Raw genomic sequence first — 72089 nt, forward strand, 5'->3', positions numbered from 1 at the left:
AGTGTTAGTAAGGAGCGATTTTGAGGACAAAATTTAATTTAAGTAGGGGAGAGTTGTCACGCTCGGTTTCGGATTTGTGCCATTATTCGGGGCTGCGACCCAATCATTATTTTTCATGAGGCTTAGGGCCTTGGGGAAGAAAGGATTTGGGCCTTTTCGAACATAGGTGTTATGGTTTAAGTGATCCAAGTGTTTGATGGTATTTTAGGAGCCCAAGAGTATAATAATAATTTGATAAGTCGGTCCTTTATGAATTTTGGGTTTTTGTTCGAGAAGTTTTAAGGCTACGGTGAGTTTCTAGAAGCGTAGGGCTTCTTGCCACCTTTCCATGGATATAAGGTTCGTTGGAAACGGACCTAAGGCAAGGAAGTTAGGGCAATTTAAATATTGGCAGAAAAGGCCTTAATGGAAAACAATTGCAAATCAGTCCCATGCGTGCATGGTAAGTGACACGTGCTTGGGTGAGTACGCCCAACGTAAGCTGGGGTACGCCTAGCATAATGAGTAGAGTGCTAAACCCTAATTTTTAGGGTTTGGGCAATAATTAAACATCCTTATAAGCTCAAGGCTCATTCATTCCTCAACCTCCACTGACTTCTAGCCTCATTTCGGAAACCCTAACCTCTCATTGACTGTTTGATAGATCTAAGTATGCATTTTGGTGTTCTTTTGCTCATTTTAAGGGAAGGGTGCTTGGTGCTTGGTGCTAACTTATCGTTCAAGGAAGACTTATAGATCCAGATTCTTGGCTTCATTTCCAACTTATTTAAGGTATCAAGTTCATATATTGGATTCTTATTATGATTTATGGGTTTAGGCTAAATCTATGCTTATTTTTGGGTTTTTAGTTCTCTTTGTGAGTTTGAGCCACTCCAGGAGCTAACATTGCTAGATCTTGCCCTTTCTGAGTTTATCAGTTCATAAAAATGGTATCTTGATCCTTGCTTTTGGTCCATGCATGTTCTAGTTGGTTCAGAGAGGGTCCTAATGGATTAAGATGGTTGCTAGGTCCCATTAAGTCATGCAATTGCATAAAGGTGCCGACTATATGCATTAAGAGCTTTATTTTAAGGTTCTCTGAAGTTTGGGTGCAAAGTGCTTAAGTGGTTAAGCCAGAAAATAAGTTTTGGATTAAGCTAGGTTATGCCCAGTGTAACTGAACGTACGCCCAATGTACCTACTTCTTGGTTGCGATATGGATTCATCGAGTACGCCCAACATACTGAGCATACGCCCCGCATACATCGTTCAGCTGGGCTTTGGCCTTGTTGTGTTTTTTGGCTTTGCATCTTTGGACTTGTTTCTTTGGGCCTTTTGGGCCATATGAGATCAACTTTTTGGACAAAAGAAATTATTGGGCTTCAGGATAAGACCCATATAGGGGTTGGACCCAATTTGGAAAATTGGGCCATAAGTGGGCTTTTGTGGATCTTTTGGTTTTGGGCCTTTTGGTTTGTAGATTTGGGCCACAGTTTTGGTTCAAGTTAGGCCATGGGTAAAATGGTCATTTTACCCCAAGTATGGATTACGTACCATGGATTGGAACCCAAACGCTAATTGGGTGTTATTTTGTTCTAATAGCTTGGGGAGTCTTCAGGGCAGCAACTAGGGATTTCTTTCAGTGAGCTTTAACATTCGAGGATAGTTTTCCTCACTGGTTTTAGCGGTTCGAAGGCACCAATGTCGGCCTATGTTTATGTTATGTCAGTATGCTAGATGTCTTCGTGAATCTAGCATGTTTTTTGTGTTTATATGCTTACCGGGTGAAGCTCGATGTCGGGCGGGGCCCTATGCCAAACTGGGTCCGATGTTGGGCAGGGCCCATTATATGTTTATTGTATGTGTGGTATGTGGTATTTTGGGGAACTCACTAAGCTTTATGCTTACAGTTTGTGGTTTATGATTTCAGGTACTTCCAGTTCGAAAGGGAAGGGTCCGACTTGGTCTCAGCGCATACACTCGTGTTTTCCGCAATACGTGATTTTGGGAATGAACTCTGATAATTGTTTTATTTTTAAATGCTTTTAAATGTTTGAATAAAAGATACATGAGTGTTTTGATTATATTAAAAATGAAAATTTTACCCTATGATTTTTGGGATGTTACAATTGTAAATCTTATAAATAGCCAAATTTAGAATATTTAAAATGGTTTAAAAGGTGTTTAAACATTATATAAACTCCATGTATTTATAATAAGTAAGGAGTTTTTATTAAAAAGACTAAAATTGATTTATGTTAAAACAACAAATAATAAAACTAGTAATTATTTTTCCGTCGAAACTTAAAATATGATATTAGTGTTTTAAACATAACACAACATGTTGATATTATGTTTTATGCATGCCAAATGAGATTTAAAACATAAGTATCATCACCAAGTTTTGGCTTATCAAGATATGACTTTTATCATAAGATGAATAAAATTGAGTTTATACAATAAAATGAGTTTATTCTATAAATTCATGAAATAATAAATTTTTGACTATTAAAAGGAGATTTAAAATTGTGAATTTAGAACTCATCCAAAACTTCAAGTCTAAAGTCTAAATGAAGTTTTATTAATGTCATAAATCAGACGACACTTGTCACGACTCAGAACAAATCTGATGCTACTTGCCATGTTCTGATGAACCTTGTTAGGAAGTAATGCGAATAACAAGCAAAACTAAAAGCAGATAAAGATATAGTATTTACATGTTTCGGTCAAGGTGAGCTACGTCCACAGGTAGGAGGGGGGTATTCTTTATTCACAGAGTTCTCAAACAGAGATTACAAGTACAACTAGCCGAGATTCATCCTACTCACTAAGGATTTAAGATACAAGACACAAAATGAATTAGAAAGAATCCCTATTTATACTTAAGGGACAGACCTAAAACCCCAATGGGTCAAGCCCATTAGCACGTAGGCCAATGAATGGTGCCAACCAATCATAATCCATTATGCATCATCTTCTGGAACATTCTTCCATGTCATATAACACATGTGTATCAACAACGCACATGATGGACCACCTTGACCATAGTGGAGCATCATGATGCACAGGTGGTGCATCATAAACACTAATGGTCCAACATCCATCATGGTGGCACAACATGGTGTATTTCTTGAGCATCAACATCTTTTAAGCATATGTTGATCATCATGGAACATCAAAGGAATCAAGATCGCGCATCATGTACCAAGATGGTTCATGATGGTGCAATATCTCCTCCATGGGGCAACTTCCCTTCTTGATGAAGCAACATCATCTTTATGGCTCAACATCTTCATGGCTCAACATCACCTTGGCGCAACTTCAAACATGATGGCAAATCAAGCTATCATTTGGTGCAACTTCCTTCTACATGGGGCAACATGATGTTCCATGTTGCTCTGTGTTGCTCCAAGTTCTCCAAGTTGCTCCTTGTTGCTCCAATTGCTCTAAGTGCTCCATGTTGCTCCAAGTGATTCATGTTTCTCCAAGTGCTCGAAGTTTCTCCAAGTTGCCCCAAGCCACTTCAAGTTGCTCTAAACCCCTTTTGGAAGATCTGTTCCTTTTCCACTAGATTCGTTCCTTTGTCAGATGATCCAAAGCCATCTCATATGATGTGTTCCTTTCACTTGCTCCATGAACCTCAAGTTCTCCATTGAGATCTAAGTTCTCTAAATGCTCCACGAGCATGCTCCATGAGAATGCTCCAAATGCTTGAGTCACATTTAATAGTCTCCACCTTGACTTGAGCATCCTCTAAACTCCATCTCAAATAAGAACTTCCTCTCCCTCCCGGAAATCAAGCCCCGAAGGGGCTTACCTCGTGTGAACATCAACCAAATCCAAGCAAAGATTGAGCTTCTCTATGGGCAACGTCCTTGTCACCATGTCTTTCAGATTCTCCTTGGCACCAGACTTTTGAATGCATAACCTGTCATAGAACATAAAACATATAACCCTTGGAATTATCCAATAAATATACAATCAATACCTCTTTCACCCAAAGTCTTCATTTTTGTTTCAGTCAGCCTCACAAAATCCCAACAACCGCAAACTTTAAGATGTTCTAAATTTGGTAACTTTTTGTACCAAAGTTCATAGGGAGTTACCTTATTCCTTTTGTTTGGAACTTTATTTAAAAGATAATGTGATGTTAGCATAGCTTCTCTCCAAAAACCATCATTCAAACCTAAGTAAGACAATATAGAGTCCAACATTTACTTTAGAACTCTATTTTTCCTTTCAGAAATCTCATTTTGTTTAGGAGTATATGGAGCAGTTATTTCATGTATAATTCCAATAGATTGAAAATAACTAGGATCATAATACTCTCCACCGTGATCAGTGTGAAGTCTTTTGATTAAATCATTTTGTTGCAATCCAACTTCATTTTTATAAATTTTCAATTTATCAATGGCTTCATCCTTGGACTGTACGTAACAAGTATACATAGCAAAAATGAGAATAATAATCTATAAAAGTAACTATGTATTTCTTATTTCCTAAGGATGTAGTTGAATGAAAATCACATAAATCACTATGAATTAATACGAGCATAACAGAGTTCCTTTTAACAATAGGAAAAGGTTGTCTATTTATCTTAGTTAACATGAAAATGATGGTATTAATCCATTTTTAGACATTTCAAGATTTCTTTTATAATGTACATTTCCTAAATGAGCATGCCATAAAGAAGAATCATCAATACTAGAACAAGCCATGTATATAGAATCGACAACTTTATTGTTTAGATTCAACCTAAACATTCCATTACAATAATTTCCAAACCCAATGAAGGTACCACACTTAGATAATACATACTTATCATATTCATAGACTTATTTATATCCACGACTATTAATTACACCACCAGAAACCAAGTTCCTTGTAATCTTAGGAACATGAATAACAGTATTAAGAAGAAGACTTTTTCTAGAACTAAAACATAAAGACACACAACCACGACCCACAACAGGTGCTTTATTATGGTCTCCCATGTACAACACTGATTCATCTTTAACTACATCATAATCCTTGAACCAAGACCGATCTTTACACACATGACTCGTCGCCCCCGAGTCTATCCACTATGCATGATCATCATCTTAAACATAACATGATTCATGAATAAGTGTAACATGATATATAATAGTAGTAGTAGTAATTTTAGAAATAAAATTATGAATTTGTGGTTTTAGAACTTGATCACTAGATCCTTATCCAGAAGTGCTTGCACCATTTTTGTTCTTCCTTAAACGACAATCTCGCTTCATGTGATCGGGTTTGTTGCAATTCCAACACACAAGTTTTTCTTTCTTGTTTGAACCCTTATGATGGTCATCTTTCTTCTTCCTTTTTCCTTTATTATTTTTCTGATGTTTTTCATCTTCCACCATGTTCACCAAAGATCCAAGAACTTCCTTTTATTTTCCTTCGCCACTTTCTTGAGCCTGAAGACCCTCTTCCATTCTTAAGTGACTGCTAAGTTGTACTAGAGACAACTTTTCTTTTTGTGTTTTAGTGTGTGCTTAAAGTCTTTCTGTAACGACCCAAAAATCAAGTGTAAAAATTGCATTTTTAATATAATCAAGCATTGATACAATTTATTTCAAACATTTCAAATCATCATTAAGCATAACATTTATCAGAGTTCATCCCAAAATCATTCATTGCGGAATTCATAGGTGGTGCGGTGCAATCCTTCCGAGCCCTTCTTTTCCAACCGATGAAACCTGATACCAAAATTGTAAACCGTAAGCACAAAGCTTAGTGAGTCCCCTATAGCATACCCCACACAAAATCCACATATCATATTAGCTATAAAAGCTACCTCTACTACATAACACATATCAATTAGCTATAAAAGCAACCTCTACCACATAATACAGATCAATTAGCTATAAAAGCTACATCTACCACATATCACATATCAATTAGCTATAAAGCTATCTCTACCATTAGCCACAAAGGCTATCTCTACCTTTAGACATAAAGGCTATCTCTACCATTAGCCGCAAAGGCTATCTCTACTATTAGCCGCAAAGGCTATCTCTACCATTAGCCCCAAATGCTATCTCTACCATTAGCCACAAAAGCTATCTCTACCATTAGTTGTAAAAGTTATCTCTACCACATATCACTACATAAATATGCCACACACACCTCAACACAACAAGTATACCAACTATCATAAAATGGTACGACCTTGGTGCCTTAGACCCATTGGTGTGGTGAGAAAACTCACCTCGCACTGTAGAAGCTTCCCACATGAATTCCTTAGCTGCTGCCCCGCCAGCTTACTGAGCTGTCATTACCAAACAATATACCCAATTAGCAATTGGGTCCCATACCATAATCCCTAATCCATGCATAGGATAAAATGACCATTCTACCCCTGGCCCAGTATGATCCAAAACTAAGGCCCAAACCCAAAACAAAAGCCTGACACTATAATGTCCATAAGTCCTTTAATGGCCCAATTTCAAAATTGGGCTCAAAACCATAATGGCATCCACAAATAAATATCAATCCCAAAACCTGATGGCTCAACAGGGCCCTAAAACATAAACTCCATTGCTTGGCCCAACCCAAGGCCCAAAACACACCAAACCCATAACTGATGAGTATGTGGGGCGTACTCTTCTGTACGCTAGGCATACTGGCTGAATGGAGTGTAAGTTGCGCGTACCTGCATGTACGCCCAACGTACTCCTCCGTTAAGCCACTTTTCCATTAAGTGCTTAATACTCTACTCCAGAAGCTACAATTACAGATCCAAGCCCTCTTCAACGTCTTAAACCATAAAGTTGCTTACTGAATGGCTTTGCATGACCCACATAAGCTCAAACTCCAAAAATGATAATATACTTCCATGGAAATGGTCTTAACTCATGCATGAACCCATTAAAATCTCCAAGATGGCAACTTTCTGCCTTAGGGACTCATTTAACACGGAGAGTGGCAACTCAAGCCTAAGAATCGGATTTCAACCATAAAGCTCCATCCTTGGGACCAAAAAGGTCCAAAAACTCAACATAATAGATCTAAGCATTTAAGGGGCAAGTTTAAGACTTTATACCTCAAGATGATCTGAAATGAAGCAACAATCTCGGATATACAGCTTCTCCTTTGAACCACCACCTTGCTCTGCTCTTCACTTGCTTGGAAAATGGATTCACATCACCATAATGTTCTCTAATGGCCTCCACAGCTCCAAGAACACTCATGGGAGGATTATGGTTTTATGGTGGCTGTCTAAAGATGAAATTGAGGCTGACAAATAAGGCATATTATTCCTTTTATAGTGGCATAGCCCTAAAATTAGGGTTTAGAAACTTCGAGCGTGCGTTGGGCGTACTTCTCATACGCTGGGCGTACGCCTACAACACTCGCGTCCACTTTACACCCCTACGTTAGGCGTACCCTAGCTTATGTTGGGCGTACTCACTTGGTTGCCACCTTGCATGCATGGGCTGAAATGTAAACTTTTCCATTCAGGGACCAATTCTGCCAACAACTTCAAAGTACTATAACTTCATCGTTCTAAGTCCGTTTCCGACGAACTTTATATCCACGAAAAGTGGCATGAATCCCTACGCTCCTAGCTACTCCCCAACCATTAAAAGCTTTCGAATAAAACCTGAGACCCATAAAAGACCGAATCGTTAGATAACGCTTATGCCCTTGTCCTCCGAAGACACAATCAAACACTTTCAAAACCGGGTGTTACATTTTCCATGATGGGGGCAATTTTTCAATAACACTGTAGACAAAAATAGATTCATCCATTTGCAGTTTGTGTTGTTCAAATTGTGCCAAATCCTCATGAGTTCATTATATTGCTCCATAATAGGCCTTGAATCCACCATCTTGTAATTGTTAAAATTATTGTCAAGAAATTTCTTACTTGAGGCATCCTCTGCCATGTATTTAGATTCAAGGGCATCTCACATATCTTTTACAGATTCTTGATTTTGATAGATGTCAAAGAGAGAATTAGACATACCATTCAGAATGTGCCCACGACAGATGTAGTCATCATTTTTCCATTTGCATCTTCTCCTGGTTTGTTCAAGGGTTTCATCATCTATTAGTTCTGGTGCAGGATTGCTTAAAATGTGGACAACTTTTAGTATACAGTAAGAAGGAAATGCATCTTCTTTTGCCAACGACGAAAATCAGTGCCTTCAAACTTATCCAACTTCTCGAATTTGGAAGTCATGTCTTTAACAGATTCTGCCATTGTTATTCTTTTAAAAAAATTATAGATTTCGAACGTTAGAATTTAAGAGATCAGAAAGAACAATAAATAGTAACTTGGATAGATTCAAGAATCTTGTTTTCAAACACTTTCCAAAATCAGTAACTCGTCCTTTTTGCCTAGGGTACACGTATTCAGAAGTGAGATAATCCAAGAATGAACCAATCTGAATTACAGGCCTAATTCAGATTGTGAAACACATAATACCTTTTTTGAAGTGCTCTTGAGAGATAGAGAAAAAGTTAATGAACAGAATTTTGAGTGTATATGTTGTAACCCTTTTTTGGAACATAAAACATGCTCTAATACAAGATGAAAAATGGTTATTGATAGTTTCCAACAAATTTGGTGCCAAAACAGGTATGTATTAGACATAACCAACACCTACACCACCGCCAGGGGATCTGCCCCTTGGACCACGGTAGGGGCGCTACCCTACACCCTGCCAGGGGCACTTCCCCTTGGAACCCCATACCTAGGGGCACTTCCCCCGTGCTCTGACCGATTGAACTACAATCCCAGAAAATGAGGTGTACAGCCTCCAACACGTATCCCAAGCTCGTATTAATCACTCCGAGTGTGCACCTCGTAACTCCGATATCGGTAAGTGAAATAGAACTCAGCCTATCTTAATGGTTATAACAACTACACTAAAACATGTTGATAACACTAATATCACCAACAGATTCCAGCAACGAAGGTGGAAGAAAATGCTTTATCTGGAGCTTTGGCATTGGAGCTGGAGCCAACATGGGTCGTGGTAACCTTCTAGGAGGAGCAATTCCTGGGATGAATACGGGTGTCGTCGGTGGAATCAATGGTAGTTTCGGACCTGGTGTTAGGATTCCGATAAGCAGACCTGGTAGCCCCGACAGCGGATCTGGAGGTCTTGGTCAAGGATTTGGTAGTGGTTGAGTTTCTAGAGGAGGTGGGTTAAATGTTGGTAAGGGTTTCGGAAGTGGAGGTGTAGCTGGTGGCAGTGGTGGTATAGCCGAAGATCAAGGGTTTGGTGGTGGTGACCTTGGCCAGAGAATTCGACTTGGTGGTGATATTGGAACAGGTAACACCGGATTGGGTAATGTAGTAATTGGTGTGGGGATTGGCGTTGTTATTGGTGGCGGTGGTCTAGGTGGTATTGGCAACGGTGGTGTTGGTGAAGGAGGTATGGATGGGCAGCCGTAAGCTTATGTCCGACGTGTTTTACAAGCACAGGGATTTTGTGTTTTAATGGAAATTTATGATAAATAAGAATTTTTCCATGCATGCAGATGCAATTTTCATATTATAATTTATTTTGGTAAAATTTGATGGATCCAGGATACAACGACAAACAAATCAAGCCGTGTAATTCTAGCTCGATTAATAGTAAGATTTTATTAAGTTTGAAAGAAATAACGAATTGCCTTACATTAATCCAAAATACCATATTTTTTATTTATGAAAATTGGTATTAAAAATTTCAAATTTATATAGCTAACTAATAATTAGTGATAAAACTAAGATGAGCTCGGTTCTGGAACCAAATCAAACTGAATCAGTACCAAAAAAGCAGAGAACCGAATTTATAGATATAGAGGAACCGAAAACCAAGCTGAAATACATATTTGGTTCCAATTGATTCAACTTCAACGAATATTTGCTCACATATATACCAAACACTCAGACCAACGGAGGTTGATAATTTTTTTAGTGGTTTCAAAAACACTTGAATATTTTTCTCATTATCATTGAGGTTTCATATGTTATATACACTAAGTAAAACTTTTAATTCTAAGTCAGTTGACATTTGTTTGGTTTAACGTGCGAAGTAAATTTTTTAATATTTAACCATGAGAACTTTGAATTAACAAAAATAAATTTAACAACAAAGATGCTTTTTGAATGTTTTTTTTTGCAATAAATTAGGATGGATGATATGTTTTCTTCCATTCACACATATTATACACACTAACACACATATATTCTAATAAATAAATATCATTTTGCCAATTGTCATTCTCTCATCCATTATGTCACATATGGTAATTTTAGATTAATTTATATTCATATGTTGTTTTGTGGTTTTTTCTTATTTTATTAAATTTTATATGATATTTAAATGTAATAAATACATATCAAATTCATTAATGCAAATTTCCTTATAATTCTAAAATTCTAAATCAAACCCAATTATTTTAATTGTTTATTTATTAAAATTATAATTTTAAATTTAAAAAAGAAATGAGCACTTTAATTTTAGGGAGAATTTCATATATGCCCTTTTTAAACATCAAAATATCATATTTACCCAGCTTAATTTCTAAATATCATATTTACCCTTCATAAAATTTCTAAATATCATATTTACCATTCATAAAATTTCAAAATATCATATATGTCCTTTTTAAACAATAAAATATCATATATGCCCTTCTTAAATATCAAAATATCATATATGCACTTTTTAAACATCAAAATATTAATGGTAATATATTAATATCTAAAATATCATTCATCTACAACATAATCAACAAAAAAAACTAAACAATCAAAATATACATTCCATAGAGAGGGTTAAAGATGAATATTTTTGTTTGTCAAGAGGACGACATTCCAACAATTTAGAAGTTCACATTCCATTATCATAGACGTAAGGATAATATCGTTAAATTTTTTAATTATTATAGTAATTTTAAGTTATGAAAAATGATTATAAATATTAAAAATATTATAAAAAAGGATTTGGGCAAATATGATATTTTGAAGATTTATGAAGGGTAAATATGATATTAAGAAATTAAGCTGGACAAATACGATATTTTGAAGTTTAAGAGGGGCATATATGAAATTCTCCCTTAATTTTAACAGTTAAATATTTTTCTCTCTTTCCTTATAAATTCAAACTTTCTAAATTTTTAAATATTTATTTTATTAATAAACTCATGTAATAAATGGTTCTTACAACTAGTATTATATTACCTCTATGTTAACTTTTTCTTCTTTCTTCATCCCCTTTCCAAACTTTGACTAAATTAAATGGAAATGGTTATATTTGATTATTTTCTTTGGTTCATTTCACACTTAGTTTTAATTAAAAAAAAACATAAGGCTTTAAATTTAAATAGTATCAAATTCATACAAAATGGATTTATTTATATCGATTTCTTGAAAATAAATCCATTTTATTTACTTTAAAATGGATTCCCTGATTCACCAAAAATGTGTCGTCTGAAAATGATTCACCTTGAATGAACCCACTTTAAAATAGGTTTGGTATCACCTTCTTTACATGTGCACATAATGGTCACCGCATGGGAGGGTTATCGTAGAATGTAGGACGGTATTCGCATCTTTTTTGTGCAAGTCGTAACGTCTATTACGTTTTTATTTCACCCATACCCTCATATCCTACCGAGAGTCACTTAAATTGGTTTTTGTATGCTAAAAACTATAATTGTCAAATAAAATATTATGATTGTTTAATAAAACTTTTAACGATTAAGTACGAAGAAATATAGGATATTAACCTAAACGACATCAAAAATAAACATCTCATATAAAAACCACTCTTTTCGAAAGTATAAGACAATGACCATGATGTTCGAAAATCTGGATCTACAAAATTATACTTTACCGTTTTCATAATATTTTCGAAGTGATGAATGTTGAAGATGACTTTTTCGAAGTCCTCTATTTAAGGTAATATCCTTTTAACAAAATTGTTCATGGATTAAAAAATTTCCCTTTGAAAATCTATGAAAAAAAATCCTTTAGAATATGTTCAAAAATTATAATACAAATCTTTGAGAAGTCTTTTTGCAAACAGATGTATATTATTCTTTCTTCAAAAATCATGAACTATTTTCAAAATTCTCTTATGACTTTAACTAATATTTTATTTTTATTTTTTGGGGAAAAACTCATGTGTATTTGCTCTAAGAGATTACAAAAACAAAAGAAATAAAACCAATAAATTAGACATTCATGTCTATATGACATGGCATCTTTAGGCTCACAAAATGCCACCTATAATTAGAGTTAAAAGTTCTCATAGATTTTGTTCCAAGATTCATCTCTAATCTTGGCATGGAAACTATTTTTTTGTGACAAATCATCTCATCTGAACGCTCTAGTGATAGTAGGATCTAGAAGGCTCTAGATATGATCCCTAGGGCGATATAAAAATATTAATGGTTTTCTATCTATTGTTTCGATAATCTTCCAAGTGAAAGTTCTGATAAACTTTCATGTGGATACTCGGGAAAGTGATATAAATTCATTATTAGTTCTTTGTTTCACAATAACCCATTATTATGTGTCATGTCATGTCGGTTTTGTGTCGAGTTGAAACATTAAACTTCTTGAGAGAGCTTGACTCTAACCCACTGTTTAATTAACATATTGTGGTGTATCAACATGTTTATTTTTATGTCAAGTTAGATGGTAATGTTTTAGACCTTGTAAATGTGACGTGTCATTTCGGGTTGAAACACTAAATAAGTGGAAAATGTAGGAGTTGGAAGGTGTAAGGCGAGATCATGAGGAGGAGGTGGCAGACTGAGAATCTAAAGTATGGAAGAGGAAGAAAAAACTGAAAAATAAAATTTTGACCTATGATACCAACTACTAAGTCGTTTCCACTTGACAAAGTAACTCAACCAAAGTATTTATTTTATATCTCATTTTGGATTTGGGTCTTTCTAATTTATCACCAAAAAAAACTTGTGTATAAATGAAATCTTATCCATTTAATTAAATGGGTTGAAATCTCTTATCAAAATCCGTTAATTTTGTGTTGGGTTCGTATTGATTAACATATTGTGTCAGTTTTTGTCACCTATAATGTTAGGAAGTAATTTGACTTAAGAGGTTGTCGAACAAAAGATATAATTACATTACTAGTTTTCTTAAAATATAATAATCCATTATGTAAAAAAATCAAATATCCTCGTGTCCGAGGCCGATGGTGAAGGGGGGCAAGAAGGGCCAGTGCACAGGCCCAGCTTTTTAAGGGGCCCAAATTTTTTTTTTAGTATATTTAGTTGCAGCTTAAATTTTCATGCAGCCCAAATCTTGATAGTCCATTAGTCCTAATCGAGAATGCTTCAGTGAGAAGGGAGCGCATCAGTACATTGCAGAATACCCAATTGCAACAATCCAGTAGAAGCATTGATCGTTCACAGTTCGTCAATCATCGTCGATTCAGCAGGCAGCAGCCATTCAGCCTTCAACGACAACCCTTTAGGCACTCATTTGATTATTTGTAATTTTGAATCAAGAATCATCATCAGTTTATCAGGTAATCGATTATCAATTTATCATCGGTTATTCAGTTTAATAGTTTATAATTGAATGATGAAATTGAATCATTACAGAAATCAGTAATACAAATCAGAATGTCGAACTTAAATCATTACTAGTTTATCAGTTTATCATAATTCAATTGAAATTGAATGTTGTTTACTTGTTTATTTGATTGACTAATTTAATGTTGAAATTAGATTATCTGATTGAATGTTAAAATGTTGAAATTTGGCTCTAGCTTTGATTGCGGTTTGACCTCTTTGACTAATTTGTTTGTTTTTTTTTCCTGATATATGTATATAGTCGAGTATTGTTAAAAACAATAAAGGTAGTATTGCATTGTGGAATACTATGCATATGATATATGGTATACTACTTCTAATTTAAGAAGGATAATCGGGAATTGTTTATGGTTATGAAAACTTCAAAGGGTGTTGCTTTTCTAAAAATTGAATCAGTCATCAAGAAACCCAATCAAATGGCAAATTAAAGTTGTCAATTGCATATCAATATATCATGTTTATTATCAGTTAGATCTGATCGCTAATGAGTTTTGAAAATTTATTCATTCTGTTAAGTACTTACTTTGATGGAGGTTACATATACAAATTTTAGGTACAGACATTCTGATTTAATATGTTATTATAATTATTTATAACTATATCTATGTTGGTGGAGGTTACATACAAATTTTAGATACAAGACATTCTGATTTTGTATGTTATTATAATTATTTATAATTATATATATGTTGGTTCAACCCATAGAACATAAAAAAGCTTTTATGTATTCATTATCTCTTGCGTTATGATTTTTCCTTGTTTTTTTATTTTTAGTTTTTTCTCGTGCCATTTAAATGCCCGAGACGAGTCGGAAAAAAGGATAATTAATTTTGTTCAAATAAATGTCCTGCTCGTGCCATTTGTTCAAATATGTTCAAATAAATACCCTGCTCGTCCTAGGCTTTAGGTTTCCATGTAAATATGTTCAAATAAATGCCCTACCCGTGCCATTTGTTCATACTAATCTTCTTATTACCAGATGAAGACATGTGCCAAAATAAAAAACGAGAATTAAAAGAGAGAATTAATAGATTTCACATGTCAGCATTTTATATGAGTATATGATGATGGGTAGGAATAAAATATAAGAGGATAATTAATTTTTCATATTATAAAAAAAATCTTGTTATAAATAAAAATGTTTTGTGATGTAAAATAGGATTATATGATAGTTGTATTTCCATTAAAATAAAAATGTTTTATTATGTAAATAAAAATGTGATGGTTGTAAATAAAAATGTTTTAGTATGTAAAATAGAATTATATGACAGTTATATTTCCAGTAATGGACTTTGTTAGAAACAATAACTCATAACTCGACTATTATAAATAAGAACTTCTAGAAAGCATCTTAAATTATCAATGTAATGTAATTAATGTGTGCATATCACTCGAAAGGAATATAACTATTTTTTACTATGATTTTCTTAACAACGTTTTTTCTATAAATCTATGAATATATATAATTACTTCTTGGACAATCTGTGTAAAAAATTAGTCTCCAACATATTTTCATCGAAGTTGTCATCGAATCAAGAAGTGGATATAAATTTCATAAATCATTGTTGGTGTTGTTATCTCCTTAACCATTCACCTAAACTCAACCATATTTTACCACTAACAACTAGATCATAAAGATTGATGCCTTGCAACCCAATCATTTAAAGTGTGTTTAACTGTTTATGTACTTCAAGAATCTGACATTATAGATCGTTATTCAAGCATTGTAGACCATATGTTGTGCGTCATTTGTCTGCAACAGTTTCGTAGATCTCTTCTTAGGAGGATGGATTCTCTTATTTTGATAATCTATTAGGTGTATGACCCATATATTATATGAGTTTATTTTAAAAAAAAATAATAAATATGAAATTTTAACAATTTGAAAAGTTTGAATTTGTAAGAAAAATGAGAAATTTTTTGAATTATTAAAAATAACGTGACTTTAATGTATTTAAATACATTACATACATACACCATTTTTAATAAATACCTTACATATTAAATGTGGAATTTTAATTTAATAAAATGAAAAATACAATAAAATGACAAGTAGAAAATGAAAAATTTAAAAATTCTGCAAAATATCATGTGTTTAAATGAATAAGAAGATGACATATGACAAAAAAAACATTTATTTATTAGAATAGATTTATTGATGAATTTGAATGGTGTTAATGTGTACGTCCCAACACATCTCATTAAGAAGGTTTTGATGACTACTTACACTAATAGTGTGTTGAATCACAAAAATATAAATATACCCTTAAATAGTCTAAATATGTAAAATTAAATGGACTAAATGCAAAAAAGAATTTTCTTAATAGCACCCTTTTCCGATGCAAAATTATTTTGAAAACAATTTTATTATAATGTTTGAACCCGTGTCACTTAGATTTTCAAAATTCTATTTATGACATAAAGTAATTTTTTTAGTAATTTTGAGCTTAATTATTATTTAGGAAGTACTTTTTTTTTGTGAAAAAAGTGGTTCGAAAACTTTATAAAGGGTGTTGCTATTAATATTAAGTGATATATTACCATGTGTGCTTTATATGTATATTTCACAAGCCATATTCTGTATTTAACCTAGTCAATAGAATTAGCTGTATATTCCTAGATAATCTCTAAGTCAGTTTGTAATCTTGGCTATATATGTCAATCGTATCTTGTACTCATTCAATTAATTCTCAATACAACAAAGCATTACTTTATGTGGTATCAGAGCAATCTTGCTCATACGAGTCAAATCGATCCTACCCTATTCTCTAAAATCAGTCGATCACAATCACAACGATGGCTTCCAAAAATACCGCTCAAATCACCGCCTCCACTCACCTCACAATCAAACTTACGCCAAACAACTATCCAGTTTGGAGAAAACAGGTTGAATCAACCTTAATCAGTCTTGACCTAGACGGTCACCTCACCTTCGCACCACCGGCGACCACCCTCACAGACAAAGAGGGAAAAACTAATGTAAATCCAGAGTATCGGCCATGGTACTGCAAGGATCAGATGATTTTTAGTGCAATTTTAGGGAGTTGCTCAGATTCAATCCAACCCCTGGTGTCATCTGCTACAACAGCCCGTAAGGCTTGGAATCGACTCAGCTCCAGTTACGCCTCTACTTCCAGGTCTCGCATAATCTCCCTCAAATCTAAACTTGTGAAGAACCCTAAAGGATCACGATCGGTCACAGAATTTCTCCAGGACATGCGTGCTATCGCCGATTCCCTGGCCCTTGCCCAGAGCCCCGTCACCGAAGAGGACCTCATGGTCCATATTCTCTCACAGCTTGGTGACGAATATCACACAATTGATGTTGCTCTCAAGGTACAAGAAAATCCCATCGAATACTCAGAGTTGTTTGACAAACTTACTGACTTTGAACGTAGCCTCAAAGAAGCCTCTCCTCCTTCCGATATCCTGCCTACCACGATGAATTACACTACCCGAAATCAAGGATTCAACAATCAGTCATCCAGTAACAACTCTTACAATCGCCATACTCGATCACCACCGTCCTATCAGTCTCGTGGCTCTCAGCAGTCACAATGGAATAACAATAACAACCCTGGTGGTAACCGAAACACAAAAAGCAACCAGTTTTGTCAATTCTGTAACATCCCAGGTCACCTCACCAAGGATTGCCGGAAACTAGCACGCTTCCTCCGCGACAATAACATCACCACCGACAGCAACAAAACTTTACCGCCTACTGCCAATGTCACCACGTCCTCCCCAGCCTCTCCAAAGTGGCTTTTCGATACCGGGGCATCCAATCATGTTGCATCAGATCCTACCTCCCTTCATCACGTGTCGGAATACGGAGGACCCGATGAGATAGTGCTTGGTGACGGTACCTGCTTACCTATCACACATACTGGTCACTCATATATTCACACATCTCACAAACCATTAATTTTATCTAATGTGCTTCATGTTCCTAAATTAAACAAGAATTTAGTTTCTGTTGGTGAATTATGTGATACTAATCTTGTTTCGGTGGAATTCTTTCCATCTCATTTTTATGTGAAGGATCTGGACACGGGGGCGCGACTCATGTGAGGAGAAAGAACTGATGGCGTTTACCTCACTCGGTTACCTACAACACGTTCCATTCATGTCACCTCCAAGACCTCACCCTTCATCACAAACTTGGTCATCCTTCGCGTCAAGTTTTCAAGCAACTAGTTTCTAAGTTAGGTTTTAAGTTTCAGTCTGAGTCTGATGTTCATTGTTCATCTTGTTCAATTAATAAAAGCCATAAATTTCCATTTGGTCAAAATTCCTTTGTTGCTACAAAACCACTTTAACTCATTTATTCTGATGTATGGGGACCGGTACAAAAATCTGTTGATAAATTCTCTTATTATGTCATCTTTGTCGATTATTTCACCAAGTATACATGGCTATATCCTTTGGCTCACAAAAGTGACGTTGCTCTCATCTTTCCACAATTCAAAGTGTTAGTCGAAAAATTCTTCCAGCTACCCATTGTCTCATTATTTAGTGACAATGGAGGTGAATACATCGGTCTTACATCCTACCTTCAACAACATGGTATATCTCACAACACAACTCCACCCCACACTCCCGAACAAAATGGTATTGCGGAAAGACGTCACTGTCACATAGTTGAAACCGGTTTAGCTCTCCTCCATCATGCTCACATGCCATTAACCTTCTGGTCCCATGCGTTCCAAACAGTCATGTACCTTATCAACCACCTTCCAACACCTATACTCCAAAATAAATCCCCCTTTGAATGCCTCTTTAACCAATCACCAAACTATCATAAACTACAGCCCTTTGGTTGCCTATGTTATCCGTGGCTCCGCCCTTATACCACCTCCAAATTACAACCACGATCCGCCCCATGTTTATTTCTCGGATATTCATCATCTAAGTCCGCATACAAGTGCTATGATACTCAAAACAAAAAATTATACCATTCCAGACATGTGGAGTTCATTCCAACAACATTCCCTTATACCACCGAAAACCTTCCTGAAATACTCCCTACCCCTGACACTCTACTCGACTCACTCACACCTGAACAAAACCCTCTACATACTAACGACCTGCCCACCTCTCCAAATACAGCATCGCCACCTACACCTTCCCCTCCTCTCTTCACTGCTCCCACTACAGCCGATACTATCCAACCAGAACCCATCACCGACTCCACTATTGCACCCGAGGCTGAACCAGCCACCCCTACCCAGCAACAACCATCTCCCAGCAACTCTAATCCACCATCACCAACAGTACAGCCACCTCCCACAGCCTCACCGCTTCCTGCCCATCGGCATAGAAAACCCAATACCAAATACTACAACCAATCATTCGTTAACTCTACCACTTTACACCCCATTCCGAACACCATCGAACCAACCACCCATACCCAAGCCCTAAAGGATCCTCAATGGCGCACTGCCAACTAGTACCCAAATCCTCCCACACTCCAATAGGATGCAAATGGATTTTTCGCATTAAACGAAACCCGGATGGCTCCATCTCCAAATATAAGGCCCGCTTAGTAGCAAAAGGATTCCTCCAACAACAAGGCAAAGACTACTTCGAAACATTCAGTCCGGTTACTAAACCTGTCACAATTCGCACGGTCCTATCCATTGCCCTCTCCTCCAACTGGAACATCCGTCAACTAGATGTTAACAATGCTTTCCTTCATGGCACCTTGCATGAAGAAGTATTCATGACTCAACCTCCTGGTTATATCCATCCTGATTACCCTACTCATGTTTGCAAACTCCGTAAATCTCTCTATGGGCTCAAACAAGCACCTAGAGCTTGGTATCTCGAACTCACTTCCTTCCTTGTGTCGTTTGGCTTTCAAAAATCCAAGGCTGATCCATCTTTGTTCATTTATAAATCCGGTAACATCATTAGTTATCTCCTTGTGTACGTCGATGATTTTGTACTTACCGGCAACAACAACTCCTTTCTTGACAAGTTTGTCTCCATATTATCCAACCGGTTCTCCATAAAAGACCTTGGTTCACTTCATCATTTTTTAGGTGTTGAAGTCATTCCTGTCTCTACTGGTCTCTTTCTTTCCCAACATCGTCACATCCATGATCTCTTACAACAATTCCACATGGATGGAGCTAAAGAAGTCACTACTCCGTTAAACTCATCAGTTACTCTCACCTTGCATGACGGCTCCCCCAGTACAGATCCGACACCGTATCGCCAACTTGTGGGTTCGCTACAGTACCTAGCGTTTACACGTCCGGATATCTCTTTTGCGGTCAACAAACTATCACAGTTCATGCATGCTCCTACTGATACACATTGGCAAGCTTTAAAAAGAGTTCTTAGATATCTCAAAGGTACAATTCATCATGGCTTATATCTTCACAAGCAATCAGATCTCTCACTTTCAGCCTTCTCGGACTCCGCCTGGGGTGGTATTGAGTGTGGTGGTCGCTCAACAACAGCTTATCTTTTATTCCTTGGCTCTAATATTATCTCCTGGCGATCTGCAAGACAAAAATCCGTATCTCGGTCTTCTACAGAGGCGGAATACAAGGCCCTTGCCAATGCTGCCTCCGAAGTTATGTGGGTTAAAAACTTATTGAGTGAACTTGGTATCTTGCTGCCTCATTCTCCTACACTTTTCTGTGACAACACCGGTGCTACATATTCATGTGCGAATCCTGTTTACCACTCAAGAATGAAACATGTGGCCTTAGACTACCACTTCGTCCGTGAACAGGTACAAGATGGCTCACTTCATGTTCGTCATGTCAACTCTGTCGATCAACTTGCAGACGCTTTAACCAAACCTCTCACACGGGGTCCATTTCAAAGACTACGATCCAAGATTGGCGTATCCACTGGATCCTCCATCTTGCGGGGGCGTATTAAGTGATATATTATCACGTGTGCTTTATATGTATATTTCCCAAGCCATATTCTGTATTTAACCTAGTCAATAGAATTAGCTGTATATTCTTAGATAATCTCTAAGTCAGTTTGTAATCTTGGCTATATATGTCAATCGTATCTTGTACTCATTCAATTAATTCTCAATACAACAAAGCATTACTTTATAATTAAGACATCTTTATCAAAAATCAACTTATAGGTAATTATTTTTAATCATCTTTTTCAAAAAACAATGCAATTTGAACCAATAAAAATACCTTAAAAACTATATAGAGTGTCTAAATGATAAAATGGATGTCAACCCCATAGAAAATTATATCTAAAGACTCAAAAGACTTCAACACATCTATGTTAGGATTCAAAAATTCTGATTTCCAAAGCACCTTTATGTCAGAATTTATTTTTGAAAATGGTTTTTTCAAAGATTATGATCATATTTTGATAATTACTGTATTACGTTAGACACCATTTTTTGTTCACTCATCGAGAAAAATCCTTATGTGGTTAAACCAAAGATATAGAATCCACATAAAGATTTATGGTTCAAATATGTGATATGCCATGGAGTAGGTTAAGAATTCAAATATTTCTAGTGTACTAAGTAGGATAAGAATTCAAATATTGCCACCTAAAGATATTACTAGTGTTCTACGAATAGATTAGGATGGATTTAACATGAACCAATCACATCGTAACCATTTTATAGAATTTGGATGGAACCAACGAAAACAAATGATGGATAAAAAAAATACTAAAAAGTAGTTATTTTGTTATGTTACTTCATGGGCTCACTGCAATTAATACTTAAAAAAAGAAGCCTAAAATCGGAATTCGAGCTCGATACAGTTAAAGCCTAGGTCTATTAGAAGTTTCTTTTTAACAGCTGGATTTATATATAAAATGTTACCTCAAATTCCCTTTAAATGTTGAAATTTTTTACTTTGTGAAACATAGTTTTGATAAATCTTTTAAAGCTATATCTAGAACATTTTAACAAACAATATCACAAAACTACAGCAACAAAAGTTACAAAAGCTAATCAAAGAAATTAAAGAAAATAAGTTGCAATATTTCTTTGACATAATATCTTATTGTTGACACATGGCTATATCCTAACTTCAATCCCTTGCTTTAACAATTGCTCTTTTACCGACTGAATCGGTACCTGCAAACAAATTAACTTAAAGAAAAACATTCTCTGATGTGTATTTCAATATCTATCAAATTACATAATAATATTATTATTTAGTCAAAACACATGTGGACATTAATTAATAGTTACAGGAGAATGAAAGAACATATATGTACCTGCAACATTGGCAAATCGCCCAGAGGGAAATCGCGAAAGCCTGTGATATTCAAAAAGCTAACCTGCAACATGTTATTGTCACTTAGAATCCACAAATAATCACAACTCAGTAATGGAATGACTCATTCCATTCCATTCTAACCTAAGACCTAATATGTAATATGTAAGAAAGAGACAGAGACAGAGACAGAGAGTAATTAAGTACCTCATCAGCCCCATCTAAGTAATACTGTCCAGTAAGTTCAACTGGCTTCCCCAAGTTCCTCACCTATCAATCACACCATTTATTTATTCAACAAAATGCTTCTTACAAAAATACATTATCTTCAAACTAAATACTTTCTATCTGTGCAACATTCCAAAGTTATCACTTCAAACCATTAACTGCAACAAACAAGCTTCTTCTTTTTTTTTAAAAAAAAAATTTCGCTATGATTTTTATATTATTAAAATACCTCGTTATCTTTTGTCTGCTCTCACATCATACTGATCTCCTTTAGTCACAACCAAATCACCATTATCATTTGTTCTCACATCAAGACAAGCAATCACCCTCTTTGCAAGCTTTGTAGCCTTCCTTTCCAATGCCTTCTGGCTTCACATTAGGGCATTAGATTCTTATATATATACACATTACACACATATCAAATTCAATATTCAAAAGCTCAAAGTTTACCTTAGTCACACAGGAATCTGGTAACAAGAACTTCCGTAGGATCGAAAGACCAACATCTGATAAAAAAAACAAACATCATAAAAAGTAAATATTACCCTAAAAAACTAAAAAATATATATATATATTAAACTTGCCTCCACTTTTTTCGGGGTGAAATTGAACTGCATGCACATTTCCCCTCCTAACAGATGATATGAAGTCAATTCCATAGTTGCAGGTGGATGAAACCCACTCTTTATTTTCTTCTGACTGTTGTGTTGTATAAAACCAAGGTCAGGGGTATAATTGGTATTTGGTTAAAAAAAAAAAAAAAAACATACCGGTACAGCGCGATAAGAATGGACAAAATATACATGTTGGTTTGCAATATGATCTAAAATAAGTGAATCTTTTTTAATTTGCAAAGCATTCCAGCCAATATGAGGCACTCTACAACCATTGAAAGAATCAAAACGTCCAACCACTCCAGGAATCAAACCAAGACCTCTCACTGAGACACCAAACATTGATTCAATTAACAAAAATCATTTTAAGTTACAAGTGACAACTACTCACCTTGTCCGTTTTCTTCACTTGACTCAAAAAGTAGCTGCAGACCAAGACAAATGCCTAAAAATGGCCGATCATTCTCTATGTAATTGTAAATATGATGTGTAAAAGTTACCCGTTGTTGTTTAAGACGTCCATCATTGCAGCAAATGCTCCAACCCCAGGAACAATAAGGCGCTTTGCATTCAGAATGTCCTCCGGTGTTTCAACCTGGAAATATATATTATCGCGTTGTTGTTAATTGTTCATATTCACCGTTGTAGAAAGAAGCTCAGAAGAACTTACATCTTTGATATCGAGACCGAGATACCGGATTGCATTTCTAATACTTTGAACATTGCCGGCACCATAATCAAGCAGAGTCACGGCTACACATGCAAGCTAACAAATACTATTAAAAATGGAATTCATATGTAAAACAGAGAGAGTGTAGAGAGAACCAGAATCGTCGCCTTCAACAGCGGAAGCGCGGACAGAGAATTTCAGTGGAGATTTGAAAGTGATGTTATTTCTATGCAATTTAAGTGGCGGCCTCCTCCGTGAACTCGTTGAACCAGAAATGGTGGTGAACTGGGAAGAACCGAACCTCGCCGCTTCCATTTTTCCCCTTCCAAATGCTCCGTGCTTCAATTCAAGTCGGGAAAACGAACCAGAAAGAAAATGGAAAACGAATGAAAGCGAAGAAATCACAAACCTCCGGTGGGGTGCGACGGTCTCCGGCCGGTAGCTTCAGGGGAGATAACGGCGGGGGCAGGGGAGGACTCGAAGGAATCGGCCCGGGAAGAGCCAACGATTGACGAGAATGGAGGCGTCTGTGTTGTGTGAAACGTGTATAAGGGTATTTTCGGCAATTTCTCAAAATGGTGAAATAATTTGTTTTTTATTACACGAACAAAGTAGGAAAGAGACTGTAAAGATTTTTATTTCAAGTAAAGCTAAAATCACCAAAGTACCTCTGGGTTTAGCCTTATAGCTAGCGATGCATATCTAATTTCATAAAACTCATAATATTCTATTCTTAACAAAAGACTCCTCCAATAGCCACATGTCATCTTTTAAATACTGTCTTATGTCACGTGTCATCACACCATCATTCTACTCTCTTATGTGTGTCTAGGTTCATTCTCAATTGTAAATCTCATAAAATCATATAGCAGTTATGAAATTATTTACGAGATTCCTTAATTTGCTGTATAATTTAAATTTTTAATCAGTAAGTAATAGTCTTCAAATTTGAAACCGCTAGCTACATATATGCCTCTAAATACTCCATGTATATTTGATATACACTTCATCGACCCAAGTTTGTGAAGAATTCATGTTTAGCATTGTTGCTTTCAAACCAATTTCCGTGATTCCATTAGTATATGTAACTTTGCTTCTTCCAATTTACAGCACACCATTCATTATTTTAGTTTGCTTTATGAAGTTTGTTTTCTTTGATTTATGAGTATAAACTTATTTTAATTTTCTCTCTTTGTACAACCCCTTTCTCACACAGTTAGAGGGACTCTGATTGAGGGTATATTCGTTTCTATTTTAAAGATATGGGTGAAGATTTCAAGTGATTAAAAAGTGGGTGAGATCATTCACAAGTTATATTCTCTCACTCTTTCACTTACTGATGTGTATGTTGCTAATAAATTGAGCAAGAATGGCAATCGATATTGCTTTGTTAATGTGGATCCTTTCTTGAAGTTTGTATTCTATTTAAATTGATGTTTTCAATGAGCCTTCCCCTCAACATGTAAGTCTCTTGCATAATTCTATGATGCCCATAACATGTTTGATGAAATGCTTGAGGGTTTATTTTTATTTCAAATTACTCAAATTGCTTTTTATTGGAGAACATCTATATGTATTTTGGGATATACAATTTGATTTCAAAGAGATTATTGTCCTTACATTACATCTTCTTAAACATAACGTGTTTCACAAATTCATATCCTTTATTTAGGTGGATGTAACATATTGTTTTTACAAACAAGTAAGTTATGGGTAAATGGTGATGACTTGTGAGAATCCTAAGCCTTCTACCCGACACCAAATATACAAAATTTGCACATAAGATTGTTATATGTTTCAATATACATATTCGGAGATGATCAAGAGGATTGCAGCGTGGGAACATGGCTTGGAAAGCAAAGTGTTGACGTAATTCATATAAATACACATTATAATTCAAATTTCAGTTGTTATATTGTACATCTTAATCCTGATATATGTTATTAAGCCACAACTATCAACATCCCTTATTTAGAGCATAAAGGATCATACAACTAAAGAAGTAAAACTTTTACTTTTACTTTTTTTTAAAAAAAAAATAGTTGTGATAATTCCTTCTTGAATATGATAGTAAACCATAATTATGTGTTTTACGATGACAAAGATTCAACAATCTCACATGTAACCAAGATGCTTGAATATGTCAAGTTTTTGGCTACTCAGGTTACTTCAATTATAGTTTTGTAACTTCATTACCATCTTTTTTAATTGTAAACATGTCAAGTTTTTGAATTATGTGTTTTTCTTCATTCATTTTGTGATTGTCCATGGTCATACTTTCAATAAATTCTCACGGTGATCTAAGTAATGGATACAAGAATTACATATTAGTGGAGGGACCACCCCTTGATACATATAGAAAGGATGGAATCACTATTATCATGTAAAAAAATAATTACAAACGATGCCGACCTGTGAATTAAAAAAAAATGATGATTTTAGATATTAATTAAAAATAACAATAATAGTCAACAAACAAACATTCAATATTATATAAAAATAATTGTTTGTAAATTTATGATTAATGATGATTATTTTTATAGTCCATATTATTTAATTTTGTCAACCTGTGTGGCACATGGGTTATAACCTAGTGTTTGTTATAATTTTCACTAATTATAACAACTCCAACCTCCACACAATAAAAAAAAAACATTAAAATGATGTAATTTTCACACTATTTTTTTCCAACCATACACTAAAATCATCTCACTGAAAACATATTTTTAATTTATTAATTACAAAATATTTTTTCTGTATTTTTTATCTGTGAGTTCACTATTGATATTATCATCTTTATTGAAACAATTCCTCCCAGAACAACCATTTTCATCCTCCAATTTTCCTACTAAACTCAAAAATCTTTGTTGACAGTTTCCTAATCAAGTTGAAGAAGTGGTAAAAATGGGTATGCATTTCAATTACAGTTTCTATTCTCCAAAATCAAGAAAGAGATGGGTGCTTTCAAATTTCATTATGAAAAATAAAAAAAAAATGAAATACAAGAGGGCAGCGATGAAGAAGAAACAATAAAGATGAAATCCAATTTTACTTACTTTAAAATGAATTATATGTTTATAAATATCATTATTTTATTAGTTATTGTATTTGGCGTTCATGCATACTGGCACAAAAATTCATTATCACTATTTTGTTGTTGAAGATGGTGGTGAGGTGGTCGGTTGGAGCACTTTTGGCCGGCAAATCACTATTTTGTGGGTCCATTGGAGTTGGGATTATGGAGAGTGACGAGGGAATATGGGTAATCCAATAGTCATTCCCTAAATAATAATTTATAACACTTCTTCTTGAATGATGATTGTATCATGTCTCGTTGAAACTTTAATAGGTAAAACCCCATGGGAAAAAAAACATTTATTAAGGAAAAAGAGTATATGATTAATAATAAATATCGGGAATAATTGCATCGTTAAAAACATTGCCAAGAAAACTCATTGGGAAAAAAACATAGCTAAGGAAAATAGTGCAATATGTTTTCAACTCCCTATGGTCATCACATCAATTGATTTCCTTAAAGCGCGACATGTCAATGTATCGTACAATCTTTTCAAATTTAGATGTAGGAAACATTTTAGTGAACAAACCGGCCAAATTGTTACTTGATTGAATTTTCTGGATGTTGATGTCACGTTCTTTTTAAAGATCATGAGTAAAATAAAAAAATGTTGGTGATATATGCTTGGTTATGTCTCCTTTGATAAACCCTTCCTTGAAGTGGGTTATACAAGCTGCATTATCTTCATATAGTATTGTTGGAACATACCTGTTAGAAGTTAGACCACAATTCTCACAAATATGACGAGTTAAATTTCTTAACCAAATACATATACGGTTTGCCTCATTAATTGCTATGATCTCTGCATGGTTTAAAGAAGTAACATCTAAAGTTTGTTTAACATAACACTAAGAAATTACGGTACCTCCACAAGTGAATAAATAACTCATTTGGGATCGAACTTTGTGTGGATCAAATAAATATCCAGTATCTGCATAACCAATTAACTCAACATTTAATGAATTTGATTAGTATAAACCCATACCTATTGTACCTCAAAGATACCAAAGAATATGTTTGACTCAATTATAGTGTCTTCTTATTGGACAAGAACTATATTTTGCTAATAAGTTTACAACAAAAATATATATCAGGTCTTGTATTAATAGTAATATATATTAGTGCACCAATAACACTAAGATATGGTACTTCGGGACCAAGAAGTTTTTCATATTCTTTACAAGGCCGAAATTGATCCTTTTTGGCATCTAAATGCCTTACCACCATCGGGTTACTCATGAATGTGAGTTATTCATACAAAAACTCCATTTTGGTGTGCTCTGCTCAATTTGAAGACCCAAACATAATTTCGTATTGCCAAGATCTTTCACTTCAGTTTTTTTTCTTTCAAACAATAAGTGGCCTATTCCAGTCCTCTAGGAGTTCTAATTTTGTTCAAATCATCTACATAAACATCAAATATGCCAAATTCTGATCTGGATCTTTTTATAAATACACATGGGTTTATTGGATCATTTTGTAGCCCTCTTTCAAAAAAATGTACTTAAACATTTGAACAAAATATGGTCATATTGTTTCAATTCATACAAAGATTTATTTAATTTTTACCGTATATACTTCTCAAAAATTAGAAGTGTGTGCTTCTGGCACCTTAAACCCTTCTGTGATTTTCATATAAGTATCATTCTCATGTGAACCATATAAATAGGCATTAACTACATCCATTAGACGCATCTCTAGTTTTGCATGTGTTGCTGGACTTATTAGATAACATAATGTAATTGCATCAACCAAAGGAGCGTATGTTTCTTCATAATCAATTTTGGGTATTTGGGTAAAGCCTTGTGCAACGAGTCTTGCTTTATATCTCACAACTTGTAACAACCCAAAAACTTAGGTAAATTTTTTCATTTAATACTTAGAAATCACATTCATGTTTATTATCCAAAATTCCATTACACAACATATTGTTCAAAAGATCAAAGTATCCAAAACAACTAGTGCGGAATACTGGACAGTGCACGCTGCGCCATCAAGCCGGGCTCTTTCCCTTAGAACCAGAAGTACCTGAAACACCCAACAAAACTGTAAGCACACGCTTAGTGAGTTTCCTAAAATACACTAATCATATAATCGTATAATGTCATGCACATATACACACAAAATTTCCATGGTCTCCCCCATGGTCTTCACGTAAATCAATACACACCAAGTAACATACCATTACATAACCATTTAAGGAGATATCACATCAAATAATGGGTCGGCATTGGTGCCTTCGACCATCTGGTATAGTGAGACGACTCACCTCAGTCTATTGAACACAAAAGCTGCTCGTCTACTAGCCTAAAATCTCACACTGAACAATATACAAAACACCTTAATTAGAATTTAGTCACAACCTAGACAAAGGCCCAATATCTTAATCTAAGGCCCACAATCCAAGCCCAAAATTCTAACCTACATTAATGAGCCCAAGATCAATAGTCTAAACTATAGTGGGCCACATGGCCCAATAAGGCCCAATCATGACAACAATGCCCTAACAAGAACAAAAGTCCAATATCTCTGAATGTGACCAAGTCCAAGGCTGAATAGGGCCCAATAAGCTTGCAAGCCCAACGAAGCCCAACTCTCTTGTGGTGCGTATGCCCAAAATACCACATCAGAATGCTTAGTGTACTCGACCTTTTGGTCGTACGCGCTGCATACAGGACCTAACGCCTAACGTACCACCAGCTCATACATAAAAGTTTATTAAGTGCTTAATGCTTAAGGTTTCAACGTCCCACTTCATATTTGAGTTGATTAAGATATCATAGGGCATAAAGTTGGCAACTTTATGCCCTTGCATGACACATGGGTCCCCAATACTTCATTTCTTCCATTAAAACCACATTTGAGACCTTAGACTCATACATGTTCTCAATACAACCTTCAAGATGGAAACTTTATGCATCAAGCATGCTCAAGGAGCTTATGTCTAACATTCCTAGCCTCTGGAGTTGCACAACTCATAAAATAGGGTCTAAGAACCAAAAATGGGCTTCATAACAAACCCTAACTCAAACTAGCAGAAGAGATGTCAAGGTTTGAGCTATTTACCTCCACAAGCTTCCCAATAAGCTCCAAATGCAGGATCCAAAAGCTTTTCCATGTACAAGGCTTACTTCCAATTCCTTTTCCTTGCTAGAAAACAAAACACTTACAAGCTCAAGAGGCACACACAAAGGATTTTAGGGTTTTAAGGACGATAACGAGTGATAGAGGTCGGTTAGGTTAAGGCCCAAATGACTTAAGGACGTTTAAATAGGTCACAAGTACGAATATTAGGGTTTTAGTCATGAGCCACGTACGCCCCATGTAGTGATTAGTACACCCTGCATACGTGATGCACACCCACGACCAACTTCCCCCGGTATGCTAAGCGTACACTTATGTACGCCCAACGTATGTAGGGGAAAAAGAGTAATTGCATGAACCTTGATCATTACGTAACTTCATTTTTATTGTTTCTTTTAAGCACATATACTCATTTGTGTCCCACTAGTTTTACTCCATTTGGTGTACGGACTATAGGTCCAAAAAATTTCATTGAGTAAGAGAATTAAGCTCTTTAATGATTGCATCTTTCCATTTTGGCCAATATTTTCTATTTTTACATTCCAATATAGATTCAGGTTCAAGATCCTCATTTTATTCCATAATCTCGTGCAACATGATATGAAAAATTATCGTCGCCGTCTATCTTATTTTGGTTCCATTATTCCTGTCATGACATAATTTATTGAGATCTTTTCATTTTCATTTTTTAGGTACCTTGGTTTCTTTTGTTGTGTCATTGGGCTCCTCTAGAGCTTCACTAATTTTTTCAAGAGATTATGTTTTCTCTTTTTGGACCATCAATTATATTTGCAACCTTTCCTTTTAGAGGATTTTTATCTTTGGAACCGGCTAGTCTTCCATGCTTCAAGTGTGCCCTTAGATTCATTTGTAGTTGTATTTTTTCCTTCTGCGATATCAATTCTAATTGGAGCATTTATAGCTGGAACATGAGACTTTGTTACTCTCTTAGGGTCAGTAAATGCATCTGACATTTGATTTGTTTTATTTTGTAAATGAATTATCTTTTTCACTCAAGTTCACATTGACTTACATGGGGATCTAAAACTGAAAGTGATAATTCATTCCAAGAGATTTTATTTTCCAGTTTCTTTATTCCCCCCCCACCCCCCACCCCCCACCCAATGTTGGAAAACAGAATTCATCAAAATAACAATCATCAAATCTAGTTGTAAATAAATATCAAGTTGATGGTTCTAAATCTTTTATTATAGATGGAGATTTATATCCAACATAAATTCCCATTCTTCTTTTAGGGCCCATTTTTGTGCGATATGATGTAGAAATACATACATAAATTGCACATCCAAATGTCCTTAATTGGGAAATATTTGGTTCCTAACCACAAACCAATTGAATCAGAGAGAACTTATGATACCTCATTGGTCTGATGCGTATAAGTGATGTTTCATGTAAAATTGCATTCCCTTATGTCGATGTAGGAGGTTTAGAATGCATTAGAAATGGTTTTACATTTAAATGAAGGCGTTTGGTTAACGACTTAGCTAGACCATTTTGTGTATGAACATGTGCATCGAGATGTTCAATAGTTATCCCAATTGACATGCAATAGTCATTAAAATCTTGTGATGTAAATTCTCCAACATTTTCAAGTCGAATTTTCTTAATTGGGTAATCAGGAAAGTGTGCATTTAGGCAGATTATTTGTGCAAGTAATCTTGCAAAATCAAGATTACGACTAGACAACAAGCACACGTGTGACCATCTAGTTGACGCCTTAATTAAAACCAACAACTATCTAAAGGTCCACATGGTTGATGAACTGATCCACATATATCCCCTTGAATTCTTTTTAAGAAACGGAAAATTAATTTTACGTGAGAGCATGCAGCACAAGAAAATTCATTAGCTTGAAAAATCTTTTGGTTTTTCAAGGAATGACCACTTTAAGTTTCAATTATTCTACAAATAATTGATCTCGGATGGCCAAAATAATTGATCTCGGATGGCCAACTGGTCATGCCAAACTTTTGAAGGTGTTATCATACATTTTATTTTCAATAACACGGGGTTCAATCATTCTAATATTTTTATAATACAATCCAAAAGACAATACGAGAAAATTTTCCAAAAGACTTTTCTTACCTGATATCATTTTTGTAATATTGACATACTCTTTATTACCATCATTAGTTGTTTCAACATGATATCCGTTAGACCGAATATTCTTAAAACTTAATAAATTTCTTGTTGATTTGGATGGAAATAATGCATTACCAATTGTAATTATTGTCCCTTGTGTAATACTTTATTCGTTCTTCCGAAGCCTTCAATCATTTTTGCATTATCCGTTATTGTATTAAATTTTGCTTCTCTAATTGATAAATAAGCAAAATACTTTTCATTATTAAAAATTCTATGTGTTGTTGACTATCTCCAAGACATATATCTTTCTCATTTCTTTTGCGAATATCCATATTTCTCTTTAATAAATAAATAAAACACAAAAAACATTCAACTTAGAGAAATAAAGTCATTTTTAATTACTTTGAGAATATTGTGATGACATTATTTCTCATTAAACGAATGTGACATAAAAACGTAATAAATGACATGAAACAAAACTACGCGTTATTCTTCCATCACTATACATAACACCATTTGTCCTTTTTGGGTAGACAAGAAAACCGACAACATCAAAATATGTCATTTCTGGTTGAACTTTGTGAAAATCATTTTGATTAAAAAAATTTCAATATTTTATTTTTCTTTAGATTTTATAGAAACTTGGTAAAGATCAACAAAATGCTTTGGAGATCGGCATGTACGAAACCAATGACCAGTCATTCCACAATAGTGACATATATTTTAAACTTTCTTTTTTCCTAGACCATTTTTATCATTAGGATGTGGGTTTTTTTTTACAAATTTTGGTGGTTACTTGCAATCTTGTTATTGTTGTTACGCTAATTATGACTACCTCCACGACCTCGGTTAGACTCATGGTTATTATGATTATATGATGTTGCATTCACTTCAGGGAAGAGACTAGAACCCGTCGTGCGTAACTGATGACTTTTCATCAATAGTTCATTGTTTTGTTTAGCCACAAAAAGACATGAGATTAATTCATAATTTAAAAAAAAAAAAAAAAAACTTTCGCAGGATATTGTTGCTGCATTAGCATGTTAGTAGCATGAAAAGTAGAGACAGTTTTCTCTATTATGGTTTTCCATAGTGAAAATACTAATCAAAATAAAGACTTGTATGTTAACTAATTGTCAGTTAAAATGTTTCATAAAATAAGTTGTAAGCATTATATATGTGAACTTATTAAAAAAATACATACTTGAAAATGACAAGAGCAATAAGAAGTTAGAGCTTTATGGTAGAGTCATGCTGAAAACATATTATAAAATATGAAGCTAAATTAAAGAACAAAGTATAAATTCTTCAACCTTCGGTTGAAATATAACATGATCCTTATATATTTAAATATTGTAATTCAAATATAGATTCATAAATATTCTTAAATAATAATAGTCTAAATACCATCCTAAATATACAATTATTGAACAAATAGATTTGATTACTAAAATTAATTAATAGATAACATTAAAAGTTTACCTTATTTAATTAATTCTTAAACTATCTTGCCTAAATTAAAGGGATTAATTAAATATTTATTTAATTATTAAATTAATTAATAGATAATATAATAAATTTATAATATTTAGGTTTTGAAATGATTGACTCACATTGATTGCTACATCCACACAATAATTAGTTAGAATATTTCAACCTAGCTCTCTCTCTCTCTCTCTCTCTTTATATATATATATATATATATATATATATATATATATATATATATATATATATTGAGGTACCTTTGTGAACAGTACTTCACTGTGCTTGGCTATTATTTTTTATTTATTTTGTATTTTCTATTCCACTCCCCCGCCTTTGACTTTTCATATCAGATGCTTCTCGATACCGCCTTATCTCTCTTTTATCTCTTTCTTTCTCTTTCTTTATGGATGGTTCCCACTGCCATAATAGTCCCTAGTTTTTTTCCCCGTTTTGGAGCTTTCCATTTGTTTTTCCAATCTGGATAATCACTGCCTCACCTATTTGTATCTAGAAGCATCTGATCGATCTTCACAACCCAGACGCACCTTCTCTGACGTTTTACGAATGCCATCGTAACCGTTCTTAAAGAGAACCCGATTTTTTCCTCGTTACTGTCTATCTACTCTTTTCGTCCCTACCATTTTCTGCTTCATCTGCTTCGAATCAACCCACTTTCGTTATCTTACTTCCAGATCTTCTCTACCTTTGATGGTGGCTTCCAACGACGTTTCGAGAAAGGATGATGTCTCCTCTCCCTTCTTGCGACATCCAAAGATCGAGTGAGAGAGGGGCGAAAAATAGACATTGGAAGACCACAACCAGTTCACCATTGAGGTTCTCTCCCCTCTATTTCTCTATATCAAAACACAAATCCTTAACATAGGAGGTGTCCCCGTCATTACCTATAGAATCCAATCAACACAAGAGGTGGTGAGGTCGGCGAAAAAAGGTGGTTCAACTGGTCACGTCGTCGTCATCACATGGAGCACTTCGATTAGGGTTTAATTCCCCCAATTTCACCCCACTTTATCTATATTTTATCATCACTTAATTTGGTTTCTTAGTAAATTACTTTTTTGATTTCAGAAAGACTACCTACGATGGGCTTTATGACAAATTAAGAAGATTTGAGGGGTCACAGAAGGTAAAAGGTTGATGCTTATATTTGATTGAGGTTACGTACCCCTCCTGATCAATACCAATCCGTTCAACACGAAGGTTTGATTTTCACTTTCATGATGCTCTATTTCTTATCAAAATTGATCAGTTGATGATAACTTTATGTTTTTAACCAATCATTGATCTACCAATTTCGAAATCATAAGATATTTGGACTAGCATTAAGCTAAATTACAAATCTTTGCTTTCTTTGAAGAAATGATTGGTCTATTGTCTAATTGAATTTTTCTAATTTGTGGTAAAGAGTATAAGGTGCATTCATATAATAGAAATGGTCTATATGTAGTGGGCTTCATGGATGATCACTATCCCGTTAGAAGTGCTTTCTCTGTATTGAATATGGTACAACATCCATATCACTTCCATCTTAAGAACAAATGATCTTTTAGAAGATCCAGGCGACTAATCTATCTTGATCAGGTAATAGATGAGTATCAAAAGTGTTTGGTTATTCATGGAGGACAATACAAGCTGATAACACCCAACCATGGCCTTATCTAAATGAAGCTCTAACCAAATTCTTGGTAAATTTTTACTTTTTGGTTTCTTAATCTTTAGCTTTAAACTTCATTATCTTTGGGTGATTATTTTTTAATCTTTGTAGGATCCCGCAGAGGCAGATAAGTTGTTGAAAATTTAGGGGGAATTAGATGAAACCAAAATTATCCTTGTAAGCATATTTGTATTTTATTTTCATATTTTATATACAATATGTGAGCTAATTATAAGATGATAAATGTGTAATTTTTATGTTTTCACTCATAAATCTTGCTCTTTATGATGGTTGGTGTGTAATTGTCATGTTTTAGTATTATAAGAGATTAATGTTTTCCAAAATAAAATACAATAAAATGATTAAGATTAACATATTTTCGTAAACAACAACTATATATGAAACAATAAACAAGAAACACAAACCTGGACTTGTTTTTGCTCATCCAGATTTGGTGGGGCGGAGTTATAAAGGTTACCAAGGTTACTCCTTTCTCAACTTTCTATATATGCTCCTCACTATGATTTCAGGCTATTACTTTAGATGTTTATATTATGTTGATATCAACATTTCTGTCTTTTCTCATCTTATCATGCAATACCTTCACAATTACTGGCTGTAAAGCAGCTAGGATTGTTTGGTTTTTCCATACGATGTCTTCATCTTCGTATTCTAATGATTCGAACTCTTATATGGTAATCCTAACTTTTATAATTGTTTTTCTTATTATCTTTGTTTTTCTTCCCAAAGTACCTCTCATTACATATTATTTTTGTGTTTTTTTAATTGTGTAGGCAACCATGACACCGCCAAATCAATTTACCAAAATGATAAGGAGATGCAACCGGACATTTTTTCCCTATTTTCTATAAAAATTTACTATCATCACACTTTAGAATAATGTCCCAGGTAGAAGATCATAGTTTTGTTTTTTTTTTCAATTCCATGTTTTTTAAATTTGTTTTCCAGATACCAAGTTTGTGCATTGAAATGGCATCCAAATCAACCTGAACTTTTTTTTTTATAATTGGATATTTATTTTCAGCGGTTGGTTGGAATGACTGAAGCTTATGTTGGGTTGAGCGCAAAAGCAGCTCAACATCATTAGGTTTGCAATTTCTTCTTCGCATTCTGTTTATGATCGATTGATACACACATACAGTTATGCGTTAATGTACATGTAATTAGATAGGTTAATATGTAATTAGATAGGTATATGAATATGTATATGATCAATTGCAAAGTGAAAGTTAAATGTGTTAAAAGTTCTACACGGAGTCTATTTAAACATATATACATTATAAAGTTTATTTGTAAATGTGTATCATTCCATTGTATTTATTGAGGTTTTGTATAATTGGGCTTTTCTCTGCAGATGATGATGGTCGGATAATAGGACTCATTCTCAATTCACAATTTTATGTTTTTGAAGGTTTACGGAATTGCAGAATCTAAAAGGAAAGGTTTTTTAGGTTTTAAAGAGTTCATCACTATTATGCAGGTTTGTATGTTGTTTACGAATGCACATTATTTTCACCAACAGTTTTACTAGAATTTAATTATGTTCTTTTTCCCACAAGCAGGATATGATATAAGTGTAATTGTAATGATTCCAATTGCTATTTTGGGTTTTGTAGAGTTCTAAAGAAAAGATACCAGCTCTTCCATAAATCAATATCATGTAAAAGTCACTTCTATAAAACCTATTTTGCATTTGTTTCTTTGAGCGAGAAAGTATTTGTTGTAAATGTTCTAGGTAATTAATATTCTCATATCTCAACAATTATTTATTTATTTTGCTAATTTTCTTCTTTTTAATTGCTTACCAAACTCATTATGTAACTGTGCATATGAAAGTACATTGCTTTGTTGGACAAAACATAAAACTAAAAAAAAAAGTAGATTGTCATTTCTTGCATTTAGCCTTGGATTTCTGTGCATTTGACATTCTAAACATTATCAAAAAAAACCTGACTCGTTCAACGCACGACCTCTTCCCTAGTTATTATGAAATATAAAGACCAAAATAGAAAAAGTCTAACAAAAAACTAAAAGGTTAGAAGAATATTAAACGGTTGGAGTGAGTTAAAATAAGTCATCTTTTATCCAATAGTTAAAAGTGTTCTATTTTTTTTAAATAATAATAATAATAATAATAATAATAATAATAATAATAATAATAATAATAAAACTACCATTAAATATGTTATTTATTAACATGTGAACTATTTGATAATTTGTAATGCTAGTGTTTTGCCATTTCTTAATTCATAGTACTTAAAGTAATAATGATATTATGATTTATGAATGCTAGTGTTATTATTGGTTTTTTTTTGTCACTAGTAACCACTTATGTATCACACCAAGTACGCCTCTATTAATGGTATGAATTTATGTTTGCATCACTAAGTTTAATGGTTTTATATTCTCATTGCATCAAAGTTATTCTTATTTTGAATGTTAAACGAGGACCATCGTTACCCCGTTGGGATACCTTCAGACCCAATAGTGTTTTGTAAACAGGTATCCATCGGGAATCGGGCCTGGGATAGGATTGGTTTTCATATTCGGGGTTGGGGCCGGGATTACCACAACCCGTCCCAAACCCACCCCATTGCTATCCCTAGTAATATATTTGTTGAACATGCATTTCTTTCATTTAAATATGAAAAACTAAACTTAGGTTTCATATATAGCTTTATAAAAAAAAAATTAATTAGAAGTAGTGAAATAAAAGTTGTATACAACTTATACAATAATTTACAAATTTGAAATTCGGAAATATATATGAAAATGAAAGCCATATTTACAATTATTCATTTCAAAGTAAAATCCACCTACTATCAACAAAGTGTTTAAATCACATACTTTTAGGTGATTGTATGTACAATATTCCATTTTCTTTAATCAAGCGCTATATCCTTTCTTCAAAGGGCTCCATTGCCCAACATCATAACCACTACAAGCAGCCATGGAAGCATCACTCATATCCGCTTGTGTGACCTTATTGTTACAAATGTTGGCAAATGCCCGCATATGTTTCATCCCATATTGTGTCAGTGAACCGCAATGTGTCTCATACACTCGAACCTAACATAAGAAACACCATAATGATGAAAAAAACATTAAAAATCTATGATAAAAAAAATAAAATGTATCCCAAACTGTCCCGCGATGTATCCATCAACCATTATGTGAGTGCTAGTCATGGAATACAAACAATCAAAAGAACGTGCATAGGTTTTAACCTTAAACCTTCATCATATAATTTCATTTCCCAACCACTAAACTTCTATATGAAAATCAATAACCAAAATTTAATAAAGATGTGTCTATTTACCGTAGATTTAAGACATTCCCAATCATCTACAATTGGCTTCCCTTGAGCTCGAAGGGAACCAAGGATCAATGGACCATTGCTTGATCCAAATAACCGTGTTCCTATGGCATCCACACTGCTATCCAAATGTGATCGATGATTCTTTATATTAGTGATATGCTTCAACATGTCTATTTTTTCTTGCGACCCTTCGATCATTTTCTCATACTATATAACATCATAAAGTAATTTCCATCACCACAAGATTCCACAAACTATCCTTTTGACCTTTATTAACAAAGTTAATACCTTCTTTTGGAAAAACACTAGGTCTGCGTCTCTTTGATTAACAACACCCATATGACCGTTGTAAATGTAGGTGTTATCAGTGACATTAGATGCACTGAAACCTTGATAAAGAGAAATACTCTCCGAACGAATGCTCTTAGTACCATACTCCATTACATGAGATCCTTCCGTGCTATTGTTATTGTAAGTCCTCACCTTTACCTAAAAAAATTTTCAAACTTAACGAAAAACATATGCATAGTATTTTAAATTCATATATTTGACACTAACCGTCTTATATTGTTGCTCCAATGTTTCCCCGTTGTCACCTTGCTTGTCGCTAAAAGCATGAGGCATCCAAATATTTATAAAACATACGAATTTGTTAAATATAATCAATGAGAAAAAGACAAACATACCTATCTTCCATCCAAGCGACGCTATACAAATCACCTAAGCAGGTGTCGTATTCGGGTGGGGGAGGGGGTTCCATATCTGGACAATAAGTTCCCCAACTATTTTCATCTGCTTTTGATGCTGTTGTGACATATATATTAAGATTTTCGGCCAAAAGACCTTCGAAGATACTTCCACTCTCACAGGATTCGACATATATAACCTAGTAGCAAACAATTTTTTATTATTTTTCGAGATAAAATATCAATTTGTTTGTGCAAATTTGTTACAGTAAATAAAAAGTTACCATTTCTTTGTAAGTCCCAGCAGCATGCTTCTTTTCCAAAACCTCAATGAAGTCTTTGGCATAGACATTCGGAGAGTCTGGCATTCCTGTTGTAAATATTTGTTATAGGTCCACATAAAAATCAATCATCATTACTTTGATTTTTATTCAAATAATATGAATTTAATAAACACACCAAGGGTTCCGGGGCCACCATGATCGGTGTAATATATGAAGATCCTATCATTTGGTTTACTATCAACCACCTTTCCACTTCCGCCTTTTACTGATTTTTTGTCACCGAGAATCACAGCATACAGATTGGCCGCTGTCACGCTATCTTTAGTGTAATCCTACAAAAAAAAATCTTTATTACTTCTTCTCATTTTCTTAAGTGGATTAGAACTACGTTTCAAGAATTCATGGACCCTAAGTGATCATGTTAATCTACAATTAGATATGTGCAAAAACTTCATAAATGTTTGGGACCAAACCCACTAATCATCAACAATTTCAAAATCGGTTTTCTTTGAAGCATGATTAAATTAAAAAAAAAAACTTGGTTATGGTTAGGTGTGAGACATACGCTACATACACATCAAGTAAAGGACAAATAACCCTTTCATTTGGACGGATCAAGTTTGTGGTTTTGAATGATCCAATTATTTTTTACTATGGATTGGGCATTTGACCGATAAGGAACGTGGCGTTGAATTTGTTTCGGTTTTCAACAGTTAAAAGCAATCCAATTTTACTTTTTAGCCTTTTATACTTTTATGTAATTGATAGCTTCACTAGTTAAGTCGTAAGAATGTTAAAAATCAACAACCTCATTGGACTATAGGTGAGAAACAAAAGGAATAAATTGAGCTTTTGGGACCAACATGACTAATTTGGATCAACAATCCTAAATTCACTTCCTCATTCGACCAACTCATGACACTGCCGACCTCTTCTCCAACAAATACCACAACTCCCTATTCTTCGATGAATTTCACCACCACTCTCGTCTCCAATGGATACTGATGTTGTAACCAACATATTTCGCCATCATTATCATCACATCTACCATCAGTTGTCATCCACTGTCGCAATCAACCCTAGTTCCTAAATACCTATCGTTCATACACCAAGTAACTCATAACTTATGTCGTTGGGGTTCTGCAAAGCCCTCCTCCATCACCCTTTTACCTTATAAACATCTTCCCCTTAATCTAGACATCGAAAAACCTCAACGTCGACCCACCTTTTAAATTGATTGAATTGGTAGGAACTAAATTCATTTGCATGTTTGATGATGGGTACCAAGTTCTTGTTTGGTTTTTGAAGATATGTTAGACTGAATACCTATTTTTTACTACCAAATACTAAATCTTGGAGGTCTAATTTCATCCGTTCTTGAATACTTGAATTTCATCTATATAGGTCTTGTTTTCATAGTTTTGGTGAAGGATTTCGATTACAGATTTGGCGATAGTGTAATAGATTTGGTGTTAAGCTTTTCAAATTTGATGTGGGTACTACAATGCTAATCGGAGGAGATAAATTTACCAGAAGATCCCAAGATCCCAAATGCAACTCATGTTTTCATAGCTAATTACACTATGATGATGTTTGAGGGGAAACCTTATAACTAATTGCATGATTTTCATGAATTTGTTTATACTTTTTAGACATTTCTATATTTGTAAAATTTTATGTGTAATTATATCCTAATGAGGGCGAAAAATAAAATTTGACTGAAATATCGCCAATGAAGATGACCGAAAAAGATGGTGGTGAATGGTGGATAGTGACGGTTGGTGTCTACATAAAAATAATAAAGCAATATAAAAAACAAAAAACAAAAAAGCGAAAAGCAAAAATAAAACGGTTATTTTACTTATATTTAACGGAGATTCTCTTACAAAGTTGGACGAAAAAACCAACGATGCAACTTTTTTAAACCACATGTATGTAAACTGTAACTTACTCTAAAATATGTTTTTCTGTTTTTGTTTCTTTTTTACTTTTTGATTATCTTTTTTTTCTTTTGTGGTTTTTCTTTCTATTATTAAACTCCAAACATAACTTTGGTTTAAGAATGTCAAAAATTTTATGTGGGATCCAGATTCCGTACGGGATTAATTTTAAAAAAAAATACTGGGACGGGGGATTAAACTCCCTTTTATTTTCGAGACCGGGGGCGGAAGTGAGTATTTTCGTCTCGTACTCCCACGGGGGCTCATTTGTATATTTATTTTAAATATATATATTTAATATACAAATATTTATAGACAATACATTATCTAATTTTATGATTTCTTGACTTTCTTCCACTTCATAGCATATGATGATTGGATAGTGAATTGATCATATATTTTTGGACATGTCGTATTTTTTTTTTGTAATGTTCGATTTGTCGTATTTTATATTTGTAAATTTACTGGATTTGTCGTTTTATAATGTTGAATTTATAATGTTGGATTTTAAATTTTTTAGTTGTTAAAAATCCTAGATTTTAAGCTTTTAAAGTTATGAAAAATAGTTTTTTAGCCCAAAATATAATAAATATTTTTGACCAAAAACAATAGTCTATAAATCGGGGGAATGGGGGCGGGGGCAATAACTGATTTCGGGGGTGGGCAACGATTTGCGCTCCCGTTTGGTCCCGTTGACATCCCTATTTCTTCGGTTTTGTTCTACTACTTCCGTCCCAAATTAATTGTCCACATTTGACTTTTTCAGTCTTTATTTTTCAACTTTGATTTTAAATAATTTTTTTTGTTAGATAACACTTGATGCAAAATATATGAATGAGTTATATTTTAATTGTCTTTTTATTGTTATAAGTTTCATCAAGTAATATACAATATAAATAAAAATATTTAAGATTAAAGTTGAAGAAAAAAAACTTTAAAAGTTAAAAATAGACAATTAATTTGGAACGGAGGAAGTATTTGATTTGAATGATAAATGATAGAATCCTTATTCTAATAAAAGAATAATTTTAATTTCCTTTTGACATGTGTCATCAAATTAAGGTTTCTAATTAATGCATATTCTATTCTTTTTTTGTCATGTGTCACCCTATTACACATTCTAATTAATGCATGTCATTTGTCAACCTATTAATTTTCTATTTCAAATTTTAAATTTCACACTTTAATTACATTAAATTAACAACATTAAGATAAAAATTAAAATAAAATTAATACAAATTATAAGGTGATATAAATTCACATATTCATTTAAATTAACGATTATAATTTTATATAATTAAAAAATATCTCTTAATTAATAATTTATTTAAAATAATTGTTTAATAATTTTGAATTCTCACTTATAAAAGTTTAATTAATTTTATAACCATGGTTTCCACGGATTATAATAAACTAGTTTCTAATATACAAATCCTTTCAGCGGCTTTTAATTATATGATATTGTCATCTCACTTCAAAAAGCTTTATTAAAACCGAAATGATTAGCTTTGAGTTAAATCCATCTTTATTTAAAATAAAAAAATAATAATAATTGCATCTAAAGACTGCTCTTGGTCTTTAGCTTTCAGACCTTTTGGCAACGTCTAACTGCCATAATTATTTTTAAAGATATTTGAAAGCAAATATACTTTATTTAAACGTAATTTTTTTTATTTGTCGCGACTTTATTGGACTATTTACAATTTGTTCCAAACACATCCCTTCTATATGACGCTACGAAGATCCCATTTAAAATTAAACATAACTTTTTTTAAGGATTGATACATTTTATATTAGTTGTACTTTTAATTAGATTGCTGAAATTTAAAAATTAATAATTAATATTTGGGTCAAGTCTTTTTCAAATATAAAATTTTCTTATAAATTAATTTCAACTATTATTTGTCAAAAATGTATTTACGAGAACATTTAAGAAAAAAATTAAAAAGATATTGCACAAAAACTTTACTTGTCCATAAACCTCATTAGCAAGTTTCTTCTTGATATTTGCATGATTTCACATAAATTTGTAATTCAATTAGGTACATGTTTTAATACTTAAGTCTAAGCAGTGGTTAAATATTTAATAAAGATAAACGAAACGAATCTTAATAATTAAAATAACTCTTATTGGTATATTCAATGATTACTACATATAAGTAATTTTAAAACATTTTAATTAAATCATTTTGTAAAGGTAAATAAACATCAACCGTTACAACAATAACTCAATAATAAAAAAACACGATTGATCAAGTCTATCTTTTAATTTTGCTTAAATGAAAGTGGCTTCCATTAGGAAGTTTCCAGTATAACCCAATCAAATTTAATTAATGAGGAAAAAGGTAAAATAATGCGCTTAGATCGAATCTTTCACATAATATATGGTCCACATAAATTCTTTTCTATATAGTTATGAAAATAACAATAACAATAATATTAATACAGGAAAAATAAAATTGTACCTTAGGAACTCCAGCATAGACATCGTGTCCTTTGGGATTGTTTATTATTACTCCAGGTTTTGGGTTACTCTCGTGATGTGCAATATCATCGTACATGAACACTATAATATTTTCATCTTTTAATCCTCCTCTTTTCAGTATTTGATATGCATGACAAACATCTGCCTAACATGAGACAAAAGTACTAGACTATAACGTATAGTATGAAAAATAAAAACAAATATATGATCATATTATATATAGATATTCATAGTGCTCTATATATGTATTCACCTGATGTCTATAATTATAGTATTCGTTTGATCCAGCAACAAGAACTGCCCATGTTGTGCCATCATCTTGTTCTTTTTCTGTCTCTATAAGTGAACATGATTTATTATTTAGCAGACATGACAGCCGACCACCTTCCAAGGATGGCGTGGCTAGAATTAGGAGCAAAAGGCTAAGATTGAGAACCAAATACCAGGACATCGTTTGAGGATATATAGAGGAAAGTAATGATTGATTAGAGAGATGGAAACAAGATGAAGGGGAGCACTTGGGGTTTTATAGTGGAAAATTTTGTTGCAACTTACAACCTAAGTAAACTTTAACAAAAGGTTGATAACTGTTTAATCCGGATGATTTAATGTTGTAAATCCTATAAAATATAAATTATTCAAAACATATGTTAATAAAAAAATAAAAAGACGGTTTTACCTCTAAGATTTCGTTTTCCATTCGTCTAAACAATTTGTAGTGCATGGCAACAAAAGAAGGTGACATTGATAATGGCCATGAGGTTGGTTCCAAATAAGAATAGTCATCACTGATGGAGAAGGTGATTGCTCCACAATTGCTTACCAATTTCTCATTATTGCTACCCATTATTATACCTTTTTATTATTAGATAAGCTTTTTTTATTAATAACTTTTCAAATATAAAAAAGAATTACATGATTATAAATATGTATCGATTGAATTTGTTCTAGTTCTAACTCAAAGAGCATTACAGACCTAATTAGATCTAATGTTGAAAATGAAACGAAATAAAGCTTTTTTTAGCTGCTACGTGAATAAATTTCTCCCATTTTAATAGAATTTGTTTAATACTTCATCTGTTTTATGTCCAATCTCCTGGTCATGACACTCTAATTTAAGAACATTACACTAATAAAAGGAAATAATTTTTTTTCTTTATGATTTAAATATCATTATATTATTTTTGTTATGGAAAATCAGAGTTTAATAAAACAGTTTGAAATAACAAATATTTTTTCAAAATACCAAAAACATTAAGGATGTCATAATTAATATACAAATATGTTACAACGTAAAGATATATCGGTCCTGAATACTATTACGTGTTTGTTTATTCACTCAACATCCTATTCAAGTTCCAATAATCTTAGTACCAATACATGTGATACATATAATTTAAGTAGGTCACGTTTGAAAACCTGGTGAGACACATAAAGTTCTCAATCTCATAATATTATAGTGATAATAAATCATATTAATAATCCAACAAAACAAACATTACCAATCAATATAGATATATAATCCAACATAGATATTTATAAGATAGTCTACCCATGGTTACCTAGCCTAATGGATTCTTACAAATCCCAATCAACGATCATCTGCAAGAATCACCTTACCTAATGAATCGTCTTGAGCAACAGTTTGACTACACAACTAGGGGATTCCTTCGTTGGTGTTAAGTCATAAACGCAATGCAAACATTAGAGTATTTGATAAATATGATATCTCATTTCATCTATTTTTGTGGGTTATAAATCCACACTAACAACTTAATTCAAAAGACTGTCTAAAATAATCAAGTGTTGTCATCTTACTCTAGTAGATGACTCAGACATACCCACTTCTTGTCTAATCCAAACACACCCAAATGGTTGTCTTGAAAGAGACAAAATACTACATTTTGTTTCAATCTTACACATTACTCGAGAATGAGACTACTTATTATTCAGCCTAATTTGAACTAAACATCATTTATAAGTCTTACTTTATAATTAAACAATATCATGTAATTAACTTCCAATACAAATTTACTGGTTATGCAATACTATCATAATACATGGTATACATTTAACATAGAATACAAACTGTAAACATTCGATTTACATTTAATCTTTTAAGTACCAAGTACTTTTATTAAAATCAGGTTCATGAAAGTAACTACGCACTCATAATACAAGGTACACATTTAATCTTTTGAGTAACAAATACTTTTATTAAGATTGTGTGACATGAAAGTAACTACACACTCACCTGATTAAAGGTGGTAGATTTGCGGGTAGTTTAGCTCTTTGTCTAAAACTTTTGATTTCTTTTTAAATAACTTAAATACAAATATTACTAAGTTTTAATCTTCGTTTATATTAGTCAAGACTATATTAACTATTTCATAGATTCTTCATTATTCCCAAAGAATACCAAGTTCTATCAAAATAAGGAATGACTATGTAAGATCATATTGAAGGTAGGATTTGATTGGTATATAAATATATTGTTTCGAAATTCTACTTCAAACACCTCACTATGATCTTGCACTGACACCTAGCCTGTAAGTAGGCCAATCACCATTATAATTGATATTACTGATAAATCTTATTTATAGCTTTGTAACAACAACAATGTACAATAATAGAAATTACACTTAACAAGCATAGTAAGTGTAACTCACCTTACGAGATCGTCTAATAGAAACTCATAAATTCTACGTGCGTAACTTCAATGTTGAATACTTCTTTCGTTGAGTTTTTCCAACTTTGCATCGCCTCACAAAAATCCTTGTAAGAATGAAGAAATCAAATCACGAGGGATTGAAATCTCAAGGGTTGAGACAAGGAATTGACAAAAAATGAAGGAGAGGTCGAAGGCTATTTATAGAAAAAAAAATCTCAAAAAGAATGTCTATGTGGCACTTTCTAGTGATACTACATCATCATAGTTACCACTGGGCTTGTGGCTCCAGTAGCTGCCATGTGGCAGCTTGTGGTGCACCCGATAAAAGGGGGTTGGTAGCTGCCAGACATTTTCTTGTTTTCTTCAAGAAATTGTAACTTTCGCATACAAGTTTCATTTTCGACGTTTCTTTATATATCCGGTTTCGTAATTTCATGTACTACAACTTTCATTTAGAACTTAACATCTAATTCATAATCTATTTTTACTTCATATTTTATAAGTGGACTAGACACATTATATATTTGAATAATCATAACTTTTTCATAAGACAATAAATTTTGGCGTTCTTTATACTCACGATTTCACATTTACTTGTACTAGAACTTTCTTTTACATCACTTTGGTTAAAAGTAATATATTTTCCTTTTGTATTTTATAACAAATACTGACGTAATACATAACTTTGAAAAATCATAATTTCATCGTACGAACCATGTTCTCGACGTTTTTTATATTCATAGGGTCGTATTCACGACTACTACAACTTTCATATAGATTATTTATTATGAATAGTCTTTTAATTATAAATGTTATTTAACACATTTGTTAATTTTATAATAAGATTTTATACGAATATTAATATATATATATATATATATATATATATATATATATATATATATATATATATATATATAACATTTACATAAACAAATATCGTGTACGAAGAATTCTTGTTTAGTTAATTATAAGAAAATTACATTAATATCTAATGTAAGTAAGAACATTTTGACGTAATGAAAAAAACGCGGATGTTACAATTGTCACCCTTTTAGGATGATTTCGTCCTGGAATCATACATCAACAAATAGATGTGTATAATAACTCTTCGTGTCATTTTATGTTTCCCAAGTAAGGTTCAACTATACAATATGGTTCCATCGCACAAGTAATAAATCAATCATCTTGTGTCACAACTTCTTCGTTTAACGATCGACAATCACTTAAGGTTCTTAGATTAACCTATTATTTTCATTGACTGTTAACTCCAAAAAGTGGAATCATATCGGTTTCTCCTCCCAAGCATTTTTGTAAGTAACCAACATGCAAGATCTTATGAATACGTTCTAATTCAATTGACAACTCAAGATTGTACGCTTGATTTCCTATATTCTGAAGTACTTTGAACGAATTGATAAAATCTGGACTTAACTTCCACCGTTTACCAAATCTGATAAGTCCTATCCATGGAAAGACTTTAAGTGACACCTGATTATCGCCCTCAAAATTCATAGGTCGACGTCTTCGATCTGCATAGCTTTTCTGACGACTTTTAGCAGCTAACATTCTTTCTTGGATGATCTTTACTTTATCTACAGTTTGTTGAATGATTTCATGCACCCCAAATTGTTTTTCTCCTGCTTCTAGCCAGCAAGAAGGCGTACAACATTTTCTTTCATACAATTCTTCATAAGGAGGCATCTTGATGCTTGAATGATAACTATTGTTGTACACAATTTCTACTAATGGTAAGTGGTCATCCCAACTACCAACGAATTCTAATGCACATGCCCGTAACATATCTTACAATGTTTGGATATTTCTTTCACTCTATCCATCGATTTGTGGATGATATGCAATACTTAAACACAGTTTCATATCCATCTCTTTTTGCATACTCTTATAGAATCTTGAAGCGAATCAAATGTCTCTATCTGATACAATCGATAAGGGTACACCATGAACTTTGATAATCTCTTTTACATAGGTTCCTGCCAAGTTCTCCATAGACCATGTCTCCCGTGTGGCTATGAAGTGCACATTCTTTGTTAACTGGTCTACTATAACCCAAATCATGTCATGGCTTTTTCTTGTATTTGGCAACTTGGTTATGAAATTTATGGTAAGGTCATCCCACTTACCCATGGGTACTGGTAAAGGCTCCAAGTTTCCATATGGATTCTGATGTTGTGCTTTAACTCTTGAACAAGTCACACATTTAGCCACGTATGTTGCCATGTCGATCTTCATTTGTAACATCCCAAAAACGATGACAAAAATTTTCATTTTTATAAAAGATTTCCACAAAACCATAGATAGTAAATCATTGTTTTCAACACTCCATAACAACATAGTATCAAAATCTCTCAAAAACATAACTTAGTAAGAGGATGTGTACGATCATGCCTTTGCCTTGGCCCGATTATATGATGTACATGAAACCATGAAAGTAACAACTGTAAGCCAAAGCTTAGTGAGTTTCCCAAATATACCCTACACATAACACATATACAATGCATGCATACAAGGCCTACAACATTGTTGGATTAGTGTCTAAGTCCATAACTATTTTGGTATGTACTTGACCCGATGGTGCATGGTCCTTTTGGGTTGCCTTCACCAAAGCAACTTGATAGGATAAATTATGGAGAGAAAGGATTAAATATGATTTATTAATATATTATGAGAATAATATATTAAAGGAGAAATCATATTGTTTAATTAATATTAGTCAATAATTAATTGGTAATTAGTTTTGTGACTAAAAGAGATTAATTAAACTTAAGGGACTGGAATTGTAATTATAAGATATTTGCAATTTGGGCCATGGATTGTCTTGAATCAAGGGGTGGACGAATTCTAATGGGAAACCCATAAGGAAATCATCCAAGGGCATGATTAAAGGAGTCTATGGGTTGCTTAGGGCTTAAGCAACCAAATTAGGGTTTCCTTGTTAGATAACCCTAATAGCCTCACTATATATAGAACCCTTAAGGCTCAAAAACAGGGAGGAACGTCTCTTCTAGGGTTAGAACACGTTTTGGGCAGCCTCCATCCTCTCTCCTCTTCATCCTCTTGCTTATGGTGTTTGTGAACCATTAGAGGAGTGACACTTGTGACTCTAAGCCTTCCAAAGTCAATACAAGGAGATTTGGGATTGTTATTGCTACATAACAATCAAGGTAATATTATAAACCTATTCTTATGTTAATATGATTACTTGTATGCTAGAATTAGGGTTTATAGTCTTGGATAACTTGCATGTACAATAGAGAAACCTAGATCCAAGCATTAGGGTTTGTATGAGCACATAGGATGTTCTTAGGACCAAAACCCAACAAACATAAGGCTGGACCGCCACCCGAGCCTTCCGAAACAAACCGGACCGTTCTTGAGCCTACATCATAAGCTGGACTGCTCCCTTGGTCCTACAGTATCAACTGGACCGTCGTGATATCCTGGGCTTCAAAATATAACAGGATCGCCTTAACCCAACAATACAATGTCGACATATGCAAACAATAATCAATGACCAACAAGTTCAAGTAATCATACAAATCTACAAATCTAACTGATCACTACAACATAGCAACATCCTATCCATAAGGATACATAACACAATCTAGTGGCCGACATTGGTACCTTGGACCCACTAGTACAGTGAGAAAACTCACCTCATAGTCTAAAAGATAACCGAACTGATCATAGATCCAACAACCGGCTCTACGAGTCACCTTTACAACAAACAAGGTTCAAGTCACAATCTATGACCCAAAATCCTCAATTTAACCCAAAGTCAAAATTGGTCAAATTAAATGGTCAACAGTCAACTCTAGTTGACCTACGCTCAACGTAGAGCCTAAGGTGGAAAAGACGGGGAAAATCAGGGCTATGCCCAACATAAGGAATTTTACCCCCACATAGACACCTGATGACCTAACTTAATTATTAAGTCCTTAACACAGACCAACAACTTTTCCTATCTTTAGATCTATACTATATGAAATTCTTAACAGATTAAGTCTCTAACTTTATCCATTTTCATGACCACAAGGAGCACAAACCCTAAACCTAGTTCTACAAAGTCATCTTTTTCTCAAGAACACATGCATAGATGGATGAGAGTGACCAAGCTCTCATTTTTATGACTTAACAACCCTAAAAACGTATGGAAATGGTACTCTAATGGTTTGTAGTAGCTCTTACTCATAAGAACCAAGGTTGTGGGGACAAACGCATGAAATTCTAAAGGATAACTAGATGTAACACAAGAAAACATAAAGGTGGAAAATTTATTCCTTTTGGAGATGGATGAGTCGATAAAACTTCTGGATCTACGCTGATTTGAGTTCCCAAGTGGTTCAACAATGCTCTTCTTCCTTCCAAAGTGAAAACAAAACACTCTAAAGGTTCAAAACCCACATATGGGGATTAAGGTTTCTAAGGAGGTCGTTTAGGAGGGTAGAGGTTGAGAACGGAAAGGACCTCAAAGGGTTAGAGCCTTTAAATAGGGCTCAAACCCCCAAGATTAGGTTTTTGGTTGTGAGTTTCTATGTCATGTGTAAGTAAACCTACGCCCACGTAAGTTACCTAAGTCCCATATCTAACTTCCTCCCATGCTCAACATAGGCAACTATCCTAGGCCCATCGTAGTGTGGTTTATTTTGAATTTAACCTTTAATGAAAATATAACCATACCTCAAGATTGGGTGTTACAATTCTTCCCCACTTGAATAGATTACATCCTCAACATCCTCGACTGTAAATAAGTATGGATAGTGCTCTCACATCTCCGCATTTGGATCCCAAGCCCACTCGAAACCATTCTGATGCTGCCACTAAACCTTGACTAAGGGTACCACTTTGCTAAGAAAGGACTTCGTCTTCCTATCCAGAATAGCCACCGGTCTCTTCACATTATTTAGGCATTCATCGACCTGTATGTCACCTAACGGGACCACCACTGAATCGTCAACTATAAACTTACGAAGATGAGAAACATGGAAGGTGCTATGAATCTGACTAAGCGCCTCAGACAGATCCAATCGGTAGGACACCTTGCCTACCCTGGGCACTACTCGAAACGGTCCAATAAATTGTTGGATTAGTGTCTAAGTCCATAACTATGATTGGTATGTACTTGAACCGATTTGGCATGGTCCATTTGGGTTGCACTTCACCAGAACAATTTATATGGATAGTCTTTTGAGAATAGTATGTTTATGATTTATATTAATATATTATAAGTTCTAGTATATTAATATGGAATCATATTATTTAATTAGTATTGATCAAGAATTAATTTAGTGATCAAAAGGAACTAATTAAATATGGACTCTTATATATAGTATAGGCCAAGTTCATTTAGGTTGGACTAAGCTTGCATGGATAGTCCATGGAGTTTTTAACCCATGGATCCTATGTAAAGGAAAGGTCATGGGTATTAGGGTTTACATGGATGAAACCCTAATCCTCCTTACTATATAAAGAGGTCTTTGGCACATGAAATGACACTAGCGTGTGAGGATACAAGAGTGGGTCAATTTCTAGTGTGCTTACTATTCTCTCAAGTTTTCCAAGGTGTTTTGGTGATTTGTGATTCCACTTGAGGCTTCCACACTATTGAGGCTAAGCTCTTAAAGTTCAAGACTTCAAGGTACATCAAAAGTTATGTCATCTAAATAGGCTTTTGTGGTATAGTTGCTTTATATTATGCTAGTCAGGATTAAAATCTTGGAATATCAAATACTTGCATGTATAATAGAGAAAACATAGATCCAAGGTTTTTAGGGTTGCATGTACATCACATAAGTGGTAAAATGCTCAAAACCCATAAGTGGTATCAGAGCCTAGGCTTGTTTTCTTTTATACTTGATGCAAATTGCTGAAAATTGAAGTTTGTATGCTGTGTGGACAACTGACTCGCCGAGTCCATTAAGTGACTCGACGAGTCCATGCCTAAATTCATCCAACTCGTCGAGTTGGTTCATGCACTTGACGAGTTGGACCCCCTAACAGCATATCTTCGAGTTTTAAGGCTGGAATTGGTCTAGAATCATTAACTTAAACTGTTTTGGACTTATAAAACCTGTTTTTTACGTGGTAATGATTATGTTAAACTAATTTCAAGGTTGTTATCAAATTTTCAAGTTTTATGTGTGTTTATGTAGTTCTTGAAATTGTTGATATGATTGTTCATATACTTATGAGTTTTGGTAGATCATAGGAATTATTTGCAAATTGCTTGTTAGTTAATTCTTGATCTAAATGTATTTGAATGGAGTCCATAATTTGTCCTCAAGTTATGGATTACCAAAAGTCACTTCTCTTAAAGATTCATTAAAATGCATAGGTTACACAATTAAAGAGTCTTTTTGTTTTATGAACTCCATAACTTGTCCTCAAGTTATGGATGTTCAAGAGTCTCTTTATTAAAGTTTTTAAAACCTCAATTAAACTCATAAGTTATGAAAATCCAAAAGATTTTGAATAGTTCAAAAGTTGCCCTCAAGTTTTGGAATTTGTAAAGTTTCCCCTCATGAATACTTTAATTCCAAGTTAAGCCCTTAGAATTTTAAAAGTTAAAATTCAACTCTTATACTTTATAGTATTATAAGTGAATAATATATATATATATATATATATATATATATATATATATATATATATATATAGAACAAAGTCAGTCTTACCGATAGTAGGCCTCATTCACGAAGTCGGTCTATAAGGGGGGTATAAGGTTACTGCCTATAAAATGGCAGTTTAATGGGTGTCCACTCTCACCCACCGCTTCCTTGACTGGTGGAGGGTCGTTAGCCGAACGGGTAGGACAAGGACTATGATTCTCCCTTCATTATAAGTATAATGATAAATATAAAGTAACTAAACCTTTTATAAATTCCCAATCTTAGTTACTTTAGGAAAATGTGAATTTGGTGCTAACCCATGAAATTACACTTTGCACTTTGCTTAAATCGTTAGTGGAGCGTGTCTGGTCAACCGGCACACTAGCCTGGATTTAACAAGGTAGGCAAAGGGTAACTTAATGTTTATCATAGGATCGGTGGAGTGCATGTGGTTAACCAACACATCAATTAAGTGATAAATATTAAGAGTACCAAGTATATTTGCATGGTTATTCACACCTTGTTTTGTGATTCTCGGCGTCCCAGTCACAAAACTTGAGAGGACACAATCAAGATTGAAACATGTTGTTGAAAAGTTCAATGAATCTCAAAAGATCTAGGAGTTTCAAATCCAATTAAAACCTAATAAATTATTTCGTTTTTCATGGTGGAAATTGGTGAATCGTCATTCGCGTACCTTCAAATATTTTATAGCTTGGATTACGGCATCCCTCTTCCAAGTTATAAAATATTGTGTTGGGTCCTAGCCTTAATATTTTATATTGGGTGTTATGTTAAGGACTTTAAATCAACTAACTTGAATTTCTCCCATTGTATATGTCTGATTCAGACAACTATGATCTTCCCAAATCTCATGGAACAAGCTTTCCTAATGAAGATGATGTTCCGTGGTTGGATAATGGAAATTATAGTTCTCTTCCTCCACCTCCTCCAATTATTCTCCCTAAACCACAAGTTCTTGAATAGTTCAAGGTCACTCAATCCCTAATTGCAAGCAAGGTCTATGTGTGCTCACATCTTAGAGATGAAGTCACATATTGACAAGCCGGGAGAGTTGGGTGTCAAAGTCTTGAGAAAGTTGGTTGTTCAATCACTTTCTAAGTCACATAGTGAGTTTCCTTTGGGACTACTATGAAACAGACTATGCCATGACCCTTAATAATATTATCTATTTGCTTGGTGTTGCTGAATCATCAATAATTTGGAGGACTGGTAAAGCAAATTTGATTAGAAGATCAACTTCCCAAACTTCCATGGATATTGACAATGGTAACATTGGATATCCAGAAAAGCTTTCTCTTCCCAATGGAAAGGGATCGGCCATAGTCAACTCAGTTGACTAAATGGTAAAGAGAAAGTCTAAGTCTGAGATAGTCCCATGTACCATTACCAAAGAGTCAATATGGTTCTATTGACAAAGGAAGGGGCATTGGTTGCGAAGCTGGCCTAACTACCTGAAAGATCTGAGAGAAGGTCAATTCAAAAAGTTTGAATCTGCTTCAGGTAAGTCCATTATCTAACTCTATTAAGTTCCTTATTGATGATTCTTAATACAAAATGTGACTCGGTTACATTTTGATGTTTGGCAGGATCAAGCAACGGGAAGGAAACTTAAAAGAAGAGTATGTTGAATCTGATCGTGAAGATGGATTTCAATTGCATGGTTCGAAGATCGGATTCTTGAGCTGCTACTTAGAAGTTTTGATAGATTTCTAGGAAATATGTAATAGCATAGTCTACATTTAAAGTTACATTGTAAGGAAATAGTTTTTCCACAGTTTTAATAAATAAATAAAATTTTGTTTTATTTTATATCTCCTTGCAATGGCATTTATGGAAAATTGATGTTTGTATGTTTCTAGCAATAATGGAAATGTGAATTTGATTCTTTCATTTGTGGTAGTGTCTAAATTTACCAAATAAGCAAAGATTCTCATCACCTAAGTTTCAATTAGACCGAAACTTGGAATCATGCAAGTTGTACAGTATGAGGAATGAAAATCTTCATCTTTGGAAAATTAAGACTAATTCCTTGTTCACATGTATATGTGAGTCAAGTGAAGGACTAAGGGATTGGGTACACATTCTTGTGCACTGGTCAAGTCCACCACAAAAGATCGATAAGACTATTCGTCATGATTTACTAAAGTTTAGTAAATATGGTTATACTTACAAGTTTAAGTATAATTCTGAATCATTGGAAAAGTTTCGATGTATGGCAGCACGAATGAGAAGAATTAAATTTGGTAGAAAGATAAAAGTTTCTCAAATCTAAAAAGATGGGAGAGTACTTTAGTATCATGCTTTATGATCATCTTAATGATTGTAAGACCATATCACAATTCATCCTCTGGGGACATCTTATTGCATTCTTATGGCTAAGAAGAGAAGTCATGAATGATTTAAATGGTTAAATCAAGAAGGTGATACATACTTCATTCCAAAACAAGTCTTAGATTCATACTCCAAGATTGTAATTTGAGTGACACGTCTTAAAGAAGGTTTATTAACACTTGTCAAATGTAAGAGTAAAATGTTTCCTACTCTTGTACATTTGAAATTGGTAAGTTGTGATGTTTTGGATAAAACAGAGACCAACTTAGGCCAATTGTGTGAAGTGTTTGTCTTGATAAGAATCTACACTATCTCTTGAATATTTGTTTGTCAAGGAATGGGTCTTAGCAAGAGAGTCTTATATGTCAAGAGGACAGTGGGAGTCTAAAAGATATTGAAAGAGTCTAATCAAGAATAAAACCTGTAGTTTATCATTAGCACATGACTTGAGGTTTATAACCTATCGTGTTGACATATTCCTATTTCTGTGCCCATTCTAGTTAAAGTTGGCTTTGCATATAAGTTCTGAGAGTTCTCAATTGGTTGCATAACAACTTGGAAGCAATGGCAGGCCCTTGTGCTGCCAGGTGGCAAGAAGTTAAGGCTGCACAAGTTCAGTCCATATGAGTTTGAATTTGTCGCTAACCTTGTCTTGTGATTATGGTTTTGAAAAATTCACATGGACAGGAACTCATACACCATAAAATCTAAGTGTCATAAGGTTTCTCTCCGATTCATGAAAATGATGGAGAGGAAACGCTTTCACTAAAAGGTTTTAAGTAGATAGCAATTATGATATTTGCATTCTCAAAGTCGTTAGTGGAGCGTGTGTGGTTAACCGACACACTAACATGGACTTGTGAGGAATGAAAAAGGTCTAAACAATTGAGACTGTGATTACGACATCCCTTTTCATAGTTCTGAAATTTTTTAGACACACATGTGTGCTATCTAAGGAAAGGTGTATGATTTTGATAAATTTTTATCAAAGCATCTTGTATCAAAAGTTTGAACTTTGGTAAGAACGTCAATAAAGTATGGATTTCTAGAAGTCCAGCTGATTTCTGAGTACATGTCAAAGCTAGTGGGAGCATAAGTGTTATGCCAATAATCATCATGTTAATGGGAGTATGATAATTATGATAAGTGTTGCAAGTTAGCAATATTAATTATAGAAAACAAAAGTTTCAATTGGGAAAAGTTGTTTTGCGATAATTAAGGGAGAGGAAATTATACTTCATTTCAATTCTAAAAGCTTAGATTGAGATTTTAATAAAATTTAGTCATATATATATATATATATATATATATATATATATATATATATATATATATATATATATATATATAAGCCACCGAATGATTTTTGTATTATTCTTGAGATTTGAAGATTACAATAAAGGTCCTATATATAAGACTAGATATTACACTTTAGTACCATCTATAATAAGATAAATAAAATACTGCTAATTATATTAAATATATATTGTCTATTATCCCCCCGCAAGTTGAGGGCGGGGAACAACCTGCAACTTGGACCTTAGCATCAGAAATCTTTGAGATGGGAGCGGTTTCGTAAACACATCGGCAATTTGATCATGTGTGGAAATAAATTGAGCTCTCAACTTTCCTTGAGCAACCTTTTCGCGTACAAAATGGTAGTCCACTTCTACGTGTTTCGTTCGTGCATGAAACACAGGATTGGTGGAAAGATATGTGGCCCCCAAGTTATCACACCAAAGCGTGGGAGAGACTTTAGATGTAATACCAAGCTCGTTTAGGAGAGCTTCTAGCCATGTTATCTCAGCAACCATGTCGGAAAGAGCTTTATACTCAGATTCGGTGGAAGATCTAGAAACCGTACGTTGTTTGCGAGCAGTCCACAAAATTAGGTTGGAACCCAAGTAGATGGCAAATCCCCCCGTGAACCGACGGTCATCTGGATAGCCGGCCTAATCAGCATCAAAGTACGCTTTTAAGGTGGTGCGCCAATCAACATCGGTGAAAGCTTGAAGTGTAGAAGCAGACCCATGACGGATAAAGAGGCCAAAGTGCGATGTTCCCTTGAGATAACAAAGTATTCGTTTAACAGCAGACCAATGGTTTTCTGTTGGAGTTTGCATGAATTGGAAAACTTTGTTGACGGCAAAAGTAATATCGGGTCTCGAGAGAGTTACATATTGTAGAGCACCAACTGTTTGGCGGTATTTGGTTGGATCCATTAGCAAGGGGCTGTCGAACAAGGTTAACACTTGAGAGCTGCTCATGGGCGATGACACGGGTTTGCAATCTGCTAGACCAGTACGTGTTAGCAAGTCAGAGACATACTTGCACTGAGATAGAATGATGTGTTTACCATGAGAAACAATCTCAAGGCCCAAGAAATAGTGTAAATTCCCTAGATCTTGGACAACAAAAGTTGATCCTAATTTAGAGATAACACCTGTGATTGCTTGAGGATCATTCCCGGTAACAATAATATCATCTATGTAAATAAGAACATAGACTAATGTACCCCTATTCTTGTGGATGAACAATGAGGGATCGGTTTTAGAACCAACAAAACCGAGAGACTGTAAGGTTGAGAGAGTCGTTCAAACCATGCTCTCGATGCCTGTTTCAATCCATACAAGGATTTATGGAGTAAGCAAACATGATCAAGTCTTGATTTATCAACAAAGCCCGGTGGTTGACGTAGATAAACCGTTTCCTTGAGATCACCATGGAGAAAGGCGTTTTTAACATCAAGTTGTCTGAGAGACCATTGATTTGTCACAACAAGAGATAGAATAACATGGATTGTTGTTGCTTTGACAACGGGATTGAATGTCTCTTGGTAGTTAACACCCGGTTGTTGGTTGAAGCCTTTCGCCACAAGGCGGGCTTTGTAGCGAGTAACATTCCCATTTGCATCCTTTTTGATCCTGTAAACCCACTTTGAATCAATGACATTAGTGTTTTTAGCAAATGGAACTAGAGACCAAGTTCCGTTTTTGACAAGTGCATCAAACTCTTCAGTCATGGCTTGACGCCATATTGGTGATTTGTTAGCAACGGTAAAAGAGGATGGTTCAATAGAATCAGCAAGACAATTGGAAGAGAAGTAGGTTGATGGGTCATATCTAGTGGTGGTTTTTGGGTTTTGGCGAAGGTTGGGAGGTCGGGTATGGGGCTGTGTGGGTAATGATGAAGGTTGGGGCTGAAAAGTGGGTGTAGGGGCAGCAGGTATAGGCTGAGTTTGTGGGCTGTTAGAAGGCTGAAAAGAGGCAGCAGCGGGCGTAACCGGGGCTGCAGCGGGCTGAAAAGAAGCTGAAGTAGTAGGTGGATCTGGGGTTGCATTTTGAGTGTCGGGAATAGGTGGAGGTTGTGGAAAGGATGAGAAATAAGGAGGTTCGTTTTCAGTAGGTAAAGGTGTAGGAGAAGGGGTAAAAGGGAAATTTTCTTCATTGAAACGAACATGGCGTGCAATGTATACGCGATCAGTGGTTGGATCCAAACACCGGTAGCCATGATGAAGAGGGCTATATCCCAAAAAGACACACGGGGTGGATCTAAAATCCATTTTATGTCGGTTATATGGGCGAAGATACGGGAAGCATTGACACCCAAAGATTCTAAGGAAAGAATAATCTGGGATTTTATTGAAAAGATGCTCAAAAGGAGATTTGTTGGAGTAATTACGAGAGGGCAAACGGTTGATTAAGTAAACCGTTGTTTCGAAAGCAAAGTCCCAAAAACGTGGAGGAGCATGTGAGTGAGCAAGGAGAGCAAGGCTCGTTTCCACTACATGTCGGTGACGCCGCTCAACAAGGCCATTTTGGGCACTTGTGTGAGGGCAGGAGCGACGATGGATTATACCAAGAGAGGTGAAGAAAGATGCAAGAGTGCGAAATTCAACCCCCCCCCCCCCAATCAGTTTGAACTTGTTTAAGATTTGTTGTAAATTGTCTTTCAGCCATGAGAACAAAGTTTTTAAAAGTGATATAAACATCCGATTTTTGAGCTAATGGGTAAAACCACATGTATCGGGAATGATGATCAACGCATAATAAAAAATATCGGTGACCACTAAAAGAAGTAGATGGGGCGGGGGCGGGGCCCCAAACATCACAATAAACTAAATCCAAAACATGATTACTACGATAATTTGAAAGTGGCAATGATAATTTTGACGATTTTCCCATTTGAAAACTAGAACATAAAGAAGAAATTACATGTGAAGAAATAGGTAAATGACTACGAGAAATAATTGATTGAAAAACACGAGCATGAGGGTGCCCAAGACGATGATGCCAAGTGGTTGATGATGCTTTGATGGCGGTGAAAGACATATGAGGAAGAGACTTCAATTTTGGGAGACACAACGAATATAGCCCTTGATTACTTGGTCCCGTGCGTAGGATGGAATGTGTAGACTCGTCCTTCACAACAAAAAAGGACGAATGAAATTCAAAAAACACGTTATTATCTAAGCAGAATTGTTGAATAGATAAAAGGTTCTTTTTGATTTCAGCTACATGAAGAACATTAGATAGATTAAAGGTTTTGGTGGGAGAGTATAATTTAGATGAACCAATGTGAAAAATAGGGAGAGGATTACCGTCACCAACATGAAGAGAATTGTTGCCATTGTAAGCATCAGCATTGTCTAAAGTTGTGAAGTCGGGTGTAACGTGACTGTTTGACCCAGTGTCGGGAAACCATGTTGAACCGGCAGCCGAGCCATTTTTTGATAATGTTGCATAATTGGCTTGGGACAAATCACGAGCTGAAGTTAAAGAGGGCTGATTTGGGCATTGGGCTGGAAGATGACCTATGCCACACCGGTTACAGTGGCCATACACCATATTCTGAGTTGAAGCCCAAGCAAACTGACGTGGACGAGTGTTACCACCAGAGCCAGAAACACGTGAATCATCATGATTTCGGTTGTAGTTGCCACGGGAGTTACCACGACGCTTGCCCCGGTAATTGTTGGAAGTTCGGTTGGTATAGAAGGCTTGGGGCTGATTGTTTGTAGCCACAATGGGGCTGATTTGGTAGCCAAGTTGTGCTGCCAGCTGCTGTAAACTAGTCAATTATGCTGGTGGGGCAGCTGGGAGGCGTGAAACAGGTGGGACAACAGCCATGAAGGCCTGGGGGACTGCTGGAAGTGATCGATTTATCATAAACTCATGATCACATAATAACCCATGCAGTTCATGGAAGGTTATTGGAGGGAAACGAGCCAACAGATTTGACTTTAGGCCATTATATTCATCACGTAGCCCAGAGATAGCTAGCATGGTTAGGTCTTTGTCTTTTACGGGTTCTCCAATATTAGCTAAAGCAGTTGCATATTCCTATGCTCGGGTGAGATAGGCAGATGATGTTTCATCACCCTTCATCTCGATCTTCAAAAGTTGAGTCTTCAATGTGTATTCACGAGAAGAGTTGTTGGGGGCATAGGCTCTTTCAAGGGAGAGCCATAGATCCCGGGAAGTTGTACCTTGAACATGTTGATAGGAGGCTTCTGAAATAGTAGAGGCAAGAATCATCCGCACATGTGCATCATTGGTAATCCAATGAAGATAGCTAGGGTTATCAGTGGAGGCTGTGTCCGTAGTTACAGCAGTCTTCGGTGGAGGACATTGGATGGTACCATCTATATAACCGAATAGACGATTGGTGACCAAGAAGGGCTGAATCATTTGCTTCCAGAATCCGTAGTTGGTGGGTGAGAGTTTAAAGGCGAATTTGTGAGAATTGTGAGTAGTTTTCTCAACATTGGTAAAGGATTGGATCATCGCCATTGAAGAATGATTGAAAGAAGAAAGAAAAGAGAAAGAAGAAAAAAAAATCGGTGATTTAGGGTTAAAGAGGCTGTGGCGGCTCTGATACCATAATAAGCCACCGAATGATTTTTGTATTATTCTTGAGATTTAAAGATTACAATAAAGGTCCTATATATAAGACTAGATATTACACTTTAGTACCATCTATAATAAGATAAATAAAATACTGCTAATTATCTTAAATATATATTGTCTATTATATATGAATGTTATGTTGGAATGGTTCAACATAAGGAAATTCTATATATGGAAACATTATTTGCGTTCTAAAATTCGATTATGATTACGACATCCCTTTTCAGAATCTGAATTATGAGAACATGGTAAATAGAAATAGAAATATTATAGCAAAAGGCTGGTCTAGTATCATGTCTTTAGGTGAGACATCATTCTTTTACCTTCAAATATTTTATAGCTTGGATTACGACATCCCTCTTCCAAGTTATAAAATATTGTGTTGGGTCCTAGCCTTAATATTTCATATTGGGTATTATGTTAAGGACTTTAAATCAACTAATTTGAATTTCTCCCATTGTATATGTCTGGTTCAGACAATTATGACCTTCCCAAATCTCATGGAACAAGCTTTCCTACTCCAAAGAAATGGGAAATAAAATTAATTTGTATACGATGGAATATTTATTGTTCCTAGAGTTTTTCAAAAAATATTGTAATATATTGATATATTGACTGAGTTTTTTATGTTGCCAAAAGTTTTGCTTTTGAGTCAACATACAAAAATATAAAATGTTATATCTCTAAATATTATTAAAAGAGAACCCTTAATTCTAAACTGAAAAAATCAGGACCATTGATTGTATTTCAATCCTATATTTTCCATATTTGGATTATTTGTCGACATCATCTTTGTCAACCCTTTAATTTTGTCCACAAATTTTATAAAAAATATATTACGTTTTAAATTAAGAATTCTATTAATGACAATTAAATATCACCAAAAATAAAATGAATTAAATTAAGAATTCTATTAATTACAATTAAATCTCACAAAAATAAAATGAATTAAATTAGAAATCCTATTAATTACAATTAAATCTAACAAAAATAAAATGCATTAAATTAGGGATTTTATTAATGACAATTAATTGTCACCAAAAATAAAATGAAAAAATACCCCGCCTCACCCCTCATTACTAGTACTCCTACGCTCTCCCCCTCATTTCTTTATATAATTTATCTAACCTAAATTTTGTAGTGGAGAAGAAATTTGGGGAAAGAAGAAATAGAATATTTGTGGGCTTCGATCTGTGTGGATCATTCATGTGTTCGATCATCATGGAAGAAGAATGAATGATATAAAGATAAATTTCTTTGGATTCTACTTTAATTTGATCATAGTTTAGATCGATTTTGTGTACGTTTTAGATTATGTTTCTTTTATTATGTTTTAACTTTGAAATTCTAATCTATAAAACCTTTCAATTTAAGTTTAAATCCATAATGGTTATGTTTTTTGAATCTACTTCGATTTTTGTTCTTATGATATGTATTGTTGATTTTGATTTTTTAAGTTATAGGTATCTGGAGAGCAAAAAGATGGACACAATAGAACCACTACCTCGCATCCATTGTTTCGATTTGGAAGATATGTCAACTCGGTAGTGAATTTGTATATGTCGATTTTATTTTTTATTTTTACATTTTTGTATATGAATTTAGTCAATGATTTTTTTGTGGCTTACCAGGTCATGAATGTAAGATCTATAATGCTTTACCCATTTGATCCCTTCATTGATTTGGAGATGGAATTCAAACCCTTATACCAGTGAGTGGTCCACATATTTTACAACTCAACAAAACCCAGTGGTGATATCTGTTTTGATTTATTGTAAAAAAACATCTTTTTATAAAAATACAAATTGGGCTCTTAGAAATAAGTAATTCACCGATCCTTTTTTAATACTATAAAAAACATCTTGTAGACTCAATAGCAAAGAAAATACAAATTTTAGTATGCCATGCATATAGATTACATCGATACATCTTATTGGAAAATGTTTGGGATTGATTAATTTTGGTTAATTAGCGGATTTTACTTTGTTTAACTTGCGTTGTTTGGGCATGTCGAGAAGTATAGTAAGAACCTTGCACAACCTTATTCTTTCGTTTAATTTCTTTGAATCTTCTTAGTGAGTTTACTTTATCAAGGATAAATGGGTACACCTTACACTCTTGAAAATAGTGTTGGGATCATTGTGAGTATCAAGATATACTCAGCAATAAGAGAAGATATTAGTATAAAAGTTGGAATATAAACCATTTTTAATTACATAATAATACCTAAACAAATATATGTGAAGGATTATGTTTATACTTTAAATTACAATATATAACATAAAAATCGTATGAAATTTTCATTATGTTCCATTCCACGCCTCACAAACATGTTTCTGGAAGGGAATTACTCATTCTATTATCTTGCTTTATGATTACCTATCACAACCTTGCACAACCTTATTCTTTCGTTTAACTGGTTTGAATCTTCTTATTGAGTTTACTTTATCAAGGATAAATGGGTACACCTTACACTCTTGAAAATAGTGTTGGGATCATTGTGAGTATCAAGATATACTCAGCAATAAGAGAAGATATTAGTATAAAAGTTGGAATATAAACCATTTTTAATTACATAATAATACCTAAACAAATATATGTGAAGGATTATGTTTATACTTTAAATTACAATATATAACATAAAAATCGTATGAAATTTTCATTATGTTCCATTCCACGCCTCACAAACATGTTTCTGGAAGGGAATTACTCATTCTATTATCTTGCTTTATGATTACCTATCCATTCCATTTCTTTGTTGTTCCATTCTTTGCAACCTAACATATCTCAAAAAAGTAATTCAAAAATCCATCACAAAATAGAAAATGTTTTATAAACTCCTATAAGGGAAGAGAAATATAAGATTAAATGAATGTATGGTGTTAATCTAATTTTGATGTTCTTTCGTCTCTATTTTCATGTTTCTAGCTACTTTGTAGTATTGTCTATAAAATATTGTTGTTATATTTGTAAGTTCATTTTACCCTTTTTCATCTTTTTGTGTGTACATTTTAATCTTTCAGGTTTTTTAGAGTATTTGAGACACCGTTTCTGCTTAGGAGTAGGGTGAAGTCAAGGGCCATAAAACTGGATGGTAGTTGTATTTAGAGCCACTTGAATATTGGAGATTTTTGTTGGCATTAATTTCAATAATCATATATACCCTAGAAGAGATATCATAACTATAGCATCGTAGTTTAAAAAATGATTTTTTTCGTATTCTTTTTTGCTAATGTAGAAAAGTTTGATTTTTTTGTACATTAGAGCTCATTAATAGGATTTTTTTGGCTAATGTAGAAAAGTTTTATTTTTTTGTACATTAGACCTCATTAATAGGATTTTTTAAAACATTTTGTTAATGGAAAGTACATTTCATTTTATTTCACATATAGACCATTTATGTAAAAAAAACATTTCAAATATGGACCATTTATGCACCTTTGTTCACAAGTGAACCATTTATGTAATATATAAATTTAAATGTTAATTAGTAGGTCATTAATATGACAATTTTGTAGGGAAATTTTGTTTTTAGTATTGAAATTTTCAAAAAAAAAGTTCATTAATGGCATTGTACTTAAAAATATATATTATTTTGGATTATTTTTAGATGATATTAAAATGTTTCAGTTTTTCCTACATTGAAGCTCATTTGTAGGACAATGTTTTGGAAGCAAATTTCATTAATAGCGTTGAACTTTGCCAAAAAATTTCATTAATAGCATCGTACTTTTAAAATAACTTTTTTTTGGAATTCTTTAACTGCAGGTAGATTCCTTGAATGCCTACCTTGATGAACATATATGGATATATCCTTTTGGAAAAGGATAAAATCCTGATATGACACCCAAACAAGAAAAAGAAAAGCTCAGTTTTGAATAAGCCAATTTATTTAAAATCTTTATTCATTTTAGTAGCTTGCACACTATTTAGATGTTCTCAAAATAACATATGAAATAACTTCGAGATGTAATAAATCTAAAAAGTTATTTGACATGTTTTGTACTTTCTAATGATCATTACCATGAAACATTTGAAGGATTTTTTACCAGAAAGAATGTGATCAATATACAAAACATTGTTGCATATAGAACCTAATGTTTTTAATTTACTGTAATAAGGTCTTCCTGTAACAGTTGATTGGCCCTACCCAACTCTCCCATGCAAGGTAATGGATTTATGTTGTTCTAAATGTGTCAAAATGCTTCACTTAGGTGTTACCCAACACATGGTTTGCGGACTATCCACATTGATTTCATGATTGAGAAGAACACATCACATCAACCAAGAGCAGACAATCAACCATATTAGTCACCCCCACTGAGATTAGCAATGTACTTTTAGTAATCCTCCAAAACAAGTAATGCACTTTGAACTATAGTAACTCTTGAATCAATTCCCAAATTGTACATCAAACTTACAACTTTAAACCTTGAACATTTTCAATTAATTTTATCGAGTTGCTATGCATTTGATTATTTAAGTATATCGTAAATTGTTAGGTCCCCTGTTGATTTTACTACTTTAACCTGTACAAAGGATAAATACCTATAATACCTACAAATAGGAGAGTGTTGTCTTTTCTTTGTGAAATATCTAATAGCTAATTTGACAGTAACATTTCTATTTTACAATAATAAGGTTTGAATGACTGATTTTAAATAATCATTTTGTAAAATCATTTAAAAACAAAAAACTATTCCTTTTTATATACTATTACGTTAATAATGCAAAAGTTAAAACATAATCTTTTTGTTTTATTACTTGTCTTAATTCTAAAATTTATATAATTATTATGTAAATGTGATTACCTATTTAGCTTATTTTAAAATAATTTACATTATAATCTTAGTTATTTGTGGAATAAAAGTAGAATGATAACAATATATTAATTAATTTTGTATTTATCATATATATATATATATATATATATATATATATATATATATATATATATATATATATATATATATATATAAAAGCTATATTATAATATAAGTTTTTAAATAAGACATAACAAGATTACCACCTTATAAAAATAAAAATAGTATAACAACCAATTAACCGATTCTCCATTTCATTATGATCTTTAAACGATTAATTTTTTGTATATGAAAATTTTGTCTAAATATATAAAAGTAATCATGTTTTAATTTTTCAAATTATAAAAGTAATCATGGTTTATGTTTTTCATATATTAAAATCATATTATGAAAAAGAGTACAAGCATCAACTTGTTTTAAAATAAACTTCACATATTATTTTAATTTTTAAACATATATTTTAACAAAATAACTATTTATTTTGTTTAGGATTAATGTATACTTATATATAAATGATAGATGATACAAGAACAATATATTCTGTTTTCTTTAAAGTATAGCATGTTCCCGCTAAGAACATATACAAATTTGCATTCATAAATAAGTTTAATTTTTTAACCAATTTGCTAATATTTATTGCAACACACTCTCCCTATAAACCTTAAACCCATAAATAAATGTCTGAAACTAATCATCGAAAGAAACTATTTGGTATTGTTGCATCACTAATAGTCGAAATAAACTATTCTAGAGATTTGGTCCAATAATTCCTCTATGTCCACATGAAGATGACGTGTTCCCATTCAAGCTGATAAGAAAACAATTTCTAATTTGATTATGTTTACAATGACAATGCTCAGGAACAAACAATTCCAAATGTAAGTATTTATCTCCCATAATCGGTTTCTCGTTTGGCCAACTTTATGTGGCATTGTCTAGAGGGACATCACATGCCAATACAAAAGTATTAGAGAACTCTGACGAACAGTTCAATGACAGTGAAGTCTATACATCAAATATGGTCGACAAAGATGATATCATTGCTCTATAGCTATTTATCTTCCACAATCATTTGGAGGCAAGACCATTTTATTTGGAGGTGACTTTAGACAAATTCTTCCAGCAATACAAAGATGTAATCGTTCAGATATTGTGCAGGCATCATATTCATCCAAAATATGGCATAAATGTACAATTTTACGTTTAACCGTAAACATGAGGCTTTAGTTTGGTTGTCCAACTAATGATTTGGATGAGACAAAAACATTTAATGAGTGGATTCTTAAAATTGGTGAAGGTAATACTGGTGGTTCTAATGATGGCGAAGCTGAAGTTGAATTTCCAGAAGACGTTGTCGTTCACTCTACAGGTGACCATATTCATTCAATTGTATCCACCATTTATCCATCCTTTGAAAACATTTTAGGATTGATGAAAGATGAAGGGAAACATATATGAGTTCAAATTCTTTACGTGAGACAGAGGTACCAAATTTTTTTGAGGAAGCAATATACTCTTCAGTAGTGTTGAATGGTTTTAAGACATCTAGAATTTCCAACCATAAACTTACACTAAAAATAGGTGTTCCACTCATGTTACTTCATAATATCGACCAAACCAAAGGACTATGCAATGGTACTAGATTACAGATTGTTAGATTTGGAAGACACGTCATTGAAGCCCGAATCATATATGCTAGATTCTTCAACGAGACTACATATATACCTTGCATGAAGTTAACTCCATCTAATAAAAGAATCTCATTCTGTTTTCAGCGAAGCCAATTCCGCATAGTTGTTTACTTTGTTATGACCATTAACAAAAGTCAACGACAATAATTATCAAATGTTGGATTATACTTGTGTAGGCATGTCTTCACTCATTGTCAGTTATATGTTTTTTGTTTCTCGCGTCACAAGTAAAAAAAGATTGAAGGTACTCATATATGACGAGAAAGGTCATCCAATTAATAAAACAAAAAAGTTATGTCTACAAAGAGGTCCTTCAACGATTATAGATATTCAGGTATTTCATTGTTTTTTTTAGACATTTCAATGTTACCAATAATGTTAATGAAACAACCCAAGAATACGACCCAAAAATTTCAATTTTTATTATAACAAAAAAAACATGAAACTGAGTATCGCATAATAAAACCATACGTTGCGTGTTTCGAAAACCATAATAAAATACTGTGAGAAGAACTGTATCACAACTGTATCCAAACATATCAAGAAACTGAATCAACTCCCAGGACAAAAACTGAAGTTGTGGTGTGTGCGATGCCATCATCCCGAGCTCTTCCCTTTGCTTGCGGAAGTACCTGAAACCAAAACTGAAACTGTAAGCACGAAGCTTAGTGAGCTCCCCCAAACTACCACATAACATACAATACGTATAAAGCACATACTGGGCCTTGCCCACTGACTGGGACCCCGTCCCCTGCATCGGACCGAAGTCCGAAAACTGACTGGGACCCCGTCCCCTGCATCGGACCGAAGTCCGAAAACTGACTGGGACCCCGTCCCCTACATCGGACCGAAGTCCAAAACTGACTGGGACCCCGTCCCCTACATCGGACCGAAGTTTGAAACTGGCTGGGACCCCGTCCCCTGCATCGGACCGAAGTCCAGACTAACTGAACACAGCATAGCATAACATATCAACTAGCATAAACACATAAATCCTGTCTGAGACACGGAGGCGCCAAACATACTAACTACTGCATTGGACCGAAGTCCAAAAACTACTGCTGACTGAACGGGCCGGCGTTGTGGCCTTAGACCCGTTCCTACTGGAAGGAAACTCACCTTGTGAACTGGCTGTTGTGTGTATGGCTCTGGAAGCTAACTGTTGCAGCTCCGGTATCTCCCCGGCTACAAATCCATAAACACACTCAATCAGATGCTAATCAGTGCATTGGGTAAATGACTCTTTTACCCCTGGTCAAAGTCAACTCTCCCGGTCAAAGTCAACCTACAGTTGACCTGACTCGCCGAGTTGGGCCGCCAACTCGCCGAGTCCCTAGTCTCACTTCTCAACCCTACTCGTGGCTACTCGTCGAGCATGGCATCGACTCGACGAGTACCCTCTTGATTCAAAAGCTCAGGCAATCTGCATCCGACTCGTCGAGTCATATGAACAACTCGACGAGTTGTTCTTCGATCTAAGAAGATTGTCTTGGACTCGCCGAGTTGTATGAACAACTCGTCGAGTCCCTCCATTACTGAGTCTAACCTCCGACTCACCGAGTCCATCCTACTGCTCACTGGCCTCCACTCGGAATCACTCGAAGGGTAAAGATCGGGGACTCGCGACCTGACTCGCCGAGTCCGAAGAACGACTCGCCGAGTCACATGCATGCAGATCCTAAAAACTCGATTATGATCAAAACCACCGCATACAATTTATAGATCTGAGTTTCTAAGGCTGATTTACCACATAAAGTTTCCAACTTTATGTGTACATACGCATGAAAAGGGATATAAAGGCTAAAAAGGCACTTAGAAGAGTAGATCTAGGGCTATCATGCAAAATGGCTCTATAAAGGTGATAGATCTATGATTTTGGAACTGAAGCATGGCTAGATCCGAAGGCTAATCAATCTAATGTGATCTCACTACTAAGAACAAGCTAAAAATTGGCTAAAAGAGGCTAAATATGCTTGTGAAAGAGAAATAAATCATAGAAACAGAAGGGAATCGGCTGATACCTCAGTAAACTCTGAAATTGGTGCAAGAACTTGGATCTTCTTCTTCTCCTTTGGATCTAGCCTCCTTCTTCTCTTCAAAACTTCAAGATTCACACAAGAAATGCTCAATTACTCAAGGGAATGATTAGGGTTTGCTAAATGATGCTCTGAGGGTGAAGGGAACGAGTTTAGGGCTCATAAGGTGGTTTAAATAGGGTGCAAACCCGGGGATTTAGGGTTTCTACCTGGCAGGCAGACTCGCCGAGTCCCGAATATGGACTCGCTGAGTCGCCGACTAACACGTGCTCGAAATCTCGTCCCTACTCGACGAGTCGGGCCATAGACTCGCCGAGTCCCTCTCGAAAACTTCTAAATAAATGCCACGGAAGCAACATACCAGGAATGGGGCATTACAATTCTCCCCCACTTGTCTCAGACTTCGTCCTCGAAGTCTGCTACGACTGAATCTGCAAACAACTCCGGGTAGTGCCCTCTCATTTCTTCTTCAGCCTCCTACGTCCACTCAGACCCCTTCCGGTGCTGCCACTGCACCTTCACTAACTGAATTGCCTTGTTCCTCAAGGTCTTTGTCTTCCGGTCCAGAATCGCGACCGGCCTCTCAATATAATTCAGGCTGCTATCAACCTGAATATCTTTTAAGGGAACCACTGCTGACTCATCCACCAAACACTTCCTCAACTGAGACACTTGGAAAGTGTTGTGTATCTGGCTAAGCTCTACTGAAAGATCCAACCGATAAGCAACCCGACCCACTCGGTCCAAAACCCTGAAAGGACCAATGAATCTGGGGTCCAGCTTGCCCCTCTTCCGAAACCTGATGACACCCTTCCAGGGTGAGACCTTCAGAAGGACCATATCGCCCACCCGGAACTCCAAGTCTGAACGCCTCCTGTCGGCGTAGCTCTTCTGCCGACTCTGCGCAGTCTGCAGTCTACTACGGAGCTGCTGAATCAACTCGGTCGTCTTGAGCACCACCTCTGTGCTCCCAACGACCCGCTGACCGACCTCGCCCCAAAAAATCGGGGTTCTACACTTCCTCCCATAAAGCATCTCAAAGGGAGGTCGATCAATGCTCGCATGATAACTGTTGTTATACGAAAATTCCGCTAATGGAAGATACGTATCCCAACTGCCACCGAAGTCTAGAACACATGCCCTGAGCATGTCCTCAAGAGTCTGAATCGTCCTCTCGCTCTACCCGTCCGTCTGAGGGTGGAAAGCGGTGCTGAAATGGAGACGAGTACCCATCTCGTCGTGAAACCGCTTCCAGAATCTGGATGTAAAACGGACGTCTCAGTCTGACACCACCGATATCGGCACTCCATGACGTGCCACTACCTCACGCACATAGATATCGGATAACTTTTCTGCCGATATGCTCTCCTGGATCGGGATAAAATGAGCACTCTTCGTCAACCGATCCACTACTACCCATATCGAATCTACCCCTCGTGCGGTCTTGGGAAGCTTGGTGATAAAATCCATGGTAATGTCCTCCCATTTCCACACGGGAATGTCTAACGGCTGCATCTTGCCGTGAGGCCTCTGGTGCTCCGCCTTGACCTTCCTGCAGGTCAGGCATCTCTCAACATACTAAGCGACATCCCGCTTCATGCAGGGCCACCAATAATTGGGTCGAAGATCTCTATACATCTTCGCCGCCCCTGGGTGGATAGAAAATCGTGACTTATGAGCCTCGTCCATCAACACCTGTCGTACCCCACCCCAGTACGGTACCCACACTCTCCCATGAAGTGTCAGCAATCCCCGACTGTCATAATCAAACGAAGCTACTCGGCCCACTATCCTCTCACACTTTTTCCTCTCCTCCTTGAGGCCCTCAACCCGAGCCTCCCTAATCCGTTCCAACAACGGAGTAATCACTGTTATCCTCAAACACAAATCTCTGATAGGGGCTGCCGACACCTTGCGGCTTAGGGCGTCGGCCACCATGTTGGCCTTCCCTGGATGGTAAAGGATCTCACAATCATAATCTTTCAGCACATCTAACCACCTCCTCTGCCTCATGTTCAGACTCGGCTGATCCATAAGGTGCCTCAAACTCTTGTGATCCGTGTAGATAGTACAACGGACCCCATAAAGATAATGTCTCCAAATCTTGAGGGCAAACACAACCGCCCCCAGCTCTAAATCATGGGTAGGATAGTTAGCCTCGTGAGGCTTTAACTGCCTCGAGGCATAAGCTATCACATGGCCTCGCTGCATCAACACTGCTCCCATACCTGTGATTGAGGCATCACAGTAGACTACAAAGTCCTCTACCCCCTCTGGCAAGGTAAGGATCGGAGCCTCGCACAATCTCTGCCTGAGGGTCTCGAACGCTGTCTGCTGCTTAGGCCCCCAACGAAATACCACCGACTTCTTGGTCAGTCGGGTGAGCAGCACTGCTATCTTGGAGAAATCCTGAATGAACCTCCGGTAATACCCTGCCAACCCTAGGAAGCTCCGAATCTCGGATGGAGACTTGGGGACCTCCCACTGCATCACGGC

General features: G+C 34.6%; 2 protein-coding genes and 1 pseudogene across 3 annotated transcripts; all 3 read right to left on the reverse strand.

The window, feature by feature from the left end:
• Positions 1-21458: 21458 nt before the first annotated feature.
• Positions 21459-23924, reverse strand: LOC145091342 (imidazole glycerol phosphate synthase hisHF, chloroplastic-like; annotated as a pseudogene). The gene is made up of 10 exons (XR_013702119.1): positions 23474-23924; positions 23319-23401; positions 23040-23243; positions 22805-22974; positions 22619-22733; positions 22485-22540; positions 22264-22399; positions 22014-22076; positions 21808-21870; positions 21459-21664 (listed from the first exon to the last, which is right to left on the reverse strand). The product of XR_013702119.1 is annotated as an imidazole glycerol phosphate synthase hisHF, chloroplastic-like (transcript).
• Positions 23925-37437: 13513 nt separating this feature from the next.
• Positions 37438-44003, reverse strand: LOC145091343 (vacuolar-processing enzyme-like). Its single transcript, XM_079029041.1, has 9 exons — positions 43733-44003; positions 43460-43624; positions 39230-39386; positions 39055-39140; positions 38771-38970; positions 38643-38691; positions 38373-38573; positions 38085-38291; positions 37438-37834 (listed from the first exon to the last, which is right to left on the reverse strand). Exons 1-9 carry the CDS (start codon positions 43928-43930, stop codon positions 37652-37654), a joined length of 1446 nt encoding a protein of 481 aa, XP_078885167.1. The 5' UTR covers positions 43931-44003; the 3' UTR covers positions 37438-37651.
• Positions 44004-60476: 16473 nt separating this feature from the next.
• Positions 60477-60926, reverse strand: LOC145094967 (uncharacterized). The gene has a single exon (XM_079032922.1). The coding sequence runs from the start codon at positions 60924-60926 to the stop codon at positions 60477-60479; it is 450 nt and encodes a 149-aa protein (XP_078889048.1).
• Positions 60927-72089: the final 11163 nt, after the last annotated feature.

Source organism: Lactuca serriola, chromosome 3 (genome assembly GCF_051521515.1).
Source record: "Lactuca serriola cultivar US96UC23 chromosome 3, Lser_US96UC23_V15, whole genome shotgun sequence".
NCBI lineage: Eukaryota > Viridiplantae > Streptophyta > Magnoliopsida > Asterales > Asteraceae > Lactuca > Lactuca serriola.

Bases quoted from the DNA above. Each gene is read 5' to 3' on its own strand.
- LOC145091343 (XM_079029041.1), bottom strand. From the start codon at position 43,930: ATGTCCTGGTATTTGGTTCTCAATCTTAGCCTTTTGCTCCTAATTCTA. The intron at 39,141-39,229 runs GTGTGTTTATTA...TATTTACAACAG, and splicing joins TGGTGGCCCCGGAACCCTTG to GAATGCCAGACTCTCCGAAT. The intron at 38,971-39,054 runs GTAACTTTTTAT...GTTTGCTACTAG, and splicing joins CTGGGACTTACAAAGAAATG to GTTATATATGTCGAATCCTG.
- LOC145094967 (XM_079032922.1), bottom strand. From the start codon at position 60,926: ATGGCGATGATCCAATCCTTTACCAATGTTGAGAAAACTACTCACAAT.